A 72,089-nucleotide genomic window follows, 5' to 3' on the forward strand; every position below is an offset into this window, starting at 1 on the left:
TTCTTTCTCTAAAAATTCGAGATTTCAAGGCTGATCATGAAGTGTTCTTCCACTTTTTGGTACGTAATATTATCATTTATATGATTACCTCACCTCCTTCTACTCAAACCATAGGTTACTTACACAAATATCGTCATAATTGTTGTTAGATCTTCAAATCTTCAAGCATCTCTCAAGTGTTCTTGAGTTGAACACTTCTTTTCTCCATCATCTATCTATTGAAATCACTCAAGGTGAGTTCATACCCCTATCTTTTCATGTTTTTCTTAAGTTTTAAGGGGGGAGTACAAGTTAAAACACCAAGAACACAACTAAACTCATTTAACAGCGTTCATCAGAAAAGTTCAACTCCATTCACGGACTGTTTTGGGCAACATAAACATTTTAGTTTTTAAAACTGTTTTAGGTGCAAGTAGTTCCAGTTCTTAGCTTTAAAATGACTACTTGCACATATCCACACGATTTTTCTACGATTTATGGTGATTTTTACAAACTGCCTATCATTTCAAAAACAAATTCGGACCAGTCTGTGAATATGGACATTTTAACACTAGTTAAAGACTTCTAAAAATCATAATAAAAATTATGAATAAACTAGACATTTTTTGAACTTCCAGAATTTGCGGAATCAGTTTTCGACTTCATATGATTTTTCTAAAACAGTGTAGAAAAGTAAAAAATCTAGATAACAGTTTATAACTTTCATCGCAATTTTAACTTGTTGAGCAAAGTGTTAATATTGAAGATTTCATATTTTACATGTGTTTCTTGAGGTGGTATAATTATATAACAGATATATACTCACTGAAGTGTAAAAATCCTCCTCCATTACCATTATTACAAAACACGAATGATAAACATAGTTATATTTTGCCATACATCCGAGTTACATTGAAAAGGGTTCTTGTACACCAAAAACAAACATACTACACTATAATAAGTATAGTTAGGTCGCCTATACATTACAAACACTTTGATAAGCTATAATAGGTATAGTTTATGTTCATTTACATTACAAAAAGGTTTTCATACGAAATGGGGTACGAATACAAAGTACTGAGTTTATACAAAAAGGGGTACATCACAAAGTACCGGGTCTTCATATAAATGGGGTACGAATACAAAGTACCGGGTTTATACAAAAAGGGGTACATCACAAAGTAGCGGCTATTCATATAAATGGGGCACGAATACAAAGTACTAAGTTTATACTAAAAGGGGTACATCACAAAGTACTGAGTCTTCATATAAATGGGGTATGAATACAAAGTACCGGGTTTATACAAAAAGGGGTACATCACAAAGTACCGGGTCTTCATATAAATGGGGTACGAATACAAAGTACCGGGTTTATACAAAAAGGGGTACATCACAAAGTAACAGGTCTTCATATAAATGGGGTACGAATACAAAGTATCGGGTTTATACAAAAAAGGGTACATCACAAAGTACCGGGTCTTCATATAAATGGGGTACGAATACAAAGTATCGGGTTTATACAAAAAGGGGTACATCACAAAGTACCGAGTCTTCATATAATGGGGTACAAATACAAAGTATCGGGTTTATACAAAAATGGGTACATTACAAAGTACCGGTTAATCTTAGTATAGTTATAGTGACCTATATAGGGAGTTAACAAATCCTAAAGTATACAGGATTTTATAAATCAAAAAGGCTTTTTTTGTGTTGATCTAAAACCACCTTTAATAACAATAAGTATGGATTTTACTTGTACACTTTCGGTCTCGGTACTTGAGATCACATAACACAAAACTCACACGCACATCCAGTCTTGTGTTTTAAGACTACATATCGTTTTTATAAGGAAAATACTGGATTTTCTTGGTAACATACAACTCATTACAAAGTTTGGCTTTTAAACTCTTACTTTCAAAAGCTTATGAACTCACCAACTTAATTGTTGATACTTTTTCAAAACTACTTGTACTCTCAGGAAATCAGTGGAATAGGAAAACCAACAACATTTTGAGGATGGGACGTTAAATCGTGAAACAGTTCATTTTATCATCATAATGTAATTGATTTGAAACCTGTGAACATATACTTTGGTGTAACTTTTTCAATTATATTTATGATGGTTGTATTTACTTTGAGCACTATTATACTCGTTGTTGTGATACTATACACGAAGTCCTCCACCCCCGGACGTTTCCGCCATCCTTGGTTTGGGGGTGTGACAGATTGGTATCAGAGCATTGTTTATAGTGAACTAAGTATATCGAACCACATAAGATATACAAACTGTAAATACATTAGGACTAAAGTCTCTGATTTAAAGTTTTCAAAACAATTATACTATTAGAAATGAAATAGTTTTTTGTTAAGAGTATGAGTACATACATACATACTAGTATAGAATCATTATCTAGGACAATACAAAAGTAAAACAAGGAGTTGGACACTACGAGTAGACCTTGGGGTATCTAATCAGACTTGGGATGAATATAGCCTGATCAACTATATTTATCCGAGGTGTGACTATGGTATGCCAGGGCATGGTCGTGCTGAGCAACAAGCCTAAAAACTTCCCATACAAGAAATTTACTAAGAACCAAACATAAAATATAAAATACTATAGGAGTATTTTGTAATATCATAACTTATATGAAAACTAAATAGATCCTTAATAATAGGTCTATAGTCACTAAGTGGATACTCTAAAGTTATATATAACTTAGAGATCATAGACTTAGAATCTGTGGTCATTGCCTTACTTCCTTTTGCTTGTTTAGATGTGGACCTAGGGTAGGATCACTAATTCGCAGGTCTACCATATCTTGTTATATGTAATTAGTATGCACTATGTCATTATAGAAGTAACAAATGAGGATCAAACCCCTATAAGTATTTCTAGGAATATGACTAATATATGCTTCCTAACCCTCTTATTCTCGCACGTGTAGTATGGCAAGATTCTACTTACAAGGCGACCCCTACTTTCCCAACCAGGGAAATGGTCGATGGTTATGAGAAGAATCAGAAGTGAAAATGGAGGTAATCAACCTCCATGCATAGTTAGGGTTTCCGCGAACCGTTTCGACTACATCAGACATGTGCCACGTTGGGCAACCGTGATCGAGGGTTGTGGTCGACGGCAATGACAGCAAATCACCATGTGAACTCAACCACGGGGGACTGACTGACAGAGCCCTCCCGACAAAGACCCGACGGATCGCGAACATCGGGGATTAACACAGGGAGACTGCAAACTGAGTTCAAAAATTGAGCGCTACTACAGACCCACCGTCTCACGTACCCGAGACTTGGAAAGAGACTACTATTTTAGAGACCAACTCTCTTTTAGGACCTTATCGCCACTCGGGCAAAGGTAAGAGAGTAATAGGGTAGATGCACGACATTCAAAGAGAGGATGCTTGCAGCCAAGCGTCGATTGGCAAAGCTACAAGATGCATCGACTTTGCCTCAGGCATCACAAGGGACGGATCGTCGTGAGTAGAGTTCATACCGCTCACAAGACTTTGTAAATTAAGTTCATGAGTATGCGTTGGTGCTACTCTATTCTAGGTGTAAGCACGAAACTGTGATTTAAGAAGTTATACTAATCAAGTGATCAAGTTGCTATCAAAACTTTTCCTTACAATAATCTGGTGTAGGCCTGCATCTAGGTAAAATTTTTCTCTGAAACTAAAAATTTCTAGAATCATATTAACATAATGGGTTTACGGCAGACCCATCAGACTCAAAGGTCTATTAAGTCTTAATCATACCACTAAGCATTCATCAAATGGTCATAAGAAAGACCTGGCTTGGATCAAATTTCAAGGTTTCACTTGGATACATAACTACTAAAATACATGAGTTTATCATATATAGGCTCTCGATATGAAATGTTTTCAGAATACCATATAACAAACGAAATACGTTACAAAATGAACTAAGATAAACGTAGTTAGAAAACTCACGAGGCATAGCCCTTTCTAACGACTCATTATCGTCTCACCTTTAAAATTTTTGGTGAAAAGGTGCCGTCTTCGTAGACCTATAGGGTGCGATCATACCAGCACTAATGCATTGGATCCCATCAGGACCCCTCGGCTAAGTGTGTTTGGGCAAAGATAGTAACTAGGATGGGTAAAATTAACATTCGTACAAAACCTACTTCTACCCATTTCCGTAACTCCATCTTAGGAGTGTTTAGCAGAAACACTAATAATAGTACAACGATGTGCGAAATTTATATATGTGAATATAAATTGTAAGAATGCACTTGAGATAATCACCCCCACTCACGAAGTCGTTTTTCCTCATGAAACAAAATTATGTCTTCACCAAGAGGTAACCAACAAACTAGCAAGGCACCAACCCTACGGATAGACTCTGCTACTTTTCAAGCTGCAGACACGGCAGCCGTGACAGCCGTGACAGCCGTCATGGCGCAGCTCGATGCTAACCGCACCAGCGGGCGCGGAGATGGTGCCAGAATTACTGACCGCAATAACAATCAAGAACACCAGCGAGCGTCTCTCGACAATCACGAACCTAAGTGCAAGAAACCGAAGTTTCGGGATAAAAAGAAGCGCAACCTATTTCACAAACTTGCTACAAGACAGCAATCTGTGGTTGCCCCTACAGTTACGACAGAAGTCGCAACACCTGCCTCAACATCAGCCACAACATCGATCACTCAAGCACCGGACAAACAATATATGGGAACACTTCCAAATTGTAACAAGTGTAACTACCATCACACAGGAGTTTTCCAGATTTTACACTGTAACAAATGCAACAGGAAAGGACATACCATCCATTTCTGCAAGGCCCCGACCCAGCACCTCCCTTCAATCACCAGCACCAAGGTAGGCCCAGTATGCTACCTATGCGGTGAAACGGGACATTTCAAGAGAGAATGTCCAACTGAGAAGAATGACGGGGGAGCAGGAGGTGTGTGACGAACAAACCAGTAGAAGCAACAAGGGAACCTTATTAGGACTTTTGTAATGTTTCCAACAACAAAAACATTTAAGTACCACATGTTTGTAATGAATTTGGTATACTTGCTAAAATCACCGTCTTTCTAAAAGTAGTTAAAATACATTCTCGTTCAAATCAAATCAAAAACATTCATATATGACCTTAGGATCATTACCTGTAAGATGTGATGACTTTGTGCATACATCAAGGTTAATTATAATCAAAATACTAAAGACTTAAATCAAATAATTCCATCCTGACTCCTTTTCCATGTCTAGTAGTGGGATTTGAGTGGAGCCACCCACTCGACGATTTCACCAATATCAAATTAGATACGACGTACATATACCTATCGATCGTAGAGTGACCTGTTAGAAATCAAGATATAAAGTAATCATTACTAACTATCAGAGCACACTCACTACCAGTGCTACATGTTGTAGTATGAATCATCTACTGTAATAATAACATTGGGCAAAACCGAACACACTGAGAAGAAACACAAAATACTCTATCACTCGAATGAGCACTCTTTCGAATACAGCTTAAAACATGTTTTACCTAAAAAGATATTGTTGTCACCATTCAATTTCAATTAGTCTAGTCCTCATTTTCCCGATTTAACAGCTACGAAAGGACTGTTCACCTAGCCCACCGAATATCGGAACCTTCGTCTCTCATAAACATAAACCCGACACGGACCTCCGGGTCATCTCTCGCTGTGAAACCTCAAAACACTCACCAGAGGAGTATTATACCTTCCGAAACCTTATCACAAGTATTTCCAAGAGACCCTTCAGGAATGTCACCCATACAGCAGACAAGGTTCAAGCATAAAAGCTTGGGACGGATACGGTTAGTCTACCACTACTACGTGCATACGCGAGGATAATGTATAATTAAGATTCTACGGACATTGGATGTGTGCTTCCGCCCCATTTCTTGTTCCTTTTCTGGTTGTGGACTTGGAGCAGAGTCACCCATCCAACTGTCTTGCCAACCTTAAGTACATACGACCTATATGCGCAAGTTAATGATAGATGGACCGGGTACGAGTCCTACCATGAACTTCGGGTCAAGGGTACCCAGGGGAGTGAGTGAACGTTCCATCATCCGAATAAGTTTAGCCGTGTAAACCGAACCCATATGTTCCCTACCGATCTAATCAAACGAGAAACACTAAAGCAGACCCTATGCAACGCTCCGAGGAGAAGTTATCACTTATCACTTAATAAAAATTCGAGAAAGGCTGAAAGCATCTCGAGAACATGGCAAAACCCGATATTATCGTCTATACAAAAACATAAAGTTTTTACTAGAGAATCTATGATGGCTAGTGTAAACATTATGGTCATATATTAATAATATTCTATGGACTTAGAATGTGTGATTCCGCCTCATTCCCTTCCTTGTTTGGTTGTGGGCTTAAGGTAGGGTCACCCATCCGAATGCCCTTGCAATCTTAATGATATACGACTAGTTTACACCAAGAGATTATAAAAGAGCTAGTAGGACTTATAATGCAAACTTCGTCTTAGTTGGTTGAAACATTCGTAATACCAATACTCACTAACTACAACCTGAAATATTCATAGTGGTAATAACGAGAATGAAACGAAGAGTATAAAGGCATGCATAGAAGGCTTATGATAGACGTATACATCTCCTTTTCACTCCGAAACATCTACATGCTATTTCTAATACCGTAGTCGTACGCTTAGAATCCTAAACACATAAGGTTCCCAGATCCGGTCGGCAACAGACCATGGATCCGAACAAAGAACATCATATATGGAAAACATATAACATTTAGCACATAAAAGCATTTTAGGCATCTTTCCTAAAATATACTAGTGCTTGTGTCTAAAATATGGTAGACACTCATCTCACAATCATCGCTTAGCATTCTAAGTTTAAGTCTAGAAATACTACAAATTCCTAGTTCGCTTAAACTAATGCTCTGATACCAACTGTGACATCCCCAATTTCGTGGCCAGAAAAGACCGATTTGTTTATGCTTTGTTTTAAAATCAGAGTAATCCTTTTTAAGGAAGACAGTTGCGGAAATTGTCCCAAAAACAAAATATGATAAAATTTATCAAAACGTTTCTCAAAGAGAATGTATTTTTATTAAATAACAAAATCTCAGGATGTCATGTTCCGATACAGACCAAAAGCAAAAACAGTATAAAATAGACTTTACAATAGTTATTTATAACTACTCATCTATAATCCAAAATCTCTTGTCAGTTCCACCAACTTATACTCTTCTGCCATTACCTATAATGCAAAGAAAACTGAGTGGGTCAGGCTTGAGAGCCTGGTGAGCATATAGGGTTTTCAACCCACAATAATATATTTATTGTATTTAATCATCAAACAATCAACCCAACTACCCATCCCCATTATCTCCATTTATCTTAGGGATCTACCCTAAGAATCATCTATCCTTCATTCTTAAGGATTGACCTGAGGTATAGGCACGAAGTCACATCGTTGCCAGGGTTTACTCAATAGGCGCTAACTCCATAATCACCAAGATTTATACAATAGGCGCTAACTCCATAGTCACCAAGATTCATACGATAGGCGCTAACTCCATAGTCACCTAGATTTATATGATAGGCGCTAACTCCATAGTCACCAAGGTTTATACAATAGGCGCTAACTCCATAGTCACCAAGGTTTATACAATAGGCACTAACTCCATAGTCACCAACTATCCTATCTACCCATGTTCTACCCAACATTTTCATAGATATAAATACTTACACAGTTTAAATCATTTAACACATGTATAAAACATCAATTCCACGCCCATCTCAAATAGTCAAACAATATATAACACATAACACGTATTTCATGGCAAATACTTCATATATATGTGTTAGAAGAAAGTAACTACATACTCACACAAAACATATACTTAATACATTTAAACAATACTTGTATTAAAATCGTGTTTGTGAAAGGGACTATACACTCACATATATAAACAACTTTATATTATACACATAGCACGTATTTCATAGCAAATACTTAATATTTATGTGTTAGAAGAAAGTGACCACACACTCACTTGATCAGAAGATGATCAGACAGCACTACGACTTGCAGAAGTAGTATTCTTCGGTAGATCTGGAAGATCTTCACAAAAACCGGGCTCCTCGCGGGCAGAGCTTCGGCTCAGGAATTGCAATTCTCGGGATCTTCAGGCTTCGGGGACTCCCGGAGGTGTCAGAAGACTGGCCACGTCGTGGCACTGCTTGCCACGTCGTGGTATCTGACAGTTTTGCGGTTTCGCGCCTCGAACTTCAGAAATTCATAACTTTCGCATACGAACTCCGTTTTCGACGTTCTTTATTTCGACGCGAAGGTGAGATTATTCTCTACAACTCTCGTTTAGATTCCATTGGATAATTTTGAATTTATTTTTAATCTATTATAATTATATTACTTATATATTATTTTAGTAGGTCGGGATAGGAAAACTCCGTTATAAACTCATAACCCCTTCGTTTGACGTCCGTTTTCGTCCGTATTTCCGTCGTTGCACTACTATCAATGAGATCTTCGATTATCATTTAGTTTGTTTTGGATAAATATCGCTCTAATGTAAATTCACTATTTACGTCGCGCTGTGTCGTCCCGGTTCTATCGCAAAACTTCGACAGGTCATAACTTCTTCGTTATAACTCGGATTTCGACGTTCTTTATATATCTGGAAACCTCGTAACATAAACTACATCTTAGTTAAGATTCCTCCTTCTAAATAATCTTTCCCAAAAAAGTCATTTTTGACTCTTATCGTCTCTAAATTGACTAGCCCTGATCTACGGGCGTTACATCCAACCTTTAGTTTTATTTTAAGTAATAAAACTACTATACATACTGGTGGTAGTCAGGGTTTTCAAACAGATCATACACTACATACTGGTGGTAGCCAGGGTTTTGAACAGAACATACACTACATACTGGTGGTAGTCCGGGTTTCAAACAAAATATACTTTTCATACAGTAACCAACAAACATGTTAGAAAATATTGGATTTTCTTGGAAAGCATGCATACATATTTCAGAACTTGATGACAATGGTTTTCAATACAAACGACATTTTACTTATAATGGCAAGAAACCATTTGTACAAATTCAGTGACTAGTTTTCAATACAAAAACATGCTTTTGAACTCACCAGCTTTATGCTGATACGTTTTCAAAACCACTTGTATTCTCAGGACAACGATAGACAGGTACCTTCACTAGCTTTTAGAGAAGACGGAGCATTTTGGAGTCTCGTCTTTATCTTTTGTTACTTTTGATGTACACAAACTATGTTTTCAAACAAATGTAAATATTCTTATTGTAATGTAATGGTTGTGTTTACTTTGATTGCTATGATATGATTGTTGTGATACTACGCATGACGTCGCCCGCCCCCAAACGTTTCCGCCGTTATTTCTGACGGTTCGAGGGTGTGACAGATTGGTATCAGAGCTATTGTTTATAGTGAACTAAGTATACCGAACCTTACATGGTATACAACTATAAACACAAAGGGGCCGTAACGCTCTGAACTAAAAGTATACTTTTAAAATACAAGTATTTTTACAAAAAGTATACAAGTATACCTACCTACCAGAAACCGTATCGTAAAAAGAACCAAACAAAAGTAATTTGGATGTTGGATACTGCGGTTAAACCTGGGTACTTATGTAATCATGTATAGGGTCAATATAGCCTGATCAACTATATTTATTCGAGACATGACCAACATATGCTTGGGAGTGACTGCGGTGTTGCAGCAGGCCTAAAGCTTACCAAGTATCCATACAACAAGATTTCAATATCACAAAATCTACAACTTAAAACACTATGGGAGTATTTTAGTAAGAGTCGAATAAACTGTAGAAATTCATTCCAAGTGTTGCTACTCATTCTTTCTTAGCGATGGTTTACTTGTTTTAGTATCTCTCTTCTATTTATCGCTTAGTAGAACACTTTATCTATCATATAGAGATATACCTTGTTTCATATCTCTTGTTTCTAAAGTCAGAGGGACTTATCATCTTCTTCGTCCTGATATTGAACAAGATGGCTCCAAAGAAAAGACCCAACAAAAAGAACAACAAATCCTCGACGGATCCAACACCACCACTACCTCCTCAGTTCGATCACGCTATGTTCCAGGCAGCTGTTACTGTTGTCGTGACTGCCGCTTTGTCACAAATAAACTTTGGTGGTTCTGGTGGTTCCGAGAGTGGTATTCATTCCCAAAATCATGAAGGTAATCAAGGGCATCAGAAGGAGTGCTCCTATAAAGACTTCATGAATGCAAAACCCACGTCCTTCGATGGAAACGGAGGTGTTATAGCCCTGACTTGATGGTTCGAGAAGATCGAGTCTATCTTCAAAATTTGTTCCTGTTCGGAAGCCAGCAAGGTGAAATTCGCCGCTTGCACTTTCACCAACAGAACGTTGACCTGGTGGAATAGTCGGGTCAAATCCCTAACCCTGTCGGTAGCAAATGCTATGGGTTGGGAGAGCTTGAAGGAGCTCATGCTCGCCGAGTACTGCCCAACGCGTGAAATGCAGAAGATGGAGCATGAACTCTGGAACCTAAAGATGAAGGGTTCTGACATTGCTGCCTACACTTCTAGGTTTGAAAACCTAGCGCTTCTTTTCCCGAGAATGGTCACCCTGGAAAGCAAGAAGATAGAGAGATACATATGGGGATTGACACCCCCAACTCAAGATAATGTCTTGGCTGCCAGGCCAATCACTTTTGACAGTGCCAAGTTCCTAGCACAGACTCTCATAGATCACGGGGTTGGTCCGGATAAAGTAACAGCCACTCCCGAACTAGCAAAAGGGAGTGGTGAGAAAAGAAATTTCTGGAAGCTGAGAAAGGGCCAGTCTTCACAGGAGCCTTTCAAGAAACAACATATGGTGGAAGTTCACGCTGCCAATACTCCTGACCGCTCCCTCTACAACTCAAACACCTACCAGCAGATATACTGGTACCCTCCCTTGGTGCAGCAAATGCAACTATCATCATCACATTTCCGGCCTATGCCGTGAAATGCTCTGCAACATCTGTGGCAAGAAGGGTCACATGGCTAGAAGTTGCAAAACACCAGTCCAACCAACTAATCAGGCATCTAGAGCAGGTGTTGGTCAAGACTGTTATGGATGTGGGGAGGTCAAACATTACAAGAGAAATTGCCCCAAGGCAACAACAAATGGCAACACCGGGAGAGTTCTAGCGATGGGGCAAGAGGAGGCAGTTGCTGACCCTACCGTTGTTACGGGTGCGTTCCTCCTCGACAACTCTTATGCATGCATTCTTTTTTATTCTGGTGCGGAGAGAAGTTTTATTAGCCATGCATTCAAACATCTTCTCAAACTTAAACCTCAACCCCTAACCGAAACATTTACTGTCGAGATGGCTAACGGTAAGAAATAGAGCACTAACGACATATTCGTAGGCTATACCCTTACCCTAGACGATCATTCCTTTCCAATCGATCTTATATTGGTGTCCATAAAGAGATTTGATGTCATCATTGACATTGATTGGTTGAGACCCAATCGTGCTGATATCCTTTGTTACGAAAAAGCTATCCACCTCAATATTACCTCTGGAGAAACCCTCATGATCTATGGCGATAAACTCAATTCAAACCTCTGTATCATCTCATGCATCAAAGCCCAAAAACTTCTGCGAAAGGAGTGTCTTGCATTCCTAACCCATGTTATTAAGGAAAAACAGGAAGTTAAAGACCTCGAGAGCATCCCCGAAGTCTGTAACTTTCCTGATGTCTTTACTGAAGAGCTTCCGGGAATTCCTACCGAACGCCAAGTCGAGTTTCGCATGGACTTAATCCCCGGAGCTACCCTCGTAGCTAAATCCCCATACCGCCTAGCACCAATAGAAATGCAGGAGTTATCCAGCCAGCTCAATGAGTTGCTCAGCAAAGGATTCATCAGACCAAGTTCCTCACCCTGGGGAGCCCCGGTTTTATTTGTGAAAAAAAAGGATGGATTTTTCGGATGTGCATCGACTACCACGAACTGAACAAGCTCAGTATCAAAAACCGTTACCCTCTTCCTCGAATCGAAGACCTCTTTGATCAACTTCAAGGAGCCAGCTACTTCTCGAAGATAGACCTAAGATCAGGATACCATCAGCTGCGAGTCTACAAGAGCGATATTTCTAAGACAACATTTCCGACTCGGTATGGTCACTACGAGTTCGTAGTAATGCCCTTCGGTCTAACCAACGCACCGACAGTATTCATGGACCTGATGAATCGGGTATGCCTTCCTTTCCTGGACAAGTTCGTTATCGTGTTCATCGACAATATACCTGTCTACTCCAGAAACGAGGAAGATCACAAACAACACTTGAGATTAGTGCTGGAAACTCTAAGAGCGGATAAGGTTTATGCGTAATTCTCCAAGTGAGAATTCTGGATTCGAAAAGTAACTTTTTTGGGTCACGTGGTAAGCGAGGAAGGCATACACGTGGACCCCTCCAAAATCAAATCAAAAGAGAACTGGTCAGCACCGAAGACGCCCACAAAGATTCGTCAATTCTTGGGCCTCGTTGGCTATTATTGCAGGTTCATCCAAAATTTCTCCAGAATTGCCAAACCCTTAACCACTCTGACACAAAAAAGTGTACCCTTTTGTTGGAGTGAAAAACAAGACGCTGCGTTGCAAACGTTGAAGCAGACCCTATGGAGCGCATCTATCCTGTCTTTGCCTGAAGGGACGGAGGACTTTGTTGTCTACTGCGATGCATCTTATCAGCGCTTAGGCTGTGTGCTCATGCAGCGTGGAAAAGTTATGACTTATGCCTTAAGACAATTGAAAACACACGAAGTCAATTATACAACTCACGACCTGGTGTTGGGAGCAGTGGTCTTCGCATTGAAGATATGGAGACATTACCTTTACGGAACCAAGTGCACAATCTTCACCGATCATAAAAGCCTGCAGCATATCTTCGACCAGAAAGAGTTGAACGTGAGACAACGACAATGGGTAGAGCTACTCAACGATTATGAGTGTGAAATACGCTACCATCCCAGCAAGGCCAATGTGGTGGCGGATGCCCTTAGCTGGAAGGAATGTTCAGGTAGTAGAGTGAAGGTATTAACAATGACTATCCACTCCCACTTATCCGCACAAATCAGAGAGGCTCATCTAGAGGCCTTAAAGCCAGAGAACGTGTTGGGCAAAGTCTTAAGAGGAATGGAGAAGAAACTAGAGATCAAGGGAGACGGAGTTTATTGTTTCATGAACTGGATCTGGACCCCAAAGTTCGGTGGTTACAGAGAGGTTGTCATGAACGAAGCTCACAAGACTATATACTGTGTTCATCTCGGTTCGGACAAGATGTACCTTGATCTCAAGAAACTATATTGGTGGCCAAACATGAAAGCAGAAATTGCTACCTTCGTGGGCAAGTGTATTACTTGCGCCAAGGTGAAGGTTGAATATCAGAAGCCCTCAGGTTTGCTTCAGCAGCCAGAGATGCCTGAGTGGAAGTGGAGAGGATTACCATGGATTTCATTACCAAATTACCCAGATCTCCGAGTGGGTACGACACCATCTGGGTAATAGTCCACCGACTGACAAAATCCACTCGCTTACTGCCAATAAAAGAAACATTCAAAATAGAGAGGCTCACACGAATCTACATTCAAGAGATAGTTTGACTGCACAGGGTACCTCTGTCCATTATCTCCGATCGAGATAGCAGGTTCACCTCGAGATTTTGGCAGTCCCTACAGAAAGCTCTTGGAACTAAGCTGGACATGAGTACAGCTTACCATCCTCGGATAGATGGGCAGAGTGAGAGGATCATCCAGACCTTGAAAGACATGTTGCGAGCATGTGTCATCGACTTCAGTAAATCGTGGGACACCCATTTGCCCTTGGTTGAATTGTCCTACAACAACAGTTATCATACCAGCATCAAGGTTGCACCGTTGGAAGCACTCTATGGCCGCAAGTGCAGATCCCCTCTGTGCTGGGTTGAGGTGAGCGACACGCAGGTAGACAAGGGGTCAAGTCCGTGATAACACTCTCACAGGCCCATAAATCATCCGCAAAACCACATATAAGATCATACAAATCCCGGAACGACTGAAAGCTTTGAGAGATCGACAAAAGAGCTACACTGAAAAACGATGAAAACCCTTGTAGTTCCAGGTCGGAGACCATGTGCTGCTGAAGGTCTCCCCCTGGAAAGGCATGATACGCTTTGGAAAGCATGGAAAGCTAAATCCGAGGTACTTAGGACCATTCGAGATCCTTGCTAGGATCGGTCCCGTAGCCTACAAACTTCGTTTAACGCACGAACTTAGAAACATTCATCCTGTCTTCCACATTTCAAATCTTAAGAAATGCTTGTCCGACATAACCCTTGTGATTCCCCTCGATGAGATTGAAATCAACGAGAACCTTAACTTCTTGGAAGAACCGTTCGAAATCATGGATAGAGAGATCAAATGAACGAAACAAACTCGCATCTCGACAGTGAAAGTTCACTGGAACGCCATGCGGGGACCTGAATTCACTTGGGAGCTCGAAGTTCAGATGAAATAGAAGTATTCACACCTCTTTCCTAATCCATGATTTGTATTCTAGGTTAGAATTTTAGGATGCAATTCCCTCTAACGGGGGGATGATGTGACAACACGAAACTTTTTCTGTTATCCTTACCCAATTTCCGTTAATAAAATTTGGGTTTTTATTAAATTCCGTCAAATTTCTTAGTTTAGGAAAGACTTTACGTTTTAAATAAATAATGTGTAATTTATACTTGTCGGAATAAAATGGAAATCATGCGAAAAACTTGAATTTCCTCGAAAAACACCAAGTTCACGGTCCAAGACGAGTTTACGGTCGTAAACTCAGTTGACGACCGTAAATCCTGTTTACGGTTGGAGTCGGGTGGACCCCACTCACCGACCACAAAATCTCCTATAAATATGAGACCCCCACCCTCATTTGAACACTTTGGACCAAAAACTCTCTCATTCTCTCTCTAGAACCTCTGCCCGTAAACTCCGAAAACACCCTCATTTCTCTTGGAAAACCATCAGGAAACACTTCTGGAGGTTGTGTAGGAGCATCTAAAACGCGTTTTCATTGAAATCAACATCACTGTTCTTGAGTTTACGGTCAGTCTTCATAGACCGTAAACCCGTTTACGGTTAAATCTTCAAGAACCGTAAACTCAGTTTACGACCGTAAACCCTAGTTCACGGTCGTAAACTGCCTGTCGACCGTAAATTCTCTTCTCGACCATAAACAACTTTTTCGTGGGGAAAAGCCTGTTTTCTCAATTCAACCAAGTCCCGATAAAATTCCTTAATCAAAACCAAGTGTTTATCTAACACTTTATCTAACGAAATCGCTAATTTAGATACATATATCTATTTATTTGATATTAGGATTCCGTTAAGTGACACACGCATCGATTTAAGGATCTTCCGGTTCAATCCTTTATGACCAACCAACTGTGAGTTTATACCCCTATGCTTTTATAAGTTTTTATAACGTTTTTCAGGGGGGGGGGGGGGAATACAAGTCACACATAAAGGTTTTCACATTTTAAAAACTGATGCAATTACAACGATTTTACATCAAATATTTAGATACCTTATCCCTTTTGTAATATGTGGACCATAAGGGACGTTTTCTAATCATAATTGCATAGTTTTCAAAACAGTATATGAACACAACTTATAAGTCAAACTATAATAGGTATAGTTTGGGGAATTCATTATCGGATTTAAAAATTTAATCTATGTACGAAGTCAACCCATAAACTATGACATATTTAGTTTATCCATTACTACATTCAGATAATGAGAGTATCTTACTAAATAATTATTTTGTGTATAATTATTTATAATCTACGCCGTATACAAACAATTTCGAACTCGAGAACAACAGAACAACACGTAAACTAGTTAATACAAGATTGTGAAAACCTATCTTCGTTATGCCCCTCGGGGTACCAGTAAATCCTCACCTTTAGTATAACAAGAGTCTCCTGGAGGGAGAGCGTGAAATTTGTGAATAGATCTATTCGGGACCGACAATCCCACACCTGAACTGTTAGCTACAGATAGGCGGGCATGCCTGGGGTGACAAATTTTGTAATCGTACGACGCCTGAAGAAACGTCAAGGAGCTCACCGGTCATATTAACATGGTTATACGACTCACAATAAGTATAAACAAACATTTGTTTACAAAATTTCTTTCTTCCATAGTTTTATTTTACTTAATAAAGCTACCTATCTAGTTACCGGAGGGTATTCCAGGGATCCAACCTTTGGTTTTATTTTAAGTAATAAAACTACTATACATACTGGTAGTAGCCAAGGTTTTCAAACAGATCATACACTACATACTGGTGGTAGCCAGGGTTTTGAACAGAACATACACTATATACCGGTGGTAGTCAAGGTTTCAAAAAGAATATACTTTTCATATAGTAACCAACAAACATGTTAGAAAATATTGGATTTTCTTGGAAAGCATGCATACATATTTTAGAACTTGATAACAATGGTTTTCGATACAAACGACATTTTACTTATAATGAAAAGAAACCATTTGTACAAATTCAATGACTAGTTTTCCATACAAAAACATGCTTATGAACCCACCATCTTTATGCTCATATGTTTTCAAAACCGCTTATATTCTCAGGACAACGATAGACTACTTTTGGAGAAGACGGATCATTTTGGAGTCTCGTCTTTATCTTTTGTTACTTTTGATGTACACAAACTATGTTTTCAAACAAATGTAAATATTCTTATTGTAATGTAATGGTTGTGTTTACTTTGATTGCTATGATACGATTGTTGTGATATTACGCATGACGTCGCCCGCCCCCGGACGTTTCCGCTGTTATTTCTGATGGTTCGGGGGTGTGACATCCTAAGTTTTTGTGAAGGAAAAAAACGTGAGGGAAAAACTATGGTGTCATGGTGTCACTTAAAAAGTGAAAGATGCTTCCTATACCGTTGGGTCGAATAAACAAGTAGTAACTCGCAAACACACTAAACTAAGGTGTCACTTCATTTATGTATTATTTTATCTTTTTCATAACATATGACTTGGAGCAAACTTATACCACATGACTGATTTTTTTCATGATAGGTTCGAGATCATGTGGCGCAATCTCCATTATTGATATCCTCGTGAAGTACTAGGGTTTTATTCTTGCACGACACAAGGAAAAGAAGTCCTTGAATTCCATAAGCTATATGAACACTACAAGCTTCTAATTAATCATGATAACTATCCTTCTCATATCATTTACTTCCATGTAGTGACGCGAAGAACCCAACTCTTATAATGCACAGACAAAATCCCCACTTGTCTCTATATCATCATCGATCTCAGCATCAGTATCGATATCATCTTCAAGATCCATATTCCTCTCTTTATCCTTAGTCCCCAATGTACATCTTCTAGCTTCTTGTACTATTTCTTTTACTTCTTTGATACTTTGCAAAACATGGGTTTCCTTGTCCATATCCAAGATGGATTCATCTCCATAAATGAGTTCAACTGGCAGCTCCTTCAAGAACCATGGATGCTTCTGAATCTCTGGTATAGTTATTCTCTATTTAAATATATAATTACATCCATAATTAGTTGATCCATATATGCTCTAGTTATGAGGCTAATGTCAATCTATTTAAAGCCAAATATTTTGTCCATAAAAGAGATTAAACAAAAAAGGATCATATTGTATTAACCTTTGAAGTAATTATGTACCTTATCGGGGCTCCCTACAAATATTCGAGATAGAAGATGCTTACAGTCCTCAGAAACTCGAACGTAGTCTGGGATTGAATATTGGACACTAAGTATACGCTGCCATAGTATGTTAATACAATGTTCTTAATTTATAAGATAAACAAGAACAAAGTTGAAGAGACTGAATTTTTCTTTTAGAAATAAAAATAAAAATAAAAAACTTTATAAAAGACTCACGGTGAGTGTTTTTCGGAAATTTTTGGGATCATCTTCATCTTCGAATGGATAAGCACCAACAAGCATCACATACAATGTAACCCCACAAGACCAAACATCTGCCATCTACATAGGCCTCCACAACCAACAATTATCTATCTATCATTTATTGTACCTAAACAAACTAAGGCCACAAATATATTGTTTTTGGAAGTTACCTTGCCATCATATTCTTTTCTTGACAAGACTTCGGGTGCAATATATGCAGGTGTCCCAACCGTAGATTTGGGCTGCGAGTGAAACACTGAGGACTAATAGGCCAAAATTTATGTGAAATGGAGTTAGCAAATATACGTATTTTGCATTATAATTAATTCAAGGAAGGAAAATGAATTAGTTTGAAGTACTCATAATGTATTATTGCCTTAGAGTATCCGAAGTCGCAAATTTTAAGACGTGGTGTTGAGCTCCCATCCAAAAGTGCATTTTCTAGTTTGAGATCTCTATGGCAAATTTGCTGCATAAGTTTTTTTTTTATATTCATTATTTCAACACCGAAAATTGGGCTCACACGATTTTGTTAAACATGTAATAATAAGAGGATGCAAACAATAATTTTTGTAAGTGTTTATTAGGTCAAATAAACTATATACATATAAAGGTAAAAAAATTTATTGTGAATTTTTTCACTTCATAATGTTTTCACTATATTTAGAAGTTTAATGGATGTTGTTACTTGAATTTCTAGTACTATTTTAACCATTTGCTCCATAAATTCATAAATAACCATTGTAAAAAAGCTCATCTGTTTTGGATGTTTGTTAAAAAATTTCCATTTATGATATGGCTATGAGTTCTCATAAAAAAAAACTTATTAAAAACCACCCTATTGTATTGTGGATGCTCTAGTAAGAACTTTGAATGCGAAGTATATTACCATTGAATGGCAGTAACTGACGCCTGATATTAGTTGTTGGAAGAAAAACCTTGCCTGAAGATTCCATTAATTTTATACCTATGTGAAAGAACACAAAAAAAAAAAAAAAAAAAAAAAAAATCAAAGGATAAAAACAAATCAAAGAAACTGTACCTCGTCCTCACTGAATCTACCAGCAGTAGTAATTCTGTCGAACAACTCTCCTCCAGCTGCATACTCCATGACTATGGCCAGATGAGTTTCCGTTAGCAACACCTGCACTTCTAAACATTCAGCATACACATATACAAACTCAAAAGCGAACATGTCTCGAATCAATAAGCTTAGAAAAATATTAATACAATTACCTCCTTGAATCTGATAATATGTGGGTGCGTAAGTGATCTGTGGTTCAAAATCTCCCTTTCGACATGTTCATCAATCTGCAATCGTTTCAAAATCTTGAAGTGATGAATTAACTCATAAAAAGAATCTTGATAAACTCCAGAAAACAAGAAACCTTAGGGCCTCTCTCAATATACTTGACAGCATAAAGCTCGCCAGATTGTTTATGCTTTACAAGTTTTGCTACACCGAAGTTCCCCGATCCTATGTGTTTTAATTCCTCATACCTTTCCATTTCATTCAACAAACAATACGACCACTTGTGTAAAAGTTGATAATAACCAATACGAAGATCATTATTTAAGTATGATAGGGAAAACCGAGTTAGGCAATCTCTTTAATACCAAGTTTTCGGATTGGTGAGTGCACGGTGAAGCTTGCGTGATTGAACGTATGCTAGCTACGTAATTCCTTTGTCGGCAGCCAAAGAGGATTTTGGGAAGATCATCTACGCGTGGCAAAATGATAGTGGTTGGGCTATTTAGTATTCCGATGTGTACAATTACTTTTTGTTTGCTAGTAAGACAAGATATTGGGAACTCAATCTTAGCCGAAAAAAAAAATTTATACATAACAATTTCAATTTGTGCATTAAAGTTTTGAATTGTATAAATTCATAAAAGATAAATTGTTGTGTTAAGGAAAAATTATTCTTAGGAATCACTTCATTCATATTGTTGAGGTACTTCTTAAGAAAAACATCTTTGGTTGGAACCTTACCATTTTTTAAAGATTTCGTTAAATTTGTTGCATTACGTTCACATGAACATATTTATTTTTTAAAGTTATACTTAATTTGTTATTTATTACTCGTATCTTATTTAAAAAAATAAAACTACAAAAATGGTCCTATCGTTTATTTAGATCTACAAATTTAATGCAACATTTTAAAAGTTAATAGTTTACAACTTTGCGGTTTCCAAAACATACATTGTTAGTCCTTCCATCAAAGGATATTAAAAAAACTACAATAAAAGGCATATTATTAAGGTCAGACGAAGTGGAGAGCGGAAAAACCGCAGGATCGTTTCCCTCATGAAGAAACACCACACTGTGGGTGTAGGAAAGGGAACGCGGAAAGAGGGTGAGGGGAGAGAGTCCTGTTCTCTCTGTCTTGAAACGATTGGCTATTTTTTTTTTCTTTTTTTTTATTCCAAACGGCTATATAGCCTCTCTCTCTCTCTCTCCCTCTCTCTCTCTCTCTCTCTCTCTCTCTATATATATATATATATATATATATATATATATATATATATATATATATTCTTTTTCTTTCCCTTTTCTTAACCTATAAATACTATAACATTCTATTTTATTTTTAACCAATAACCTATATTTCTCTTTAAAAAATATTATTCAAAATGTCATCATCTTCATCATCCGATTCGACGGCTGTAGAGGATACTAAATTTATCGGTTCCGTCATGGCGAAAACAGTTGCATACTATCAAAACCGACTAGGCGAAACATCACGTGCACGACCTAAGCTAAGAAAGTCGATGTTGCGTAGAAATCACGAAGCCGGGCACGATCACCTTATAGAAGATTATTTTGCAGATGACGCCATCTACGCTGTAAAGTTTCGACGTCGGTTCCGGATGAGGAAGGAACTATTCTTACGTATTATTGGCGATTTGGAATGCCATTTTCCATATTTCCAATGGAAAATGGATGGTAGGCGGAAAAAAGGTTTCTCTCTCATTCAAAAATGCACGGCTGCAATTCGTCAGCTAGCATATGGTATGGGCGCAGACAAATGAGACGAATATTTTAGAATGTCAGAGCGTACCGTGCGAGAGTGACGTAATTTGGTTTAAATAAAATTAGGATATTAATTATGTTTTCTATGTTGCGAGTTGTTTTTTTTTTTTTTGCGTTTTTTTTTTCTACTTATTTAAATATTAGGTTTAATGTAATTTTTATTTTAATTAATGAAATGCTTTTTATTTTTAATTAAATTTTATGCTTAGTATTAATTTAAAAATTATAAATCATAAAAAAAATTTAATTTTATTTAATAAAAAAAGTGAGGGAAGAGCATTCCACTCATTCCTTAGGTTTTAGGCGAATGGAAAGAGAAGCGAGAGAAAATAGGGTATGACCCACAAGAAGTCAGAGAAGCTTCCCTCCAACACCATTTGGTCTAATATATCCTTTTAGACAAAATTTCAAAATGGATCCTAATTTAATTTAGTTTTTCCGTTATTTGTTTTTTATTAGACCGGCGCAACAATGTGCAACACTGATACCAAAATTTGGAACGGTTGATTGTTAGGAAAAACAATCTAAATTAGAAAGAATATATGAATTCTTAAATTAGAAAGAATATTTATAAGTATTGTTAGGAAAAACAATATAAATTAGAAAAAATTTATAAGTATTGTTAGGAAAAACAATCTAAATTAGAAATAATATATGAATTTTATAAGAAATCCAAAAAAAATCGTGAAACCGCGTGCACCGGACAGATGCGCAACGCGCATCGACACACCACCCAAATCGCGACACGTCGCACCATAGGAAAGTGACACGCACCACTTCCGACCATATGCGTGGCGCGTAGGGAACACAGTGAGCGGTGCAGACTCGTTTTCTACCTATAAAATGACATGATTTTCATCTTCATCCTCACCTCCTCAATTAAAATTCTCTCTGAATCTCTTCGAGCTTTTCAGCCCTTTTACTCTCTAGTTCCAAACTACTTTAGCGAACCCCTACGGTGCCAGATTTTTCGAGAATAGAATCTCTCAGGTTAGATTTCTGCCCGTATAATTCTCGGTTTTCGTTAGATTATTCTATAAGTCAAACTATGCTTATTTATTTGAAGTGTAACTTTTAATTATAGTCATAGTGGGTATTATGAACCTGTAATTAAGATTTATGAGTGATTCAAAGTCTTTATTCTAATTGATCTACTTACGAGAGTGATGTCTAGGATGGATTTAGTGAGGTGTTTAAAGTGAGATTTCCAAACAGTATAATATATATACCAAACAAACCCTACCTCCCATATGATCCTATCTGGTTATTCCTTACTTTAAAGATCTTGATGTAGACATTAGGTTTATTGAGGAATGTAGACTACCATTAAATAGCTTCTAAGATAATGAAACTAGACTAGGACTTAGTACCTTATACGTCTAGGTCATTGGGAAGTGCTAAGGCGAAGCATTGCCCTAACCTCCAGTCACCTACTTTTGTAGGTGAATTTGTAGTTAATATCAAGTACATAATATTAATAAAAGTATTTATACCTAGGAAAATTATTACTTACCTAAGTTATATGTATTCTATGTTATTTATATAACTATGATAGTATTGCCTAATAGGGACTGCATTGGACATAACTGCCTTTAGTATAAGTCTGGATTAGTTATAATAGGACTTTTGTAAGGTGTTTAGTTCCTAATAAGCTAGATATTGTCTAGGTCTAATTCTAGGCTAGACTGGGTCTGAATCAGACAACTAGCAAGAATCTTTGGGTCATTGACCATAGTAGATGACAACACTTGACTATTTTAGGCGATCTAGCGAATTACGTTTCTAGTGTGGACCTATAACCCATAAGCGTAAATAAAATATTTATCAATAACTTTAAACATTGGTTGAATTTATATGACTTACATTGTCCATGGACTTCCCTAGCTGTGTAGTCAACCAGATACTCAAACGGTTTATCAGGTAGGGTGATTCCTCCAGATAATTGTTGACTTAGGATTCGTGAGGAATCAGTTGGGCTGGGTAGAATGTATTAATTAAGGACATTTATGTCAAATTTTATATACCTTTATAATTTGTGAATGAGTTTTTTACAGGAAAAACACTACGATTTATTATCATTAACTATTATGAGCTTGAAAACCCTATGCATATCACCAGGTTTCTCCAACCCGACCCACTAATTTTATGTGCATCACATGTAGTGGTCGTAAGGCTACTGAAGCTTAGTTAGGTTATTGAGTGAAATAACAAATGTACATGTTATAGTATTTTAGGACCTTTTATATATTTATGATGTAATGTATGTTTCGATATGAACGATGACTTCCTCGAAATTTAATATAACGAAATAACTTTAGTTATCTCAATATGTTTTAATTAACTGGGAATTTCCGCATCTCAATTAAACAAAGCATAAATAAAAAGTTTTAACTGGTTCTGAAAATTAGGGATGTCACAGTTGGTCTTAGAGAATTACATTAAGTGAACTAGGAATTTAGGTAAATTCTAGACATAAAAATAGAAGGTAAGTGTGAATGGTTAGTTGTGAAATAGAATGCTTTATGGTACATACCTTAATTGCTTTAGACATTAGTGCTAGCAGATTATAGGAAGATGCCTTAAAATCTAATTTCATGCTAGATATGTATGTGTATAGTAAGTAATATATCACCTTACTAAAACAACTCACCTCTACGACTATAGTATGTCATGAAAATCACGAGGAGTGGCAGAGTAGTAAAAAACGAAGGAGGTCAAGCACCTCAAAATTTCGGAGCAGGAGCTGCTTAGTTCATAATGAATGAAGCTAGGGTAATGACGCAAGAAATGCTCGATCAACAATGTGAGTTTAGGGAGCTCTTACTTCAGGAACTAGCTAACGCTAGAGGAGGAGCGCTTGTGATGAAAGAGTCGGTGGTTGTTGAACAAGTTAACAATCGACCGATTCCTTCTCGTCTAGAAACAGTTCACGAAGGAACCAATGATGACTTGGAAAGCTATCAAGTATTAGAGCAACCAGAGGTCCTAAGGAATAATGAACCTAAGGGCTATTGCAAGTATAAGGACTTCACGATTTGCAAGTCGTCATCATTCAAAGGCAAGGAGGATCTAAGTGGGAGTAATGGACTAGATCTTGGAAATGGAAATGGCTTTCGTTACATGTGGTTGTACTGGCAAGATTCAAACCACCTATGTTGTGAGGCAATTTAAGGGTGCATCAATCAGGTTGTGGAACACATTGGGGAAAACATTAAGCCCTAACAAGCCATATCAACTAATGTGGGAAGAGTTTTTGAGCCACTTTAAGAGGAAGTTTTAATCACCTGAGGACATGTTGGAGTTGGCGAATAAGCTCCTAACATTGAAAAGGGGAAGCATGACAGTTTATCAGTATACCGATGCTCTCATTGACAAAATGGAGTTTGCACTATGAGTGGTCCCTGATGAACTGGCCAAGATTGATAGGTACTCCAAGGGACTACCATGGGAGTATTTTGTACTGGTAATGCAGGCACCAACTTTTGAGGCAACTATCTGGGTTGCAAAGTTTGTGGAGTATATGATTTAGAAAAGGACCATCGAAATAGCTGAAGTTGGTGAGAAGAGGAAAGTTGATGGGTCCTAAAGAAACAACAACAACAACAACAACAACAACAAAAACAACAACAAGAAGTTTTTGAAGTCAGTCAGTATGCCTGGAAGAATCCAAGAAAGGAAGCGGTGCGATCAATGAAAGAAAAAGCAATTCGATAACTTTGTCTTCTGCTTCAAGTGTAAGAAGCCAGGGTATATTTCTACAAATTTCCTAGTGAAAGGAAAAGTTTTTTTCAATTATGGAGAGGAGGGGCACATGAAGGTGGATTAGCCAAAAGCTAACAATAAAACTCCGAGAATATTGCCACCAATGCCTAAGGGTCGAAGCTACCAGATGACCCTCAATGAAACAAATGAAGACACTGATGTTACTTCAGGTACATTCTTAGTTAATTAAATTCATGATGATGAAAGGCAGAAAATGCCTAGTCAAGGGATTGTTAGAACACGAAAAGTGATCCTTAAGCAATCCGAAGTGAAGCATTTCATAGGTGATGATTTCCGAAGTCATGATCATTCCGAAGATGCAGTACAGTCCGAGATGCATCTAAGTGTCAAAGTGTTTTTGAGTCTATAATTTACATTAATTACTACAAGTATTATTTTTTTGTTCCCATCGTCTTATTGTACCATACATGAGGCAAGATTAGCTACAATGGTTGTGTCAGTATATTGATCTTCAGACCTAATTTTTTCTTTAGTGCCTGGCGTAGATTTTGGCGAAGATTTTAAAATTCATTTGTGGTTTGGCACAGATTTTAAAATTCATTTTGACACGTTTTAAAATTCATTTGTCGTTTGGCTACTGTATGGAGTGCTATCTATATATTCATAGATTGAAAATAAAAAATTTAGACTAGTCTTGCTAGTGTATGTTTTTCTTTCTTCGTGTTTGGTTTTTTTGATTTGATAGTTTTTTCCAATTATATGTGAATTCAGTTTTTGGTTGTTTCTTAATTGGATCTTCATTTCTGGTATTCATGTGTGTCTGTTTATACATTGAGACCTTTGATGAAATTTTGATTAGACCGGTTGTTTAGGGTGTTGTCGTGATTTAGATAGGTTGCTTTCTTTTTTTGGATTCTGGATGAGAATGTTGTGTAATGCTGAGATGAGTTCATCCCTTTGAAAAATTTGCCTCTGCTTTTGTCTTGCATTTGTGTGGTGGTTTCTTGATCTGTTTCTCCCAGGTTCTTTGGAGCTGTTGGCATACTTTCTTGATCTTCCTTGGTTCTATTTGTGCTCCTGGTTGCTGATTGCTTTCTAAATGTTGGTGGGGTTTATTGGTTTCTTGACCATTTTGCCCCTGCTTGGCATTTTTTGGTATGGTGCTTGTTGGTGGGGTTTATTGGCTCTATTTGTGCTTCAGCTTCCTTCTAGTGTGTTGATTAACAAATTCATAGTTGAAAAAAAGAAGTCATTAATCCACATTTATATTTGCTAAAAGAAGTCAAAACACCTGGTTGTTGAAAATTGGTCATATAGCTTCCTAGTAAGTGTGTTCTCTAGTAATACTGTGACATCCCCAATTTCACGGTCAGAAAAGACCGATTTTGTTTATGCTTTTTTTTTTAAATCAGAGTACTTCTTTAATTAGAAGTGTTGCGGAATTTGTTCCCAAAACAAAATATGATAAGAATCTATCAAAACTTTTCTTGAAGAAATGTATTTTCATTAAGTAACAAAATCTCGGGTTGTCATGTTCCGAAACAGACACATAAGCATAAACCGAACTTACATTCATCTACACTAATGATTTACATTTCCTTTAATCTCTCAGTGAAATATGTCTTCGTATTGATACCTGTGATACAAAGAAAACTAAGTGGGTCAGGCTTGGGAGCCTGGTGAGCATATAGGGTTTTCAACCCACAATAATATAATTATTATATTTAATAATCAAACAATCAACCCAATTACCCATACCCATTATCTTCTTTATTCCTTAAGGTTTTACCCTAAGAATCAACTATCTTTCATTCATTTATTCCTAAGGATTGACCTAAGGAATTTATCCAAAGTCTATGTGTAACATCCCAAAAAATACGAGCCAAAAATTTCATTTTTAAAACGTGTGCTTAGCAAAACATTAGGAATAAAACGTTCAACGATCATATCATTTCACAAAAGATATTGCATGTCTGGAAAACATTTTTATAAAACATAAAAGTGTCAGAGTACAAATCCCCAGGTGATATCATAATGCAGAATATAAAGCATGTGTGTGATGTACCGCTACCGCGCCAGTTCCTTCCCTTTCGAAGAAGAAGTACCTGAAACCAAAACTGAAAACTGTAAGCACGAAGCTTAGTGAGTTCCCCCATAATACCTCATACCATACAAACATACAATGAACAGCTAGGAGATACGGGCCTCGCCCACACTCCTCTATCTGGGAGACACGGTCCTCGCCCATACTCAACTGCTAACCCATAGTATACAAGTATCACACAGACAACAAGTATAGACAATTCTATCATACTGGCATATATCATAATCAGCTCAACCAGGAGATACGGGCTCGGCCCACACTCTAACACTAACATCTCATCTATACGGGCCGCCCTTGGTACCTTAGACCCGTTACTATTGGAGGAAACTCACCTCAAAGTAGCTGCTGATCTGTGTGGGAACTGACTGTCTGCAGCTGCTGCCGCTCCGGAAATCCTCCGGCTATAATTCCCACAAAACCCTAGTCAAATACTGCTAACCGACTTCAGGGTAAAATGACCATTTACCCTTTAACAATAAAGAGTTAAGTCAAAGTCAACTGTTAGTTGGCCCGACTCGCCGAGTTGACTTGTCAACTCGACGAGTCCCTATCCTTTTGTCCGACCATAAACCCGTCTACACTCGCCGAGTTAAGCATTGACTTGACGAGTTCTCCTTCTAAACTAAAGGCCAATAGTCCTTCATCCTACTTGCCGAGTTGTATGAATAACTCGCCGAGTTCATCTTCACCCGAAGAACACTCTAAGCTGTGACTCGTCGAGTTGTATGAATAATTCGCCGAGTTGTTCTTGAGGCAAGAAGATTGCATTGAACTCGCCGAGTCATGGCACTGATTCACCGAGTTACTTCACGAGTGAGTCTAGCTTCCGACTCGCTGAGTCCTATCCCACGACTCACCACTCCACTCTGCAAGAACGAAACAGGGGAAAACTCGGGGACTCGCGACTCGACTCGCCGAGTCGGACTCATGCAAATACTATACACGTGATTTTTCTTGAATCCAGCTCATGCTATTCATAGATCTGGGTTTCTAGGGCATGAATAACACGTAAAGTTTCCAACTTTACATGTAAATATTCACCAATGAAGGTTTTAGGGCTCAAAATGCACCAAAAGAGTAGATCTAGGGCTTTCATGCAATATGGCTCCATAAAGGCAGTAGATCCAAGCTCCTGGAGCTCAATCATGCCTGGATCTAGAGGCTAAACAACTTATTATGAACCCTAAAACACAAACAAGCTTAGGGAAAGGTTCAAGAAGGTCTTTCATGGAGCTACAAGGGACATTAAGCATGAAAATAGAGGGAAACTGAGATATACCTCAAGGAAATCACTGAGATAACCCAAATATGCCTGGCCTCCTCCTCTTCTTCTTGATCTACTCTCCTTCCCTCTCCAAATCTTCAAGAAAACACACCAAAATGCTTCAAACTCACAAGGAACAAGGCTTGAACTAAGTATAAAGCTCTGAGGGTGAAGGGGGCGAGCTTGGGGGGTGGATAAGAGGGTTTAAATAGGGTGCAAACCCTTGAAAATTAGGGTTTCATCAGACAGTGGGGACTCGCCGAGTCCAGAATATGGACTCGCCGAGTCGCCAACTTAAACGTGTTCCAGATCCCGTCTCTAGTCGGCGAGTTGGACCTACAACTCGCCGAGTCCAAGGCTAAAAATGAAAAACACTAAGATAAATTTTATGTACCAGGAACCAGGTGCTACAAATCTCCCCCACTTATTTTAGACTTCGTCCTCGAAGTCTGCCGCTCGGTCCTGAAACAGCTCGGGGTAATGCTCCATCATTTCTTCCACCGGCTCCCAAGTCCATTCCGAACCCTTTTGGTGCTGCCATTGCACCTTCACTAATTCCACTCTCTTGTTCCTTAGATCCTTCAACTTCCGGTCGAGGACCGCGACTGGGAGCTCAATGTAGTTCAGGCTGTCATCAACCTGTATATCCTCTAACGGCACCACCGCTGAATCATCCACGAGACACTTCCACAGCTGGGAGACATGGAAGGTGCTATGGATCAGGCTGAGCTCGGCTGGCAGATCCAGCCTATATGCCACCTTGCCCACCCGGGCTACAACCCTGAACGGTCCAATGTACCTCGGGCCCAACTTGCCCCGCTTCCTGAATCGAATGACGCCTTTCCAAGGCGACACTTTCAGGAGAACCATATCCCCGATCTGGAACTCCAGGTCTGATCGACGCTTGTTGGCATAACTTTTCTGCCGACTCTGCGCAGTCTGAAGCCTGCTCTGAACCTGTTGGATTCTCTTAGTCGTCTTGAGCACCACCTCGGTGCTCCCCATGACCCTCTGGCTAACTTCACCCCAACATATGAAGGTCCTGCACCTCCGACCGTACAACATCTCGAATGGAAGACGGTCAATACTCGCGTGGTAGCTGTTGTTGTACGAGAACTCAGCCAAGGGAAGATAGGTATCCCAGCTACCACCAAAGTCTAGCATGCATGCCCGTAACATATCCTCCAAAGTCTGGATGGTTTGCTCACTCTGACCATCCGTCTGCGGGTGAAAGGTGGTGCTAAAGTGCAGACAAGTGCCCAACTCATCATGAAACTTCTTCCAAAACCTGGAAGTGAACCGCACATCTCGATCTAATATCACTGACACTGGCACCCCGTGTCGCGCCACTATCTCCCTGATGTAGATATCGGCCAACTTTTCGGCTGAGATACTTTCCTGAATTGGAATAAAATGGGTGCTCTTGGTCAATCCATCCACGATGACCCAAATCGAATCCACTCCTCGAGCCGTCTGGGGTAGCTTTGTGATAAAATCCATCGTAATATCCTCCCATTTCCACAACGGGATGTCCAATGGCTGCATCTTGCCGTGCGGTCTCTGATGCTCGGCCTTGACCTTCCTGCAAGTCAAACACCGCTCGATGTAGCATACCACATCCCGCTTCATGCAGGGCCACCAATAGTCTAGACAAAGATCCCTATACATCTTCGTCGTCGCTGGATGAATAGAGAATCGGGATTTGTGCACCTCCTCCATCAAGATATGGCGCACGCCTCCATGATACGGCACCCACACCCTACGGTGTAGTGTCAATAACCCCCGGCTAACATAATCGAAGGAGGTGACTTGACCCACTATTCGCTCACTCTTCCGATGCTCCTCCTTCATAGCCTTTTGTTGAGCCTCCCGAATCTGCTCCAACAGGGAAGTCACCACAGTCATCCTTATGCAAACATCCCTGATCGGCGCCGCCTTGCGGCTAAGCGCATTGGCCACCACATTGGCCTTCCCCGGGTGGTAAAGGATCTCGCAATCATAATCCTTCACCACGTCCAACCACCGACGCTGCTTCATGTTCAGATTCGGCTGATCCATGAGGTACCTTAAACTCTTGTGGTCCGTGTAAATGGTACATCGAACCTCATAGAGGTAATGCCGCCAAATCTTGAGGGAGAAAACCACCGACCCCAACTCCAAATCATGCGTCGGGTAGTTCTCCTCGTGTGGCTTCAGCTGCCTCGAAGCATAAACAATGACATGCCCCCTCTGCATCAATACTGCGCCCAAACCTGATATCAATGCATCACAGTACACCACAAAATCCTCTACGCCCTTGGGCAGGGCTAAGATCGGCGCCTCGCACAATCTCTGCCTCAGAGTCTCGAACGTTGCCTGTTGCTCAGGCCCCAATCGAAAGACCACGACTTTCCTAGTCAATCGTGTCAGGGGTACGACTATCTTGGAGAAATCCCGAATGAATCTCCGATAGTAGCCTGCCAATCCTAGGAAACTCCGAATCTCGGATGGAGACTTCGGAACCTCCCACCTCATCACGGCCTCCACCTTGGCCGGGTCTACTGAAATCCCGTTTTGGCTGACGAGGTGCCCAAGAAACTACACCTCACGCAACCAAAACTCACATTTGGAGAACTTGGCGTACAAGCTCTCCCTCCTCAAGGTCTCCAAAACCTCTCTCAGATGCTCCTCGTGCTCCTCCTGCGTCTTAGAATAAACCAAGATGTCATCAATGAAAACTATCACATACCGATCCAACATCGGTCTACACACGCGGTTCATGAGGTCCATGAATGCGGCAGGAGCATTGGTGAGCCTGAACGACATCACCACGAACTCATAATGGGCATAGCGCGTCCGAAACGCGGTCTTTTGTACATCCTCTTTTCTGACCCTCATCTGATGATAACCTGAATGCAAATCGATCTTGGAGAACCAAGATGCTCCCTGCAGCTGATCAAAGAGGTCATCAATCCTCGGGAGTGGGTAACGGTTCTTCACCGTTACCTTATTCAGCTCTCGGTAATCTATACACATCCGATGTGACCCGTCCTTCTTCTTCACAAACAGGATCAAGGCTCCCCAGGGTGAACTGCTCGGCTAAATAAATCCCTTGTCTAGCAGCTCCTGCAGCTGCGTAGACAACTCCTGCATCTCAGGAGGAGCTAACCGATAGGGTGCCTTAGCTATTGAACCCACACCAGGAACTAGGTCGATTCTGAACTCCACCTGACACTCCGGAGGTATTCTAGGAAGCTCCTCCGGGAACACATCAGCGTAGTCTCGCACCACTGGAACCTCGCTCACCGTCGCTTTTCCCGTCTCCCAGGTATCCATAACATACGCGACATATCCCACGCAACCCTGTTGAAGGTAGCGCCTAGCTCTCGCTGCTGAACATACTGTAGGTCCATGTTGTGGCCTCTCGCCGTGAATCACCAACTCTCCCCCACTCGGGGTCGTGATCCGCACTAGCTGTTGTGCGCAATCTATCACCGCCCCATTAGGGCTCAACCAATCCATGCCTATAATCACCATGTTACCTCGCAATGGGATGGGAACCAAATCCACCAAATAACGCTCCTCAAATAACCTCAGAACACAATCCATGAACACTGCTGATGCTCGTACCGATCAATCATCGGCAATCTCTACCTCTAAAGGGCAATCCAACATGCCCGAGGACTCAGTGAACCTCTTGCTAAGTGCAAGGGAAACAAATAACCGAGTGGCACCCGAGTCAAGCAACACCTGAACTGGGATACCGTTCACATAGAATGATCCTAATGCATATACACAAAGCGTATATCAATATCATAACATCATAAAAAAAAGTAGAGGGAAAGAATCATACCCATCACCACATCGGGTGCCGCGCGTGCCTCCTCTGTCGTCAGCTGAAACGCCCGGATCCTCACCACTGGAGCCTCTGCCTTGCCTTGTCGGCCATCTGTAATCCGCAGGGTAGCTGGAGCTGGCGCCTTAACCGGCGCTGATGCTGTCAACTGGGGGCAATTGGCCCTCTTGTGGCCCCTCTGGTTGCAGTGGAAACACAACAACTCAGATGTCTGAACAACCGAGATAGGAGCAGTACAATCCCTGCTAAAGTGCCCCATCTTGCCGCACTTGTAGCAGCCTGATGCTCCCAACCTACATGCTCCCTCATGCGACCTGCCGCATTTCCCGCAGCGGCCCGACCCTCCTTGGCCTTTCGGCTTCCCATCTGATCCTTTGGGCTTCTTCCCCGAAGCCCCAACCACCTGCCCCGCCTCTACCTTTCTCTTTCGTATGTGCTCTAAATCAATCTCCCTTTCCGTCGCCGTGGCAATCATGGACTCCAGGGTAGGGCAAGCTGAAAAGCTAACATGCTCCCGGATGTCAGCCCGTAGCATGTCATGATAACGGGTCCTCCTCATATCCTCATCTCCCGCATACTAGGGCACCAGCAATGCCCTCTCCCGGAACTTGGCGGTGATCTCCGCCATAGTCTCCGTCGTCTGTCGCATGTCCAAGAACAACCTGGCCAGCTGCTAAAGCTCGACAGCCAGCGTGAACTCTGCCTTGAACCTGGTCGCGAAGTCCGACCAAGGCATAGCCTCGACAGCCGAGGCTCCCAACGAGTCCCCCACAGACTCCCACCAATCCCTAGCTCGATCTCGTAACCACCCTACTGCGAACCTCACCTTCGACCCCTCAGGGCAGAAGGTAATCATCTGTGCAGACTCAATGTCTGCAATCCATCGTCTGGCAGCTATGGGGTCCTTCGCCCCGTGAAAATCCGGCGCACCACTGCCCTGGATGTCCTTGAAGGACAGTGTGCGAGATCCCGACTGGTCGGATGCCATGTCGCTCCTGAATGCCGGAGGCGATCCTCCATCAACTCCAATATCCCTTCCTTGGTCAACCCGAAAATAATGGGCGTCGACTCAAGGATGCCTCTAGTGATCTCTGACACGATGAACTCGCGTAGCCCCTCATCTGCTGGCTCGGATCCTGATCCCGAACCCGATCCCTCTCCTGTACTGCCAACTGTTGGCCTCGAACGTAGTACCACCATTCTGCAATACATAAATAAATAACAATTGTTAGCGATACTGATACCTCTGGAGGGATCACACCTACTACAAGTTCCCTGGTCTTATCTTGGCCTTCCTTGATTTGGGTACGAATCCTCTGCTTTCAGTAGTACGGGCCCATACTACCTTCCACATTTATCCGTACCTTCTCCAAGGACTGCCTTGACTCCACCAGGTCCCTTTCACTACCGCTGATCTCTGCTACTCCTATCCTAGGCTTACCCTAGGAAACCTCTGACTCCACCCAACCCAGTCCTCAGCTGCTGAGGGTCTCTTGGTGATGCCAATTAGCTATTAGTTGAATACAATCACATCTGACGAGGCTCAAATAATCCTTCGAGTAAGGGACTCATCCCTACAACGGTTAGTACTCAAAAAAGAGCTACACAATAGGGTCAAATCCAAAACTCTAAGATTATTCAACCCTGATCACATGTGACCTTAACGTATTCACCTAACAACTAACTCCCATCACTTAAAGCCCACATAGCACAAAGAAAACAACATTTGGACAAAAGGAAACAATCTCAAGCAACTCTATCCTCGTAGAGAAAAACTAAACTAGCATACAATGCAAAACTCGTAATATCAGGCATAACCTGAACAGGCTATCCTACTGCTGTCTAGTCAGTTCTAGCATGCAACTTTTCATACACTAAAGCACATAAGCAGGCACATAAGGCATCACTCCTAGATCCTTAGTGCTATTCTAGCATGCTGTTCTACTAAAACTGATAAACATAACATAAGCTCACATGGGTGCTTTGGGGAATACTTACTTGAGCTCGGCCGGTCGCGCACATCACACACTTCGTTCCTTCTTAAAACTCTTTACTTAGCTTTTAGAAAATATTTTCTTCTTTAAAATATTTTAATCCCTCGATTTGAGTTCAGTCACCCCCGAAGGTGTGTCCGAATCCCTCAAACCAGGGCTCTGATACCAACTTGTAACATCCCAAAAATACGAGCCAAAAATTTCATTTTTAAAATGTGTGCTTAGCAAAACATTAGGAATAAAACGTTCAACGTTCATATCATTTCACCAAAGATATTGCATGTCTGGAAAACATTTTTATAAAACATAAAAGTGTCAGAGTACAAACCCTAGGTGATATCATAATGCAGAATATAAAGCATGTGTGTGATGTAGCGCTACCGCGCCAGCTCCTTCCACTTCGAAGAAGAGGTACCTGAAACCAAAACTGAAAACTGTAAGCACGAAGCTTAGTGAGTTCCCCCATAATACCTCATACCATACAAACATACAATGAACAGCTAGGAGATACGGGCCTCGGCCACACTCCGCTAACTGGGAGATACGGGCCTCGCCCACACTCCTCTATCTGGGACATACGGGCCTCGCCCACACTCAGCTGCTAACCCATAATATACAAGTATCACACAGACAATGAGTATAGACAATTCTATTATATTGGCATATATTATAATCAGCTCAACCAGGAGATACGGGCTCGACCCACACTCTAACACTAACATCTCATCTATACGGGCCGCCCTTGGTGCCTTAGACCCGTTACTACTGGAAGGAAACTCACCTCAAAGTAGTTGCTGATCTGTGTGGGAACTGACTGTTTGCTGCTGCTGCCGTTCTGGAAATCCTCCGGCTATAATTCCCCCAAAACCCTAGTCAAATACTGCTAACCGACTTCAAGGTAAAATGACCATTTACCCTTTACCAATCAAGAGTCAAGTCAAAGTCAACTGTCAGTTGGCCCGACTCGCCGAGTTGACTTGTCAACTCGCCGAGTCTCTATCCCTTTGTCCGACCATAAACCCGTCTATACTTGTCGAGTTAAGCATTGACTCGACGAGTTCTCCTACTAAACTAAAGGCCAATAGTCCTTCATCCTACTCACCGAGTTGTATGAACAACTCGCTTGTAACACCATAAATTTCAAAACAATTTTTCGCATTTTATAAAAGCATAATTCATTTAATATTCATAAAAACATCAATGTTTGAAACTCAAATCCATGACATATAAAAAATCCCAAGATCTCATAACATAAGAATCCCGTGTGTGTACTGATCAAGTCGACGCCATCCCACGGTCATCACTAGTACCTGAAACAAATAACACCAAACACTGTAAGCACAAAGCTTAGTGAGTTCCCCAAAATACCACACATAGCACATATTAGCCACTCGAGGCTATAACTCTGTGGGTCCGTGGACCCTACTCTGTGAACCCGCTAGTTCTAACTCTGTGAACCTTCCGGTTCCAACTCTATAAACATGCATAGCATAAATCACATAGAAATAATGCAGTACAACACATAACATACATATATCATACAAATACTTTGTCACATAACTCTGATAACCTACTCAAGGTAAAGTATAGTGAGAAGACTCACCTCGCGTATCTCGATAACTCGCAAATCCCTGAAATCACTAGTGCTCGATCTCCCGAGCTATAGTCCTCCTATAACACAATACATCTCTAATTAACACTTTCCCAACTAAGGTTGACTAACCTTATCAAGTCAACACAGGTCAACTCTGGTCAATGGTCAACGGTCAACTCAACTCGCCGAGTCTGGCGTGGACTCGCCAAGTCTCTACGAGAACCCGATTCCTCTGAGTCCTTTCCGACTCACCGAGTCACTCACCCGACTCGATTACCCAAACCCTGGTTCGAAATCATTGGACAACCCGCACCAACTCGTCGAGTCTGGAAATGGACTCGGCGAGTGCATTCCATGCACAACCCCAAATGACCTTCTGAGGTCAGATCTGCCTCACTAACTCATAGATCCAGTCCTTCCAAGCTTATTCATCACGTAAAGTTCATGTCTTGGCGCTCATAACACACCTAATGACTCATAAATGGTGTTTTGACCTCAAGCACAAAGACCCCAATCCAAAACCTCCATGGATTCATAAAAAGCTTGGACAAACGGACACTCTGGACCTCCAAGGGTCCAGATCCAGAACTTAACTCGCTTAAGGGACCAAGGAAGCACTAGATCTAGCCACAAAAGGGCTCACTAAGCCCTAAATCAACATGAACATCAACATAACATAGAATGGTTCGAAAATAGTACCTCAAACGTGATGTTCTGGACCTCAGATCATCAGGAAGTCGATCCTGTTGTTTCCCCTTGGCTATTGCTTCCTTTCCCTTGCTAGATAACACCTCCAAGGTCAACAATGGCTCCTTATCTCACTCCAAACGCTCAAGCTCACTAGGGTTTCACTCTGGCGACTGGTGAGCACAAATGACGGCCATAAGGCCCTTTAAATAGGCCCCAAACCCGAGAAATTAGGGTGTCATTAAACAGCGCAGACTCGTCGAGTTCGGTCATTAATCCGGGTGAGAAATCGCGTCTCTACTCGGCGAGTCTTCGCACCAACTCGCCGAGTTCTTCCACAAAACTCAAAATAAAAAGAATAAATATAATACCTGAATTTTCGGATGTTAGAGTTCTCCCCCACTTGAATCTGACTTCGCCCTCGAAGTCTCATTCTTGAAATAGCTCCGGATGCTGCTCCCGCATCTCACGCTATGGCTCCCAAGTCAACTCAGATCCCCTCCGATGTTGCCACTGAACCTGTACCAGAGGCACCTCCTTGTTCCTCAGAACCTTGATCTTTCAATCCACAATCACAACTGGTCTCTCTTCGTAGTTCAGGCTCGCATCCACCTGAATGTCCTCTAACGACACTATCGTCGACTCGTCGGCTATACACTTCATCAAATGAGACACATGTAAGGTATTATGAATCCCCTCCAATTCTGCAGGTAGCTCCAAGCGATACGCTAACCTGCCCACCCTTGTGATCACTCTGAACGACCCAATATACTGTGGCCCTAGCTTGCCCCTCTTCCTGAATCGGATCACTCCTTTCCAAGGAGATACCTTCAGGAGAACATAATCACCGACCTGGAACTCGAGCTCGGATCGATGTCTATCCGCATAACTCTTCTGGCGGCTCTGAGCAGTCAACAATCTCTGCCTGACCCATTGTATCTGCTCTATCGTCTGAAGTACAATCTCTGTGCTACCCATAACACGCTACCCGACCTCTCCCCAGCAAATGGGGGTCCGACACCTCCTCCCATTCAACAACTCAAAGGGCGGCATACCAATGCTCGAATGATGGCTGTTGTTGTAGGAAAACTCTGCCAAGGGAAAATACGTGTCCCAACTCCCCCCGAAGTCCAACACACATGCCTGGAGCATGTCCTCGAGCATCTGAATCATCCGCTCACTCTGTCCGTCTGTCTGGGGGTGATATGCGGTACTAAAATGCAGCCTAGTACCCAACTCCTCGTGAAACTTCTTCCAGAATCTGGATGTAAAACGCACATGCCGATCTGAAACAATCGAGATCGGCACTCGATGCCGAGATACCACTTCCCTCACGTACGTCTCTGCTAATTTTTCTGCGGAAGAACTCTCACTAATAGCAAGGAAGTGGGCGCTCTTTGTCAACCTGTCCACAATCACCCAAATTGCATCGACTCCCCTTGCAGTCCTTGGCAATTTGGTGATAAAATCCATAGTAATCTGTTCCCACTTCCATTCGGGAACCTCCAACGGCTGCAACTTACCATGCGGTCTCTGGTGCTCGGCCTTAACCTTACGGCAAGTTAATCACCTCTCCACGAACCATGCAACATCCCTCTTCATACAGGGCCACCAATACTCTCTCCTCAGGTCTAAATACATCTTAGTGGCCCCAGGATGGATCGAGAATTTCGACCGATGAGCCTCTTCCATCAAAGTGGTACGCGTCCCTCCCACAAACGGTACCCATATACGCCTCTGAAATGTCATAAGCCTCCCGACCATCGGTAACGAACTCCGATACCAATCCAACAACTTGCACTCTCTTCCGGTTCTCCGATCTCACGGCTTCATCCTGTGCTCCACGAATGGCGTCCAACACCGGAGCCATCACGGTCAACCGCAAACATACATCCCGCAATGGGGTGCTCTCCGCCCTGTGACTCAGGGCGTCGACTACCACATTAGCCTTGCCCGGATGGTACAGGATCTCACAATCATAATCCTTGACCACATCCAACCACCTCCTCTGTCGCATATTTAGGTTAGGCTGATCCATCAGATACTTCAGGCTCTTATGGTCCGTGTATATCGTACACCGAACCCCATACAGATAGTGACGCCAAATTTTGAGGGCGAAGACCACCGCTCCCAACTCTAGATCATGGGTGGGATACCTCGTCTCATGAGGCTTCAGCTGCCTTGATGCGTATGCTATCACATGCCCTCTCTGCATCAGCACCGCTCCCAACCCCAAGATCGACGCATCACATTATACCACAAAGTCCTCCATCCCCTCCAGGAGGGCTAACACCGGGGGTTCGCATAACCTTTGGCGAAGCGTCTCAAAGGAGGCCTGCTGCTCGGGGCCCCATGAAAAAGCAACACGCTTCCGGGTCAACCTGGTGAGTGGCACTGCGATCTTAGAGAAATCCCTGATAAATCTCCGATAATAACCTGCCAACCCTAAGAAACTCCTGATCTCGGAAGGTGACCTCGGCACCTTCCAACTCATCACTGCCTCAACTTTGGCCGGGTCGACCAATATCCCTTCCTGGTTAACGAGATGTCCTAGGAACTGGACATCTCGCAACCAGAAATCACACTTGGAGAATTTGGCATAAAGCCTCTCCGATCTCAGAACTCCGAGGATCTCCCTCAAATGCTCCTCATGCTGCTCTCTAGTTCTCGAATATACCAAAATGTCGTCGATGAATACAATCACCGACCGATCCAACATCGGCCTGCACACTCGGTTCATGAGATCCATGAACACTGCCGGGGCATTGTTGAGCCCGAAAGGCATCACCACAAAATCGTAATGCCCATAACGCGTCCTGAACGCTGTCTTCTGGATGTCCTCATCTTGCACCCTCACCTGATGATATCCAGATCTCAAATCGATCTTGGAGAACCAAGATGCTCCTTGCAACTGATCGAACAAATCATCGATCCTCGGCAACGGGTAACGGTTCTTGACCGTCAGCTTGTTCAACTCCCGATAATCAATACACATCCGGTGTGAACCATCCTTCTTCTTGACAAAAAGGATAGGTGCTCCCCACGGCGAGCTGCTCGGCCGAATAAATCCCTTTCCCAGCAGCTCCTGAAGCTGCGAGGATAACTCTTGCATCTTTGGAGGTGCAAGGCGATAAGGCACCTTGGCAATAGGTGCGGCCCCCGGAACCAAATCGATACTGTACTCCACCTGCCTCACGTGAGGCACACCTGGCAATTCCTCTGGAAATACATCCGGGAACTCACGCATTATCGGAACCTCCTCAACTGACCTCGGCCTCTCTGAATTAACCAGTGCATCCATCACATACGCCACAAAGCCCTTATAGCCCCGATGTAGACACTACCTCACCCTAGCGGCCGAACAAAATGCTGACCCAGAACGTGTACCCTAGCCGTACACCGTAAGAACTCCCCCACCAGGGTCTCGTGTGGTCACCAGCTGCCGCTTGCAGTCGATAACCGCGTCGAATCTGCTCAACCAGTCCATGCCAACAATGACACAGATATCACCCATCGCAATAGGAACCAAATCAATCGGGAACCCAACACCGAAAAACTCGAATACGCACCCACGGATCACCTCCGTGGCATATATCACCCTCTCGTCAGCTATGGAAACTCTCAGAGGCCGACTCAACGCTTCACGACTAATACTGATATGCTGACTAAAAGCCAAAGATACAAAAGACTGACTTGCACCCGAGTCAAATAACACCAAGGCAGGTACAGAATTCACAAGAAAAGTACCTACGCATAACATAATATAAGAATAATATCTCAATATCAAAATAAATACACGAAAGAATACATACCAGCCACGACATCGGGCGCTGCGCGGACCTCCTCCGCGGTCAACTGAAAGGCTCTCCCTCGTGCCCTCGGCGTCTCGGCCTTCGCTGGCCGACTCTCGGTAGCTCTGATGGCGGCAGGGGCAGATCCCTGAGGTGCTCCCTGAGCTGATCCCTGCAACTGCGGACACTCTGCCTTCTAGTGTCCAGTCTGGTTGCAGTGGAAACACACTGCAAACCCCTTGGGGCAGTCCTTGGCCATATGCCCCTCCTTGCCACACTTATAACAAGATCCATCTCTACAAACTCCATCATGACCCTTGCCGCACTTCCCACAAGTGCGGCCCTTCTGGCTCCGTGATTTGGGATCAGCAGGCTTGGCCCGCTTGGCTGCCGGCTGGGACTATGTCGGTCGCCGATCCCTCCCCTGAGACTCCGCCTCCTGAAGCTCGACAAATGTCCGGTACGAGGAGTTCGCCACGAACTCCCGAATGTCTCGCCTCAAGATACTCAAATATCGGCTCATACGTGCCTGCTCAGCGGACACGTGGTCAGGGCAGAACATCGCCCTCTCGTGGAACATCCTGGTAATCACCGTAACAGACTCAGTACCCTGCTTGAGGGTCATAAACTCCTGGGCGAAATGCTCCCTCTCCACCTAGGGAACGTACTCAACTCGGAACATGGCAGTAAACCTCTCCCAGGTCACTGCCGCAAGCTCAGCAGGCGTATACTGTGCCGTCACAAACTTCCACCAGTCCTTCGCTCCCAAGCGAAGCTGGTTTAGTGTGAACCGAACTCTCAAATGCTCAGGAGATGAGCAAGTGAAGAAACACCCCTCTATGTCTGAAATCCATCTCATAGCCGCCATCGGGTCCTGGGTCCCATCAAACTCCGGCGGTTTTGTGTTGCTGAACTCTCGGAACAGCAACGCATCACCACCCTGCGGCCTCGCGGCAGCAATAGTTGCGGTGGCCGCTGCAACAGCAGCCTCAGAAAGAGCAGCATAACGCTCGTCGAAAGTCTCAATCAACATGGTCTTAATAGACCCGAACATCTCTGGTATCTCTGCCCTGATGGCCGCAGCAACCTCCTCATGGATGATCCGACGGATCTCATCATCACTGGCCCCACTGCTCTCAGGCATAAGACGTGTCCTCACCATGATCTACCTCTTAAATACAACATACGATAAATTAGAATCCATTCGAGCATACTCACACTCGACAACTCATCCCTCCTTGATCCTTGGCATTCCAAAGATTCTTACTTGGGTTGTACACCGCCCCGGTGCTTTCAGTAGTACGGGCCCAATACTACTGTCCGCACCGTATCAGAATACACCCCAAGTCCTCCTCTTCGGATCCCAAGTTCCAAGTACTATATTATGCATAATCCACTCTCTAACAGATCTCTCATAAGCTCCTCGTTGCTACCTACTCACTCTTAAGCATCTCATAGCAGCTCACCTCTCCCTAGGCTAAGGCATCACAAATCAGGCCACTCTAGTTCAAATAGGAGTACCTAGCCTACTCTAGCATGAGAATACATCATATCAATATCATAACACATAACATGAGGGTATCTTGGGAAATCACCGTTCGGGCGCGGACTGATCGTACACACGACTCTGCTCTGGGTTTTTCCAAAAATCCTTTACTCTTTTGAAAATACATCTCAAATCCTCAGTTTGAGTTCAAATACGCCCGAAGGTGTACTCGAATCCCTCAAACCAAGGCTCTAATACCAACTTGTAACACCATAAATTTCAAAACAATTTTTTGCATTTTATAAAAGCATAATTCATTTAATATTCATAAAAACATCAATGTTTGAAACTCAAATCCATGACATATAAAAGATCCCAAGATCTCATAACATAAGAATCCCGTGTGTGTATTGATCAAGCCGACGCCTTCCCACGGTCATCACTAGTACCTGAAACAAATAACACCAAACACTGTAAGCACAAAGCTTAGCGAATTCCCGAAAATACCACACATAACACATATTAGCCACTCGAGGCTATAACTCTGTGGGTCCGTGGACCCTACTCTATGAACCCTCTGGTTCTAACTCTGTGAACCTTCCGGTTCCAACTCTATAAACATGCACATCATAAATCACATAGAAATAATGCAGTACAACACATAACATACATATAGCATACAAATACTCTGTCACATAACTCTGATTACCTACTCAAGGTAAAGTATAGTGAGAAGACTCACCTCGCGTATCTCGATAACTCGCAAATCCCTGAAATCACTAGTTCTCGATCTCCTGAGCTATAGTCCTCCTATAACACAATACATCTCTAATTAACACTTTCCCAACTAAGGTTGAATAACCCTATCAAGTCAACACTGGTCAACTATGGTCAATGGTCAACGGTCAACTCAACTCGCCGAGTCTGGCGTGGACTCGCCGAGTCTCTACGGAACCCGATTCCTCTGAGTCCTTTCCGACTCACCGAGTCACTCACCCGACTCGGTTACCCAAACCCTGGTTCGACATCATTGGACAACCCGCACCAACTCGTCGAGTCTAGAAATGGACTCTATCACACCCCAAAACCAGAACGGCGGAAACGTTCTGGGGTGGATGACGTCATGTCAAGTATCACAACACATGCTTTATAGTAATCAAAGTACAACAAAACATTGCATTAATAGTAATAGTTTTACATGGTTTACTTTACAATACATCAAGGTAATACAAGTAAATAAATATAGGTGCAGCTTGGCACAAAATAGTCTTCAACAACAGCTTCGGGAATGTACCTGTCTAATGCTGACCTGAGAATACAAGTTATTTGAAAAGCGAGTATCAACATTTTTACAAATGCTGGTGAGTTCACAAGCATTTAGTGACATTTTAATCAAATAACTTTATATATGTGGTAGTTTTCAAGTATACAGTGAAATAGAGTCCTTTCCAGAAAATCCTATATTTTCTAATTAAAAAGCAGTCTTCTACCGAGACTGGTCAGAGTTATGTGGTAAAAAGTAGTTTTCCCTTAAACACTTTCATTTTCAAAATACGGGATTTGCTTTTTTAGAAAGTCGGAGAATATCAGGGAAAATAACATATGCTCAGCAGTGAGGACTGCTGACTAAGGCAAAAGGAATCATAGACTCCAGGAGAGTATCAAATGAATGACACGCCTGGCTCAGTCTAACAGAAAGAGACACAGACCCCAGACGGTACCAAATGAAAGGTATAACTAGTAAGCTCTAAAATAGTGAACACAGACCCCAGACAGTATCAACTGAATGATACGTCTAGCAAGGTCTAAAACAGTGAATACAGTGAATACAGACCCCGGACAGTATCAAATGAATGATACGTCGAGCAAGGTTTAAAACAGTGAATAGAGTGAATACAGACCCCAGACAGTATCAAATGAATGATACGTCTAGCAAGGTCTAAAACAGTGAATATAGTGAATACAGACCCCAGACAGTATCAAATGAATGATACGTCTAGCAAGGTCTAAAATAGTGAATACAGTGAATACAGACCCCAGACAGTATCAAATGAATGATACGTCTAGCAAGGTCTAAAACAGTGTGACTCCGAGAGTGGGTTCCAGCATACACTGTAAATTGTTGGTGAAAAACCATTACCTTAAGGCCATGAATTATAAGGTAACCTGGGATACTCGCAACCATACTAACCGACACTAGAGTACCTGACGCCCTACAAGCGTCTAGAGAATATGACATTAGTCACCCCTTGGCTTGGTAGGCCGTGGACTGTAGCTAGCAGTCAGGGCATGGGGGTGTCAATCCCATATAGATCTATACACACAATGTCCGCTCTCCCTACAGGAGACTGTGGTTACCAACTAGACGACGGAGAAGGTTGTGTCCCGAAGATGCATCCCAAATAGTGGGTAGTGTGTTTCCAATACAGTGTTGAACTAGATGTAGAGACTTATAACTGAACTGACTAAAGTAACCCTATATGTCTATGCTTGTGTACATAATATATAACTAATGAATCAAACGACCTTCGGATGGACATCCGATCCCACCAGACCACATCTCAACGAAGAAAAGGAAATAGGGCGGACAAGCCTTCCTAAGTCCTTCAATCATTATTTATATGCATCTATACAAGCACGGACATACATCTAACTACGTTTGAGTGTGTAACAGTGGAATCATATCGTGAAGTATAAGCGTACAGTGTGGATTAACCGAATCGTGATGTATAAACATACAGTGTGGAATAATCGAATCGTGATGTATAAACTTACAGTGTGGAATAACCGAATCGTGATGTATATACGTACAATGTGGAATAACCGAATCGTGAAGTATAAGCGTACAGTGTGGAATAACCGAATTGTGAAGTATAAGCGTTAACCAATATAAGTGTATCACGAAGTGGAAGCGACAACAGGTGAAGTAAGAGCGTCTAACAGGTATAAGCTGCTACAAGTATAAGCGAAGTAGAGGCAATAACAAGTATAAACGCATCACGAAGTGAAAGCGTTATCAAGTAGGAACTTTAACTAAGAATGAGTATCAAAACATGGAAGAAAACCTTTATTCTTGAGAAAATCGCGATAGGGTATTCGTTTGTAGAATAAGTTGGAAAAACCTTAGAAATTCTTTGGGAACTTTTCATAAACTAGATCAGAATGAACTTTGATAAAACAGTATGAGTAAGAGTTTTGAACAAGTGAAAAACCTTTTGGAAAACCATTTATAGTATCCTACTTGGTAAAACAGTTTACAGTGTGGTAAATCCTTGTGCATGCGGGTTATGAATCACATGTGATATGATAACTGGCATGTTTAACTTGTATTCCCCCCCCCCTATAAAACATGTAAAAACATTTAAAAGGTTCATTCAGGGGTATGAACTCACCTGGTGTAAGTGGATCCGACGAAGGTGCCGGTTGGGTGCTCGGTGTCAAGTAAGGACTTGGACACACTTAGAGACCTATTTAACATATGATAACATATGTTCACATACAATTAGCATATCTAATACTAATTAACAAGTATACGCACTCTAAGGAGCGGAAAACACTTTGGTTAAGTGTTTCGGGTGTCCCGAGTAACATTTAAGGGTTTGAATGGCTTAGGAATGGAGTTTACTCTCTAAGAGTAAACTCACCTTATGGTGTTTACGGCCCAGGGACAACTCCGCATGAGTTTATGGCCGTAAACTCATGGTGAGGGGTTTCTAGGGTGTTTTAAGGCTTCATATTGATCGAGGAATTATACTAGGTCCAAATCTAAATTATATGAGTGGGTTTAAGGGGTTTAAAGGGACCATATAGGTGTTTACGGCCCATGAACCACCCCCATGGGGATTCACGGCCTTGAACTCCTACCCTCTTGATTTTATGGTAGTTTAAGGCCCTTATTTCAATCCTAGTAATTATTCAAGGCTATAGGTGTGTTTGGGGTTCCAAGAGTGCACTCCCTTGGAGTTTATGGTCCAAATGACCACTCCTTGGGAGTTTACGGTCGTAAGCTCTTGGCTTGGCCATGAACTCTCATGCACCCCTTTAAACTTTGATTTTAAGTCCTTGATTCAACCCTAGCATTTTCTAGTGAAGGTATAAGGCCAATTAGGGGTTTAAACTCTCATTTAGTGAGGTTTGGTGGTGTTTACAGCCTAAGCATGTGCTTGGGCCGTAAACTCCTTTTTACCCCTCAATTCTTAGTGTTTAATTGTTCTAAACCCGAAATAGCGTGTCCCCAATTTATGTCTTAAGCCTAAGGGTGGTTTGGGAGTGTTTTTGGGGCAGTTTAGCAAGGATTAGAGGTGTTTACGGCCTAAGCATGTGCTTGGGCCATAAACTCTCTTTTATGCCCTAAAACTGATTGTTTTATGCTTCAAACACTCCTAGGCTAAATCCTTAATTGGTTCCTAGGATCAAAGGGACAAATTTGGGTCATTTTGGCCTCATTTAAGGGGTTTACGGCCTAAGGAGGCTCTTAGGCTGTAAACTCCATTCTAACAGCTTCTAAGGTCGATTTTTGGGGTATAATCAGAAGCCAAGATGTTTAGAATAAGTTAGGGTAAGGAGACTCACGTTTTGGACGCATTTGGTTGTGGATTTGAGGCGAAATCGGGCTTGTATGAGAGAGTGTATAGAGAGAGGGTGAAAAAGGTTGAAATGGGGTTTACTCCCCCTTATATAGGGGCTTGAGTTGAAGCTCAGTGGGAATCTACCCGATACTGCCGTTATACGGAGCTTTTGGTCGCACCCTATTTAGTGGTCGTAATAATAAAAACTAACTTTTTCCAATTAAATGGAAATGCAACTTAAGTGTTTTTATTTACTTTATTATGACTATAACGACATAATAAAATGTTTATTTATTTTGCGACCTCTAATTAACCGGACTTTTATAAAATGGAATATTTCGTTAACGGTAACGGGGTAATGTAACGGAATAACTTTGGGTTGTCACATCATCCCCCTGTTAGAGGGAATTTCTGTTGGAATAGTGTCTAAGGCTGCAACTATATTAGGCAAGTATTTGACCCGGTTGTGCATGGTCCTTTTGGGTTGCCTTCACCATAGCAACTTTATAGGATGATTTATTAAGAGAGAATAAATATTATTAATATATTATGAGAATAATATAAAGAATAATGATATTGTTATTTGATTAACATAAGTCATAAATTAATTGTTATTAATTTGGTGACTTAAAGAGATTAATTAAATAAGAGGGTATAAACTGTCAATTGTTTGATAGTTAAACTTTAGACTGTAAATCCATATTGGATACGGGTGGATGGATTCTAGATGCTAGAGATAGCTTCAAATCGTCCAAATGCTATCTAAGGAATGGATTTGGATTGCTTTAAGAGAAGATTATCCAACTAGGGTTTAAGCTGTAACCCTTAAGGAGTCTATAAGTATAAATAGACCCTATGGCAAAGGGAAATTAGCACTTCATCTAAAGTAAAGAACCCCTGGCCGAATTCCCTCCCCTCTCCCCTCTCTCAAATCATCCTCCTTGCTATTTGGTGTTTGTAAGCCATTAGAGGAGTGACAATTATGACTCTAGAGCTCCAAGACAACAAGATCAAACAAGAGATTCAAAGATATGATTCTAGAGCTGATTTTGTATTGTTATTACACCTAATTAGTCATAAGAAGTCTTGGATTCAAAGCATGTTTAATTAGAAAGCCTAGATCCGAGCATTAGGGTTTTGCATGCGCACATAGGAAAGTTCTTATGGCTAAAACCCATCAGTGGTATCAAAGCCTAGCTTGGTTTCTATTACATTGTTGCTTAATTGGTTGAAACTTAACTGCAAAATTCGATTTTTGTGTTTCTGAGTCATGGACTCGGCGAGTTCCACAGTGGACTCGGCGAGTTGGCCTGACTCGGTGAGTCCCTAGGTGCACTCGGCGAGTCCAAGCGTTAGGAATGGCCAGATTCGGGATTTCTTCATGATTATCTTATGGAAACTTACCTTAATCATAATAGATCAACCCTAATCCGATTTTTTAATATATATGAATATAATCTTGATCTAATTAAAGATATTTATCAAATAATAAAATATTTAATTTCTTTATATGATAATTAATTAATTATTTTGATTAATTTGGTAATTATCTTGCATGAAATCTTGAATAAATCAAATATAGATAATTAGGAAATTAATTGTTAATTAAAATTATTTGTTATTTGATCCTCCATGTTTTAAATGTTTAAAACTTGTCCTCAAGTTTTGAAATTTATATTTTGTGATTAAAAGTTTTAATTTAGGCAATTTAAATTTCAAACCCTAGATTTTAAAAGGTTTAAAATACAACCCTATACTAATATAATATTACAAGAATAATATATATATATATATATATATATATATATATATATATGACTAAATATGCTAGTCTTACCGTTACTAGGGCTCATTCACGAAGCCGATCTATAAGGTGGGTATAAGGTTGCAGCCTATAAAATGGCGCTTAATGGGTGTACACTCACACCCACCGCTTGCTTGATCGGTGGAGGGTCGTTAGCCGAACGGGTAGGATAGGGCAACCTGATCCTCTCATTAAAAGTATAATATGAAATACAAAGTAACTACACATTTTAAAATTTCCCAGTCTTAGTTACTTTAGGAAAAGTGAATTGATGCAATCCCATGAAATTACACTTTGCACCCTTGCTAAGAAGTTAGTGGAGCGTGTGTGGTTTACCGGCACACTAATTGTTTCTAAGCAAAGGTGGCAAAGGGTGATTCATTTTTTTATCATAGTTCGATGGAGCGTGTGTGGTTTACCGGCACATCGAATAGGTGATCGTTACAATGAAGGCACCATGTGAATTTGCATGGTAATTCACACCCGCTTTGTGATCCTCGGTATCCCAGTCACAAACAAGAGGGGCATATCGAGATTTAAACATGCCATTGAACAGTTTCAATGAATCTCATCTGAACCTAGGAATTCTCAATACATTTAGGACTAATAGTTAGGTTTTTGTGGTGGAGAATTAGTGAATCGTCATTCACTTACCTTCATATTATTTGCATGTTGGATTACGACATCCCTTTTCTAATATGTAAATATTGTTGTTGGATCCTAGCCCTAATTTTTCTTATTGGGTGATAATTAGGGATTCATATTCTAATCTATCTTTGTCCTTTCTATTTGTAGATCTCAAACGCAAACAACGCTGCTGCTAGTTCTTTCACATTGATGAGCCTTTGCCAAAAGGTCACTTTCGATGGAACGAACTTTAGTGAATGGATAAGATACATTCGCACCATTGCTCGATATGAGAGTAAGGAGTATGTCCTCAATGAGAAGCTCGAGAAAATCAACCCTGAAATCGCTACTCCGGCTGAAATGACCGCTTTTGAAACTCATGAGCGCGATGCAACGAAGGTACATTGCATCATGGTAGCCACCATGAACTCCGAATTCCAAAAGTCCTATGAGGACATGTACCCGTACGAAATGCATCAAGACTTATTGGAGAGATACCACCAGAACACGAGACAAGAGCGTTATGAGATTTTCACAAACATGATTTCCGCTAAGATGGGTCATGGAGAATCTCTTACCGTGCACCTGTAAAAGTTGCAAAGGTATGTCGACCGCCTTCGCAAGTTAAATGTTGACATTGGGGAAGACTTGGCGATCGACATGGTGCTTCACTCTTTGCCTCCGATGTACAATCAATTTAGGATGACCTACCACATGAACAAAGAGGAGGTCACCCTAAGCAAACTCCAGGGTCTCTTGAGGGTCGTTGAGAGCAACTTCAAAGACAAGTCTGTTGCACCAACTCCCAACCCACCCGCTGCTCCTGTCTTGGCTATTGGTCAAGGAAAGGGAAGGAAGAGGAAGGCTTTGTCTAAGAACTATCGCAAGGTTAAAGCCCGAGATGGTGCCTCTTCTAGTGGGACCAAAGTTGATCCTGCTAAGCCCTGCCCTAACCCTAAGGAGGCAGAGTGTCACCACTGCCACAAGATAGGACATTGGAAGAGAAGCTGCCCCGAGTACCTGCAAGCCATCAAGGAAGGAAAGATCAATCCGTCTTTCGTAGGTATATACACAATTAAGTCTAACGATTCTAATCATGCTATTTCTTGGGTTCTTGACACCGGTTGTGGTTATCACATTTGTTCTAATGTGTAGGGACTAAAAAGAAGTAGGGATGTGGAGCAAGGAAGGATCAATCTAATCATGGGGAACAGAAGATCGTCGCCTGTGACCAAGATTAGAGTGTATTCTTTAGTGCTTAGGAATAATTTATGTTTAGATTTGAACAATTGTTGCTATTCGCCAGAAATGGCTAGAAACATCATTTCATTTCATGGTTTGTTTAGACAAGGTTTTAGATTTTCTTTTAATAATGAGAATGGTTCTATTTTGGCTTATCTAAATGGTGTCTTTTATTTTGAAGCTATACCATGTAATGGAATTTATGAAACTGTTATGATTGTTGATAACTTAGGAAATGATGTTTTAAACATAGATTCTTCCAATAGTATGGATAGAGCATCCTTGTGGCATTGTCGTCTTGGACATGTCAAAAAGAAATGCATAGCCTAACTCCAAAAGGATGGAGTGTTGGATACATTCGACCTTAGGGAAGATGACACGTGCGAGTCTTGTTTGCTTGGAAAGATGACTAAATCACCCTTCACGAGTGCGTGCGAGAGGGGTGAGGGTCTATTGGACCTAATACATACCGATGTATGTGGACCGTTTAGATCAACCATGAAGGATGTGAACCGCTTCTACGTGACTTTTACCAATGATTATAGTAGATATTGGTATATCTATTTAATCAAGCAAAAGTATAAATAGACCCTATGGCAAAGGGAAATTAGCACTTCATCTAAAGTAAAGAACCCCTGGCCGAATTCCCTCCCCTCTCCTCTCTCTCAAATCATCCTCCTTGCTATTTGGTGTTTGTAAGCCATTAGAGGAGTGACAATTGTGACTCTAGAGCTCCAAGACAACAAGATCAAACAAGAGATTCAAAGGTATGATTCTAGATCTGATTTAGTATTGTTATTACACCTAATTAGTCATTAGAAGTCTTGGATTCAAAGCATGTTTAATTAGAAAGCCTAGATCCGAGCATTAGGGTATTGCATGCGCACATAGGAAAGTTCTTATGGGTAAAACCCATCAATTTCGTCCCGAAATTCAGGTCTAGGCAAGGAAGTAGGTCTGAATGATAGAGGCAGGAGGGTACTTCCTATTCGGTTTGTCCTCGCATTCCCAAGTGAACTCTAGTCTGTGTTTGTCATTCCTACAAACCTTCACCTACCGGATGCGGATTCCGTCTCATGTAGTTAGCGGGTTCCGACTGGTGTATCTACGAGGTTAGGGTTCTCAGTGGTTTCTATCTGGATGAATGCGATACGAAGAGTGACATCGGGCAACACTAATCAAGTCTAAGAAGTGGATCCTTCGAGTGTGAAACTTGTGGAATATGCGAAAGTAGTAGTGGTCTGACGAGGGTTGGACCAAATCTCTTGGAGGATTCTCAGATGGTCCTAAACTCTCGGAAGTGTAGGGCTTTACAATACATTGAACATAGTGTACTTCTATGGCAAGATCATCACTGGTGTGATCTCCATTCCGAAGTTCCTACCGTTCTCTCCCGTACTGGTAGTGTAGTTCTTCAGGTTGGTTCTTAGGAAGCTTGGGTTGTCCTTGGGTTCACGTTTCCTGTCAATTGGCTTTTTAGAGGTTTTCTAGATCATCGGATGGGTTGCGTATCTATGGTTATCTGTCTGCTGTAGAGTGTCTATCTCAAGCTCGTGCAAAATGAACCTGCACTAACTAATCATGAGATACGGAAACCCTCAGGGTCGGGGAGATAGGGTTTCACCAGATGAGTGTTGGACTATCTCGGGAGGTGGTTCTACTATTTCTGCGCGAGATAGTATTCGTGGAACACCTAATAGTCCAATGAATCTCTAAGACTTTGGTTTAATCTAGTGCGGAAATCGGATGCTCCTGCATAACCCCTTGACAAACACCAAGGCTAGTGTTAAGTCTATAATCTCTTCGGGATCTGGGTCATGAGGCTTAACGCAACTACTTTCGCACTTAGATCAAGTATTCTTAGCTGCGGAGGTTATCCTGTGGTTCTCGGTATTCTAGGGTTCACTTCGGAGAGTGAAGTCTATCGTCTATAGGGCAACGACGATTTCCTCCATGCGAGAGGGTGGAGGATCCTAGGCACTACTTGTCTGTAATGGGGTGGATGAAGTGCCTGAGTAGTGCGCACATCTACTTCAACTACTCCTCCAAAGGTTCTAAGTTATCTCTGTCTAGGTCGAATCTAGTGAGTATAGGGTTCCATTACTCGGAACTTTAATCTCCACATCCATTTTTCTCAGAGTCTAAATCATCGCAGCTTTCGGATTTTTGGGACATCCGCTGCGATGCTCAAATCGGGGATCTGAGCATGAATGGATGGTCGCAGTCAATGGTCTTGACTCTAGCTCTCGTTCCATGGGATAGGATGAAGGGTCTTTCTAGGGAATCTACTAGGTATGCTTTGGGTGGTTATCGTCTTCTGGAATGCATGCAGTGCCTTTCGCTTTGGTTCCTATCTGTCTAAGGAGGGTTGGTTAACAGCGTGTGGTACCCCTCTCCTGGGTACTTCGGAAGGTTTGAAATAGAAGTGACGACTGGCGGATCGCATTAGTCTTTATTACTTTTATTTTGTTTAGGTTCGGAAGAACCTTTATTTGCCGAAAGGGATATGGAGAAAGTTCTTTTTACACAGCACCAAGGATTTACACATGGTTGAACGAAGTCAAACCATGATCGATAGAGTCGTCGAAGTTGGCACACTTCGACATGATATAAAGTGAGGGTCGATAGAGTCATGCGCCAAACAGGCACACAAGTTCTAGGCGTCTTGGGTTTTGTCCTATGTATCACTGCCGTGGATACTTGGACCGATAGAGTCGACGCGAAACTATAGAGTGTCCTAAGTGTTTTCGAGTAGAGTACCTTTTCATGAATGGATTCTCACGAGGCATTTCTATAATCGCCTAACATATACTAGTCATGTATAATTAAGATGGGGAGGACTGTTGACTGAGTGATTCCGCCCTAAATCCACAACCAAACGAGGAACAGGAAATGAGGTGGCATTCACTCACTCTAGGTATATCCATCTTAACTATACATGACCGTAACATATATGTTTAGCCATTATAGTTTGACCTAATGAATTTTAAATTTTATAACAGTGCTGTGACTTTCACCTTAATAAGGAAGTATTTACATTGGAATTAGCCTTTTATTGTTTTCAGTTTAGTTATCCGAGATCGAGAGACATACTAAAATCTACTAGGTTCCTTGATGCTTCTCCCTAAGCATTAGAGTTAGACTCCTCCTGTGTCCTTGTCTTCCCCTTCGGTTGGGCAGTCCTTCTTGAAGTGTCCCATTTCACCACATAGGTGGCAAACTGTACGGGTCGCCACATTGGTGGTTGATGTAATGAACTCAACCGGGGTTCTGCAGACGCGAGCAGTATGCCCCAACATGTGGCACCTAGCACAATAGAGCTCCCGGAAGACACCATGATGATGGTAGCTGCACTTGCTGCAATGGGGAAGGTTTCCTAAGTATGGTCTCCTAGGTGTAGGGATGGAAGGGTTGGTAGGAAATTTGTCCATCTCAGCTCGTTGCCCTTCAGAAGGTCCTTGAGCCGAGGTACTTCCCTCCTCGATCTTGATCTTTCTCTTCAGCGGATTTGAGTGAGGTTCTTGGGCGGCTGGGTATCCAGAGGTTGGTTGCTGCTGTCCACCACTAAGACCAGAATTTCCGATAGGGCTCTTATTAACATTGGCATTGTTAGCATTCAGTTGAGCCATGACAGCTGCTACGACTGCTGAGACCGCAGCTTGGAAAGTAGCTTCATCAAATAGGAGAGTAGTTTTCTTGCTTGTGGACTGGTTGCGCTTCTTTAGTGGCATGGTTTTTCCTACACGGAAAGGAATACAAGATGATGAGAGACGATTGCTAGCCCTAGACATAGCTGTCCTGACTGTATTAGGCATAAACTTTCCCGTGCCTCGGATGTTGGTTGTCTGAGTGTCGACCTACATCCCTATGATGTAGTCCTGGTGTACAAGGTAGGAGTGTGAGTATTGGAAAAGGCCATAAGATGCGAGTCATCCTTACTAAGTTACCTTTTATATTGGGAAAGGTTTCACTCTCCGACCTAGAGAGACTTGAGAACAGTTCGGAACGAAACTGCGGAAAGAGAGGCTCATGAAGGCTTATGGCTAAATACTCTCAATAGAGGTGCGGGGATCCGCTCTAATCGTGTGACTGGCAACGGGAAACGACGATTACCTAACACATAGCGTGAGTGGTGTAACCATTAACTCACTAAATTGTATTATTTTAAGGGTGTATTAGTGTGATGAACACGAGGGTAAGACACTTCTTGGGTTCCATGTAGTGGCTCCCTCTATTTGCCTCGTATCTTTGACTGGAATCGGCGTTGGTTTCCTTCAGGTAATTACCTAGTGTTCTCTCCTCGTATGGACATATTGAATCTCTACTACGCCTTGCTCCCGAAGCCAACTCTGGGTGTCATCACCTCATGATGGATGACTAGAAATCTCGGAAGTTTAGGCGAGTTTCTCACCGATGCTCCAAAAGAGATATAGGCACTTGGTGGATTCAATAGTCTCGACCCAGTTCATTTATTTCCAAACTGGAAATCTTCTCAATGAACCTCTTCTGGGTCTGCATCAACTCTTCTGTCAAGCACTGAAGTGGGTAGGGTTGTCTACAGGGTTCGTGCGAGAATGGAAATGTCTAAAGAATCCTTAAGAGATTATTAACATTTCACTGAATGATCCATATCGAGTCCTGCTACGATTACACAGGGTATACAAATCATATATATGTTAGATCCGATAGGCCTTTGAATATGTGATACTACTCTATATCCACATCCCAACGAGGAAAAGGAAGTAGTGCGAAACCACACATTCTTAGCCTATGGGATCCTTATTATATATAACCTTGGGAGTATACTCTCTATAATTGTAGGTATATCAATAAGGATCTTTTTAGTTCTTCACACAACGTTAGTTATGGATCCTAAAATACCCTTATGGTTTTTTAATTTCTTGTTTGTGTTCTTATCTTCTGAATATGATTCTGGGATTAGAGTGAGTCTTTTAGTATTCCAAAATACTCCTATAGTATTTTAACTTTATGTTTGGCTAACATTCCCAGTTGGTGTTGGATTAGTGTCTAAGTCCATAACTGTTTTGGTATGTACTTGAACCGATGGTGCATGGTCCTTTTGGGTTGCCTTCACCAAAGCAACTTGATAGGATGAATTATGGAGAGAAAGGATTAATTATGATTTATTAATATATTATGAGAATAATATATTAAGGGAGAAATCATATTGTTTAATTAATATTAGTCAAGAATTAATAAGAATTAAGTTTGTGGCTAAAATACATTAATTAAAATTAAGGGACTAGAACTGTCAATTGTGTGATAGTTGAATATTGAGCTAATGGACTCCATATTAAAGGGGTGGTCGAATTCTATGGGGAAACCCATTAGAAATCGTCCAAAGGCCTTTACGAAAGGAGTTCATGGGTTGCTTAGGGCCTAAGCATCCAAATTATGGTTTCGTTGTTAGATAACCCTAATATCCTCACTATTTAAGGAACCCTTAAGCCCCAAAAACGTGGTGAACTTGTTCTCTAGGGTTTCCACACGTTTTGGGCAGCCTCCTTCTCTTCTCCTCTTCATCCTTTTGCTCTTGGTGGTTGTGAACCATTAGAGGAGTGACATTTGTGACACTATGTAATATCCCCTCTGGCACGTATCACAATATTGTCCGCTTTGGGCACTCGGCACGAAGACTTCCCAGGGGGTCACCCATCCTGGTACTACTCCCGCCCGAGCACGCTTAACTGCAGAGTTCTTATGGGATCTGCTCCTCTCACGGCTTTAAAACGCGTTGTGATAAGGAAGGTATCCACCCCCCTTCATAAGGAAATGTTTCGTTCTCCTTCCAAGCCGATGTGGGATCAGATCTAACCCACTTTCACCCCCCATTATAGGGTTCGATGCCCCCGTCGAACACATCGACCCGTGCCCTAGCTCTGATACCATTTGTAACATTCCCCTCTGGCACGTATCACAATATTGTCCGCTTTGGGCCACTCGGCACAAGGACTTCCCAGGGGGTCACCCATCCTGGTACTACTCCCGCATGAGCACGCTTAACTACAGAGTTCTTATGGGATCTGCTGCCCTCACGGCTTTAAAACGCGTTGTGATAAGGAAGGTATCCACACCCTTTTATAATGAAATGTTTCGTTCTCCTTCCATGCCTATGTCAGATCAGATCTAACCTAGTCACATCGGCTTGGAAGGAGAACGAAACATTTCCTTATAAAGGGGTGTGGATACCTTCCTTATCACAATGCGTTTGCAGCAGATCCCATAAGAACTCTGCAGTTAAGCGTGCTCAGGCGGGAGTAGTACCAGGATGGGTGACCCCCTAGGAAGTCCTCGTGCCGAGTGGCCCAAAGCGGACAATATTGTGATACGTGCCAGAGGGGGATGTTACAAATGGTATCAGAGCTAGGGCACGGGTCGATGTGTTTGACGAGGGCGTCGAACCCTATAATGGGGGGTGAAAGTGGGTTAGATCTGATCCCACATCGGCTTGGAAGGAGAACGAAACATTTCCTTATAAAGGGGTATGGATACCTTCTTTATCACAACGCGTTTTAAAGCCGTGAGGGCAGCAGATCCCATAAGAACTCTGCAGTTAAGCGTGCTCGGGCGGGAGTAGTACCAGGATGGGTGACCCCCTGGGAAGTCCTCGTGCCTAGTGGCCCAAAGCGGACAATATTGTGATACGTGCCAGAGGGGGATGTTACACACTAAGCTTTCTAAAGTCAATATAAGAAGGATTTGAGATTGTTATTGCTACATAACAATCAAGGTATGATCTAAACTCTAATTCATATGTTATATTGATTATCATATATTAGATCTAGGGTTTATAGTCTTGGATAAATTGCATGTACAATAGAGTAACCAAGATCCAAGTATTAGGGTTTGTATGAGCACATAGGATGTTCTTCTGGCTAAAACCCATCAGTGGTATCAGAGCCTTGATTGGTTTCTATTGTATTGATGCCTTGGTTATTTGTTCAAGCTTCAAAAATCGATTTTTTGGCCCCCTGTCTGATGAACTCGGCGAGTTCCAATGTGGACTCGGCGAGTAGCTCCAACTCGGCGAGTCCATAGAGGAACTCGGCGAGTTTGAGCGTCAGAAGGAGGCTGTTTCAGGATTTTTGCCTATTTTGACTTAGGATAATTACCATAATTGTTTAAAATTAATAAAATTCAAATTTTATTGATTCCTTATGATTATCCTTGTCAAAATAAAAGATTTTGGTCATCTAATTAGATAATTGTTACCTTATTTGATAAATGTTAAGTTATGGAAATTATTTGATCATTATCTTGCAAGAATTTGAGCTAGATCTAATTAGATAACCACAAATTATAGTTAATTGCCTTATTTGAATTATGTGATCTAGAATATTCTTGACAAAGTTTGGAAAAGTTCCAAATTAATCCCTTTAGGTTTTATAGTTTAAATTAGAACTCAAAAGTTTTGTTTTGAAATATAAATAATTGAAACCCTAATGTTTTGAAAAAGGTTTCAAAACTTGCCCTCAAGTTTTGGAATTTAAATTTTGATTGAAAAGTTTGATTTTGAAATATTTAAATTCTAAACCCTAATGTTTTGAAATGTTTCAAAACTTGCCCTCATGTTTTGGAATTTAAAAGTTGATTGAAAGTTTAATTTAGGAATGTTAAATTCTAAAACCCTAGTATTGTTTTGAAAAAGATTCAAATCACACCCTTATGGTTTTATTAATTAATTAAGGTGTATAATTAAAACAGGTTTAATAAATCCATAAAGTTTTGGTTTACAATTTAATTGAATTAAAAGTATAATTGTTAAATTTGACAACCTAATATTTTAAAAGTGTAAAATACACCGTATACGATATATAACATTAAATGTCTAACATTATATATATGTATGAGTAAAAGTCAGTCTTACCGTTAGTAGGCCTCATTCACGAAGCTGGTCTATAAGGGGTGTTTAAGGAAATTGCCTATAAAATGGCGATTGAATGGGTATCCACTCTTACCCACCGCACTGTTGACTAGTGGAGGGTCGTTAGCCGAATGGGTAGGATAGGACAGAAACCTTCCATTATAAGTATAATCAAGTATAAAAGTAACTAAATGTTTTCATAAAATTCCCAATCTTAGTTACTTTAGGCAAAAGTGAATTGATGCAATTCCATGAAATTACACTTTGTACCCTTGCGAAGACGTTAGTGGAGCGTGTGTGGTTAACCGGCACACTAAATGGTTCTAAGCAAAGGTAGCAAAGGGTGACTCAATGTTTGTCATAGTTCGGTGGAGCGTGTGTGGTTTACCGGCACATCGAATAGGTGACCATAACATGTGAGGGCACCATGTAGATTTGCATGGTTATTCACACCCGCTTTGTGATCCTCGGCATCCCAATCACAAACTAGAGGGGCATATCGAGATTTAAACATGCCATTGAAAAGGTTCAATGAATCTAAAAGAATCTAGGAGTTTTCAATACATTTAAGACTTCATCTGTTTTTCGTTTTTCATGGTGGAAAATTAGTGAATCGTCATTCACTTACCTTCAAATGTTCTGCAATTAGGGTTACGACATCCCTCTCCCGAGTTGTGGAATATTGTGTTGGGTCCTAGCCTTAATCTCTCATTTGGGTGATTTATTAAGGACTCAATCGATCAAATAACTTGAATTTGTTTTCTCCCGTTTTGTAGATGTCAAAGTTCGACAACTATGGTCTTCCCAAATCCTATGGAACAAGCATTCCACATGAAGATGATATTCCACGATTCGATCGAGGAACAAGAGATCATGCTTCACTTCCTCTTCCTCCTCTTGTTATTCTCCCTAAACCACAAGATCGAAGAATTGAAAGGTTCAATGTCACTAAAGCCCTATTGGAAATGAAACATGAAGATGGTAAACCAGTGTGTGCCCACGTTCAAGGAATGAAATCACACATCGATAGGTTGATAATGTTGGGTGCGTCATTCCCGGATAAGTTGGCTATGAACTGGGTTCTTCAGTCACTTCCCGAATCATATAATGAGTTCAAAAGAAAGTATTATATGATGGATCATGACGAAAACCTCATTGACCTAACTTACATGCTCATTGCTCCTGAATCAGAAATGATTTGGCAAAGCAATGGAGCGTATTTGTTGGGAAAGTCAACCAACCATGCTTCCGAGGACGTTCTAGGAGAACCGACCTGCGTTTGCTGCCAAGTGAAAGGGCGTTGGATACGAGTCTTCCCTAAGAGCCTGAAGAGTCTAGAAGATGGGAGAGTCAAAGAGTATGGCTGTGCTTCAGGTAAAATCCACTATCTAACTCCATTAAGTTCCTATTCGTTGATTCTTAAAACATGATGTGATAAGATTGCATTTGAATGTTTACAGGATCAGTGAAAAGAGAGGAAGCTTGATGAAAGAGCAAGATGAATCTAATCACGAAGAAATGGATCTCAATCGCATGGATTTGAAGATTAGATTTTGAGCTTAGAAAGTTATGATAGAATTGTTAGGAATATTTGACTACATAGTTTTTCAGTTGATTTTGGTTTGTAAGGACAAATGTTTTCCACTGCTTTTATGAATAAAATAAATTTTTGTTTGACTCATTTATTTATTTATTTATTTCCTTGCAATGAAATCGTTATGAAAAATTGATGCTTGCATATTTCTACAACAAATGGATGTGATTCTCAATTATGATTATTGTGGAAATGTTGAGAATTTACCAAATAGGGAGAGTTTCTCATCGTCCAAGTATCAATTGGACAGAAACTTGGAATCATACAACGTGGTTGCACGATGAATGAGAAATTTCATATTTGGAAATTAGACTAATTCGTTGACAAGTGTCAAGTGAAGGAATAGGAGATCAAGTACACAAAGTTGTGTGTTGATCAAGTCCACCACAAGAGTAACAAAGATATTCGTCATGATTTACTAAAGGTTTAGTAAATATGATTATACTTATAAGACTAAGTGTAATTCTGAATTGATTGAAAAGGTTTAAATCAATAGCAGTGCGAATAAGAAGAGTCAAGTAGGCAGAAAGATAAAAGTTTCTCTATTCTAAGAAGAAGGGAGAGTACCTTTTATACTTTATGATATGTCTTAATGATTAAGAACCATATTTCAATTGATCCTCTAAGTAAGTCTTAGTACAGTTGTATGTATAAGAAGAGGAATCAAGAATTAAAGAAATGGTTAAATCAAGAAGTCAATCATACTTCTTTCCAAAACAAGTCTTAGAGTTAAGATTGTGACATTGAGTGACAAGTCTTAAGAAGGTTTATAACATTCATCAAATATGGAATGTTGTGAGTCTTGGATAAGACAAAGACCAACTAGGACCAATTTTATAAAGTGTTCTGTCTTGATAAAAGCTACACTAACTCTTGAATATTTGTTTGTCAAGAAATGTTTATTGACAAGAGAATCTTATATGTCAAGGAGTCAGTGGGAGTCTTAATGGTCTTGAAAAGGTTTAAGAACTTACCAAGAATAAACCTTATCGATCATCATTAGCACACGAGTTGAGGTCTACAACCTATCTTGTTGACACTATCTTGTTTCTATGCAATTCCAATTGAATTAATTATGTATGTGAGTTCTATGAGTTCTCATTTGAATTCATAAAAGCCAAGGACCTTGATCAATGAAAAGTACATTGATAAGAAAGGGTGAGCTACTTAACTACTTGGAAGACATGGTGGGCAGCCGTGTTACCATAAGACAAGAGTTCAAGGTTAAGAAAAGTTCGGTCCATAAGGGTTTGGATTTGTCGCAAACTTTGGTTTTAAGAAATTCACATGGATAAGAACAAATACACCATTAAAATCTAAGTGTCATAAGATTCCCTCCTTCATGAAGATGACTGTGAGGAAATGCTTTCACTAAGAGAGATTTTAAGAAGATAGCGATTGTAAAATTGTATTCTCAAATTTGATTATGGTTACGGTATCCCTTTCCATAATTCGAATCGTGAGATTTGTCAATTAGTCTGAATTGTTTAGACACACATATGAGCTATCTAAGGCAATGGTGTATAAGACTAAGAGGCTTGATAAAAGATTATCAAAGCATTAAGTATTAGAAATATGAACTTAAGAAATTCAATAGGTATTGTTTTTCTGGAAGTTAAGCTGCTTTCTAAACACATGTCAAAGCTAGTGGGAGCATGAGTGTTATGTTTGTAATAATCATCGTGATAGTGGGAGCATAAATGTTATGGTTGCATGATTATTCAGGCAAGTATTGCAAGTTAGCAGTATTAATTGTAGAAAACAAGAGTCATACTTTGCAAAGTTGTAAGGGTTGAATAGTTGTTTTGCGATAATTAAGGGAGATAATATTATGCTTCATTTCAAATCTAAAGGCTTAGTTTGTGGAATATTAATAATATTAGTCAAAGGATACATAGAATATTATGCTTCATTTCAAATCTAAAGGCTTAGGTTGTGGAATATTAATAATATTAGTCAAAGAATACATAGTGTGTTCTTAAATTTCGATTATGATTACGACATTCCTCTTCATATTTCGAATTGAGAGAACGTAGCACATAGAATATTATGACAGAAGATTGATAAAGTATCGAATCTTTATTTAAGACATTATGCATCGTGTCCCATACGCTTCGGGTATAGGATCGATTGCAAATGCTATAATATTTGACCATTCTAAAATTTTCCAAATGTCTAGTGTATTTAGAGGGAAAAGGACAAGAATTGGTTTTGACTAAGATAATTAGACAACTATCAAAGGACAATCCAAAGTTCGCCGAGGATTGGTCGCTTGTGACTAGTTGGAAGTATAGTGTTGGATGGACCATATCGACGTTATTATGAATAGAAAAGATTCTATTAAGAATGAGTTGTCATATGGAAAATATGGAAATGTTTCCATATTGGGAGTTGGATATTGAGAATCTATGTATAGATTAGAAACTTTCATGCAAAAGGATGTTCAAAGGAATGTACTTTGAGTGAGAGACATCACATCTATGGAATTGTCTTGTAACAATCTCCGATAGAGGACTTTGTAATTCATTAGCAATAGTCATTGTGACTTTTGTGCTATGACATTACGAAAGGATCATTGCATAAAATGTTAGAATCTAGCATATTCTATAAGTGGTAAGAATTTGATATTCTTTCACTTGTGGAAAGGATTAGGAGTTGTGAAATGAGTATGATTGGAAATGTGTTCATTTAATCTATTTCACAAAGTAAGAACCATAGGTTAGCATTGTGTGCATGCTGAGAGCATGGGACAAGCCTTGTAATAATTCAAGTAAGAAGTTGATTACCCGAAAAAACAAATAATGAGTAATCGATATGGTGATAAATAAAAGGTGTTTTATTTATACTCAAAGGTTTGAGGCCATATGGGATTAGTATTATTCTTGTGTTTCACTTTGCATGTTTTGACTTCCTGGATAATTTAATTGGTTGAGAACAGTCAAATTATTCGAACGGGCCACAGTCGTTCATATATTGGAAGTAGATATGCATGAAGATTGTCGTGAATTGGTGTGTGGATTGTTTAAAGAGCATTAGACATAAGCAAATGTTTGCTGCAACGTTCATGAGTGCTTATGAATATGATTTGAGCATTGGATTAAACCCACAATCACTTGGATCACTTCATGGATTTTATCACGAGTGATTGGTGAGATGATAACATCTTATATTCTTGAAACCGAGATGTGTGAGTTGTATCTTGCGAAACGGTTGCACATTGATAATATGTAAATACATCAGTAACTTGGTGTTATAAAACATATTGTTGTGTGAGATTTGGTGAGTGAGTGCAAGCGAGCATTGAGTCAAAGTTTATCCTTCCTTTTATCCAAAGTAGGATAAAAGCGATATCTATGATCCCCTCGATGATTTAGTGATGGCACCTAAGCGCTTGGCCAAGCCGGGACTAAATTGATGTGTTCAATTATAGTCTGTTGTCAGTCGTCATAAATCTGAATTCTGGAAACAGCACATAGACAGAGAGAATGATTTAGATCCATGTCTCAGTTTATACGATATCTAGAATAGAGGAATATATGATCCCTTATCTTAAGGACACACGTATCTGATAAGATTAGAGTTGACAGCGGCTTTGGAAAGCTACGATTGCAGATCAGGATCTGAAGTCATATGCGGAATAGTTATTAGACTTATCCAAGTGGGAGACTGTTGGATTAGTGTCTAAGTCCATAACTGTTTTGGTATGTACTTGAACCGATGGTGCATGGTCCTTTTGGGTTGCCTTCACCAAAGCAACTTGATAGGATGAATTATGGAGAGAAAGGATTAATTATGATTTATTAATATATTATGAGAATAATATATTAAGGGAGAAATCATATTGTTTAATTAATATTAGTCAAGAATTAATAAGAATTAAGTTTGTGGCTAAAAGACATTAATTAAAATTAAGGGACTAGAACTGTCAATTGTGTGATAGTTGAATATTGAGCTAATGGACTCCATATTAAAGGGGTGGACGAATTCTATGGGGAAACGCATTAGAAATCGTCCAAAGGCCTTTAAGAAAGGAGTTCATGGGTTGCTTAGGGCCTAAGCATCCAAATTAGGGTTTCCTTGTTAGATAACCCTAATAGCCTCACTATTTAAGGAACCCTTAAGCCCCAAAAACGTGGTGAACTTGTTCTCAAGGGTTTCCACACGTTTTGGCTAGCCTCCGTCTCTTCTCCTCTTCATCCGTTTGCTCTTGGTGTTTGTGAACCATTAGAGGAGTGACATTTGTGACTCTAAGCTTTCTAAAGTCAATACAAGAAGGATTTGAGATTGTTATTGCTACATAACAATCAAGGTATGATCTAAAACCTAATTCATAAGTTATATTGATTATCATATATTAGATCCAGGGTTTATAGTCTTGGATAAATTGCATGTACAATAGAGAAACCTAGATCCAAGTATTAGGGTTTGTATGAGCACATAGGATGTTCTTATGGCTAAAACCGATCAGTTGGTAAGTTTCAGACCTGTTGCCACACCACAATCACTCCCAAGCACACATTCATCGCATCTCGAATAAATGTAGTTGATCAGGTTACATTTATTCCAGCTTACGATTACATAACTGCCCAGGTTTGACTGTAGTGCTCAACATCCGAAGACTTTTATTATTGTTCTTCTAGTGATACTTTTGTTCGAGTGTTTAGGTTCTGGATGTTCTTATACTTTGGTAAAATATGGTTATATTTTAAAGTATAATTCTTGGACAGAGTGTTTTATCCCTTAGTATTTATAGGCTCTATATCTTTTATGAATTGATATACTTAGCTCACTTTAAACAATGCTCTGATACCAATCTGTCACACCCCAAAACCGGAACGGCGGAAACGTTCTGGGGTGGATGACGTCATGTCAAGTATCACATCACATGCATTATAGTAATCAAAGTACAACAAAACATTGCATTAATAGTAATAGTTTTACATGGTTTACTTTACAATACATCAAGGTAATACAAGTAAATATATATAGGTGCAGCTTGGCACAAAATAGTCTTCAACAACAGCTTCGGGAATGTACCTGTCTAATGCTGACCTGAGAATACAAGTTATTTGAAAAGCGAGTATCAGCATTTTTACAAATGCTGGTGAGTTCATAAGCATTTAGTGACATTTGAATCAAATAACTTTATATAAGTGGTAGTTTTCAAGTATACAGTGAAATAGAGTCCTTTCCATAAAATCCTATATTTTCTAATTAAAAAGCAGTCTTCTGCCAAGACTGGTCAGAGTTATGTGGTAAAAAGTAGTTTTCCCTAAAACACTTTCATTTTCAAAAACGGGATTTGCTTTTTAAGAAAGTCGGAGAATATCAGGGAAAATAACATATGCCTCAGCAGTGAGGACTGCTGAATAAGGCAAAAGGAATCATAGACTCTAGGAGAGTATCGAATGAACGACACGCCTGGGTCAGTCTAACACAAAGAGACACAGACCCCAGACGGTACCAAATGAAAGGTACAGCTAGTAAGCTCTAAAACAGTGAACATATACCCCAGACAGTATCAACTGAATGATATCTCTAACAAGGTCTAAAACAGTGAATACAATGAATATAGTGAATACAGACCCCAGACAGTATCAAATGAATGATACGTCTAGCAAGGTCTAAAACAGTGAATACAGTGAATACAGACCCCAGACAGTATCAAATGAATGATACGTCTAGCAAGGTCTAAAACAGTGAATACAGACCCCAGACAGTATCAAATGAATGATACATCTAGCAAGGTCTAAAACAGTGAATACAGTGTATACAGACCCCAGACAGTATCAAATGAATGATACGTCTAGCAACGTCTAAAACAGTGTGACTCCGAGAGTGGGTTCCATCATACAGTGTAAATTGCTGGTGAGAAACCCTTACCTTAAGGCCATGAATCATAAGGTAACCTGGGATACTCGTAACCATACTAACCGATACTAGAGTACCTGACGCCCTACAAGCGTCTAGAGAATATGACATTAGTCACCCCTTGGCTTTGTAGGCCGTGGACTGTAGCTAGCAGTCAGGGTGCAGGGGTGTCAATCCCGTATAGATCTATACACACAATGTCCACTCTCCCTACATGAGACTTTGGTCACCAACTAGACGACGGAGAAGGCCGTGTCCCGAAAATGCATCCCAAATAGTGGGTAGTTAGTTTCCAATACAATGTTGAACTAGAGGTAGAGACTCATAACTGAACTGACTAAAGTAACCCTATATGTCTATGCTTGTGTACATAATATATAACTAATGAATCAAACAACCTTCGGATGGACATCCGATCCCACCAGACCACATCTCAACGAAGAAAAGGAAATAGGGCGGACAAGCCTTCCTAAGTCCTTCAATCATTATTTATATGCATCTATACAAGCACGGACATACATCTAACTACCTTTGAGTGTGTAACAGTGGAATCATATCGTGAAGTATAAGCGTACAGTGTGGAATAACTGAATCGTGATGTATAAACGTACAGTGTGGAATAACCGAATCGTGATGTATAAACGTACAGTATGGAATAAAAAAATCGTAATGTATATACATATAGTTTGGAATAACCGAATCGTGAAGTATAAGCGTACAGTGTGGAATAACCGAATTGTGAAGTATAAGCGTTAACCAATATAAGTGTATCACGAAGTGGAAGCGACAACAGGTGAAGTAAGAGCGTCTAACAGGTATAAGCTACTACAAGTATAAGCGAAGTAGAGGCAATAACAAGTATAAATGCATCACGAAGTGAAAGCGTTATCAAGTAGGAACTTTAACTAAGAATGAGTATCAAAACATGGAAGAAAACCATTATTCTTGAGAAAATCGCGACAAGGTATTCTTTTGTAAAATAAGTTGGAAAACCTTTAGAAATTCTTTGGGAACTTTTCATAAACTACTTTAGAATGAACTTTGATAAAACAGTATAAGTAAGAGTTTTGAACAAGTGAAAAACCTTTTGGAAAACCATTTATAGTATCCTACTTGGTAAAACAGTTTACAGTGTGGCAAATCCTTGTGCATGCGGGTTATCAATCACATGTGATATGATAACTGGCATGTTTAACTTGTATTCCCCCCTATAAAACATGTAAAAACATTTAAAAGATTCATTCAGGGGTAAGAACTCACCTGGTGTAAGTGGATCTGACGAAGGTGCCGGTTGGGTGCTCGGTGTCAAGTAAGGACTTGGACACACTTAGAGACCTATTTAACATATGATAACATATGTTCACATACAATTAGCATATTTAATACTAATTAAACAAGTATACGCACTCTAAGGAGCGGAAAACACCTTTGTTAAGTGTTTGGGGGTGTCCCGGGTAACATTTAAGGGCTTAAATGGCTTGGGAATGGAGTTTACTCTCCAAGAGTAAACTCGCCTTATGGTGTTTACGGCCCAGGGACAACTCCCCATGAGTTTACGGCCGTAAACTCATGGTGAGGGATTTCTAGGGTGTTTTAAGGCTTCATATTGATCGAGGAATTATACTAGGTCCAAATCTAAATTGTGTGAGTGGGTTTAAGGGGTTTAAAGGGAGCATATGGGAATTTACGGCCCATGACCCACCCCCATGGGGGTTCATGTTGGGTTTTGAGCATTCTAACACTCCTAAGTGTACATGCAACCCTAAATACCTTGGATGTATGTTCTCTCTATTATACATGCAAATAAGAACTTCCAAGGTATCATCCTAATCTAGCATACAAAACAATGAGTGTAACAAGATATAATACATACCTCTTTGATGTAGAAAGTCTTCATGAAGCTTGAGTGCCTAGCCCCAATAGTGTGGAAGCCTCAAATGGAATCACAATCACCAAAACACTTAGAATAACTTGAGAGAATTCTACAACTCATGAAATCGGCTAGCCCTCTCACTTCACACACTAGTGGCCCATTTTGGTCAAGAATAAGATGCTTATATAGTTAGGGTTACACCATGTAAACCCTAATTGACATGGCCTTTCATTTCCATGATCCATGGGTACAAATACACCATGGAGCATCCATGGACCATCCTATGGGTTTTAGCCCAACTTGATTATCCATGGAGCATTAGCCTACTATACAAGTATGGATGATTTACACAATCAACCCATATATTTAATTAGTCTTCTTTTGATCACTTAATTAATCCTAGATTAATTCTTGATCAATACTAATTAAATAATCTTATTATTCTTATTATTAATATACTCGAACTTATAATATATTAATAACCATAAGTGTCTTATTTCTCTCATTATAGTCTAGCCAAGTGCATGATGGTATGCAACCCAAATGGACCATGCCGGGTCGGGTCAAGTCTTACCAATTATAGTTATGGACTTAGACATTAATCCAACAGTCTCCCACTTGGATAAGTCTAAAACTATTATTGCGTATGACTTCAGGAACCAACTGGCAATCGTAGCTCTCAAAAGCTTCTGTCGAACTCTGACCTTGTGGATGAACTCTGACCTTTGTCAATGACTTGTCCATTAGATAAGGGATCATATATTCCTCCATTCTAGATATCATATGGATTGAGACATGGATTATAATCATTCTTTCTGTCCATTTGTTGTTTCCCGATTTGCGATTTATGACGACTGACTAATTGAACAAATCAAATCAGTCCTGGCCCGGCCGAGCACTTCCATTTTTCATCATCAAATCACCGAGGGGCCCACAAATATCGATTTTATCCCGAAGGTAAAAGGAACGGATAAACTTCGACTCATATGGCTTGTTCTACTACTTGTTGAATCATACACAAAGGCACGTTTTATAGAACCGAGTTACTAAATGCGTTTTCGTGCAATCAATGTACTATCAACTCATAGTAACAACTCATATCTCTAGGTTTGAAGAATATAAGATATTATCGTCTCATGATCACTCGTGATAAAATCCATGAAGTGATTCCAATGAGCGCGGGTTGAATCCAATACTCAGAACTTATGAGCACTCATGAGTGTTGTAGCCCTTTGTCCAACACCTTAGACCTCTACCATCCAACTCATGACAGTCTTAATTCATATCTACTTCCAACATATGACCGACTGTGGATGGTTTGAATAACTTAGTCATTCCGGAAGAATAACCCAGTTTATTCGGGAAGTCAAAACATGCAAAATGAAACACAATAATAATTGAATCCAATATGGTATAAACACTTTGAACATAAATAAAACACCTTTTATTTATCACCATATGATTACACATTATTCATTGTATACTGTTTCAGCTATCAACTTTATTCTTGAATTTAAAACAATAGTTGTCCTATGCTCCAAGCATGTACACTATGTTTTCTTAAACGCTAGTCATGCCATACACCAAGTATGCATACTATGTTTGTCTATGATCTTTACTTTGTGAACTAGATCAATTGAACATAACTTCAATGATTCCTTTTTCACACTCCCAAATCCTTACTGCAAATGCAAGAATTCCAAATTCATGCCATTTACTGTAATATGTTAGATTCTAAACTTATATGCATTGATCCTCTTGTAATGATTATGCACAAAATCATAAAGACTTGACAACAAACATTACAGAGCATTCCAAAGGAGATCAGTTCCTTGGAAACATCCTTCTTGCATTAAGTTTCCTTAATCTTACACAGATTGAAAATTTTAACTTTGAAACATTTCCAGATTCCATTTTTGACTATCACTTCTGAACAAGAGTTGCCTCCTTACAGATTATGTCAATATGGTCCTTCCAGAATTATCACTATACTTCCCATTGTCCTTGAGTAACCAATCTTTGGTAAACCTTAGATTATCCTCGACAATTGTTTAATCCTTTTAGTCATATCCAGTTCTAAACCTTTTCCCTTCTTAATGCCCCAGACATCTGGAAAATTTTAGAATGGATGAATATAGCACATGTAATCGATCCTATATCCGAAGCATATGGGACACGATTCAGGATGTCTCACATAAAGACTAAACCAGTCTTGTGCTATAACATTTCCATTTCTATTTGCCAAGTTCTCATATTTCAGATTATGAAAAGGGATGCCGTAATCATAATCGAATTTTAGAACGCAAATAATGGACCCATATACAAAATTTCCTTATGTTGAGCCATTCCAACATGAAATTCATATATATATCCTTGACTAAATGATTAAAACCTCACGATCTAAGCTTATAGATTTGAGATTAAGTAGAATTTCCTCTCCCTTAATTATAGCAAAACAACTCTTTCCCAATTGAAACTTTTGTTTTCTATAATTAACATTGCTAACTTGCAATACTTATCATAATTATCATGCTCCCACTAACATGATGATTATTAGCATAACTCTTATGCTCCCACTAGCTTTGACATGTACTCAGAAATCAGCTGGACTTCTAGAAATCAATACTTCATTGACTTTCTTACCAAAGTTCAGATTTCTGATACTAGATTGTTTTGATAAAACTTTATCAAAATCATACACCTTCCCTTAGATAGCACACTTGTGTGTCTAAACAATTATGAAGAGGTATGCCGTAATCATAATGGTTAGACCTTTTTGCCACTTCTCACAAGTCCAGGATAGTGTGCCGGTAAACCACACACGCTCCACTAACGACTTTGAGAATGCAAATATCACAATTGCTATCTAGCTAAAATCTACTTAGTGAAAGTGTTTCCTCACCATCATTTTCATGAATCGGAGAGAAACCTTATGACACTTAGATTTAATGGTGTATGTGTTCTTATCCATGTGAATTGTCAAAACCATTGCCACAGGACAAGGGTAATGACAAATCCAAACTCATATGGACTGAACTCAATCTTAATTTCTTGCCACCTAGCAGCTCAAGGGCCTGCCATTGCTTCCAAGTTGTTGTGCAACAAATTGAGAACTCTAAGAACTCATATGCAAAGCCAACTTTAACTGGAATGGGCACAGAATATGTCAACATGATAGGTTATAAACCTCAAGTCGTGTGCTAGTAAGGAACTTCAGGTTTTATTCTTGATTAGTTCTTGAGACTTTCAAGACCTTTAAGACTCCCACTGTCCTCTTGACCTATAAGACTCCCTTGTCAAATATCCAAGAGATAGTGTGGATTCTAATCAAGACAAACACTTCACATAATTGGCCTAAGTTGGTATTTGTTTTATCCAAAACATCACAACTTACCAATTTCAAATGTACAAGAGTAGGAAACTTTTACTCTTACATTTGAAAAGTGTTTTAAACCTTCTTTAAGACATGTCACTCAAGTTACAATCTTGGAGTATGACTCTAAGACTTGTATTGGAACGAAGTATGACTCATCTTCTTGATTTAACCATTTCAACAATTCAAGATCCCTCTTCTTAGTCATAAGAATGCACTAAGATTTCCTTAGAGAACTAATTTTGATATGGTTTCTTAATCATTAAGATGATCACAAAACTGATACTAAAGTACTCTCCCATCTTTTTAGATTTGAGAAACTTTTATCCTTCTGCCTAATTTGATTATTCGCTCTGTCATACATTGGAACCGTTTTCCAATGTCTCAGAGTTACACTTAAGCTTGTAAGTATAATCATATTTACTGAGCTTTTGTAAACTATGACGAATAGTTTTATCAATCTTTTGTGGTGGACTTGACCAGTGCACAAGAATGTGTACTCTATCCCTTAGTCCTTCACTTGACTCACACATCCATGTGAACGAGTAATTAGTCTTAATTTTTTCCAATATTTGAAAGTCTTCATTCATCATGCTATACAACTTGCATGATCCCAAGTTCCGGTCCAATTGAAACTTGAGTGATGAGAATCTTTCCTTATTTGGTAAATCTAGACATTACCACAAACGAAAGAATCAATTTCATATTTCCACTTTTGCTATTAATGGAATCATATAAGCAACAATTTTTCCTCAAATGGCATTGTAAGGATATTTTAAAATAAATAAAATCAAAAATTTTTCTTTTATTTTAAAACTTTGCGGAAAACCTTATCCTTACAATCCATATGAAAACTTGTTGTTATCTATTCCTAAGCAATATCTCATAACTCCTAAGAAGTAGCTCAAGAATCCGATTTTTCAAACTATGCGATAGAAATCCATCTATGCGATCAGATTCAGCATATTCTTTCTTTAAGTTTCTTCACTTTTCTTTGATTCTTAAAACATCACCATGTGACCCAGTCACATCATGTATCAAGAATCTCAGAATAGAAACTTAGCAGAGTTAGATAGTGGAATTTACCTGAAGTAGAGTCAAACTTATTGACTTTAACATCCTTAGGTAAATTTGGCAGCTTCGCAACCAATGCCCCTTTCTTTGGCAATATAAACATATGGACCCTTTGATAATGGTACACGAGACTATCACAGACTTAGCTTTTCTCTTTACCATTTGGTCAACCGAGTTGACTATGGCCGATCCCTTTCCATTGGGAAGAGAGAGCTTTACTAGATATCATTGCCAATGTCCATGAAGTTTAGGAAGTTGATCTTAGCAAATAGATAAGATCATTAAGGGTCTTGTCATAGTCTGTTTCATAGGTGTCCCAAAGGAACTCACTATGTGACTTAGAAAGTGATTGAACCACGAACTTTCTTAAGACTTTGACACCCAACTCTCCCGGCTTGTCAATATGTGACTACATCTCCAAGATATGTTCACACCTAGACCTTGCCTTGCCAATAGGGCTTGAGTGACCTTAAACTTTTCAAGAACTTGTGGGTTAGGGAGAATAGTTGGAGGAGGAGAAAGAAGTATGATATCTATGGGACATCATCTTCATTAGGAAACCTTGTTTCAAGAGATTTGGGAAGATCATAGGTGTCTAAACCAGACATCTTTTGGGAGATATTCAATATAGTTGATTTTAAGTCCTTAA

At 40.2% G+C, this 72,089-nt stretch overlaps 2 protein-coding genes across 4 annotated transcripts; one reads left to right on the forward strand and one right to left on the reverse strand.

Moving 5' to 3' along the window:
- Positions 1-17,048: 17,048 nt before the first annotated feature.
- Positions 17,049-19,778, reverse strand: LOC145097183 (serine/threonine-protein kinase SAPK1-like). Of its 3 annotated transcripts, XM_079034707.1 has the most exons (10): positions 19,635-19,778; positions 19,406-19,517; positions 19,254-19,328; positions 19,060-19,161; positions 18,907-18,960; positions 18,394-18,486; positions 18,188-18,280; positions 17,991-18,095; positions 17,772-17,870; positions 17,049-17,616 (listed from the first exon to the last, which is right to left on the reverse strand). In XM_079034707.1, the coding sequence occupies exons 4-10, from the start codon at positions 19,126-19,128 to the stop codon at positions 17,341-17,343; spliced, it is 789 nt and encodes a 262-aa protein (XP_078890833.1). In that variant the 5' UTR covers positions 19,129-19,161; positions 19,254-19,328; positions 19,406-19,517; positions 19,635-19,778; the 3' UTR covers positions 17,049-17,340. The 3 variants fall into 3 exon arrangements, with proteins under 3 accessions (XP_078890833.1, XP_078890831.1, XP_078890832.1); XM_079034705.1 differs by lacking the exon at positions 19,635-19,778 and having other exon boundaries at positions 19,406-19,628; XM_079034706.1 differs by lacking the exons at positions 18,907-18,960; positions 19,635-19,778 and having other exon boundaries at positions 19,406-19,628.
- Positions 19,779-20,651: 873 nt separating this feature from the next.
- On the forward strand, positions 20,652-21,050 carry LOC145099439 (uncharacterized). The gene has a single exon (XM_079037015.1). It carries the CDS (start codon positions 20,652-20,654, stop codon positions 21,048-21,050), a length of 399 nt encoding a protein of 132 aa, XP_078893141.1.
- Positions 21,051-72,089: the final 51,039 nt, after the last annotated feature.

Source organism: Lactuca serriola, chromosome 4 (genome assembly GCF_051521515.1).
Source record: "Lactuca serriola cultivar US96UC23 chromosome 4, Lser_US96UC23_V15, whole genome shotgun sequence".
Lineage (NCBI taxonomy): Eukaryota > Viridiplantae > Streptophyta > Magnoliopsida > Asterales > Asteraceae > Lactuca > Lactuca serriola.

Excerpts from the sequence above, each read along its gene's own strand:
- LOC145097183 (XM_079034705.1), bottom strand. The coding sequence starts at position 19,525 with ATGGAAAGGTATGAGGAATTAAAACACATAGGATCGGGGAACTTCGGT. Across the intron at positions 19,329-19,405 it reads ATATTGAGAGAGGCCCTAAG|ATTGATGAACATGTCGAAAG; the intron begins GTTTCTTGTTTT and ends AAACGATTGCAG. Across the intron at positions 18,096-18,187 it reads GAAAAGAATATGATGGCAAG|ATGGCAGATGTTTGGTCTTG; the intron begins GTAACTTCCAAA and ends AGGCCTATGTAG.
- LOC145099439 (XM_079037015.1), top strand. The coding sequence starts at position 20,652 with ATGTCATCATCTTCATCATCCGATTCGACGGCTGTAGAGGATACTAAA.